Source organism: Glycine soja, chromosome 13 (assembly GCF_004193775.1).
Source record: "Glycine soja cultivar W05 chromosome 13, ASM419377v2, whole genome shotgun sequence".
In the NCBI taxonomy this organism is placed as follows: Eukaryota; Viridiplantae; Streptophyta; class Magnoliopsida; order Fabales; family Fabaceae; genus Glycine; species Glycine soja.
The window spans coordinates 10,726,272-10,798,360 of NC_041014.1; the positions used below are offsets into that span (position 1 = coordinate 10,726,272).

Consider the following 72,089-nt stretch of genomic DNA (forward strand, 5'->3'; position numbering starts at 1 on the left):
AGAAATTATCACTACCTTAAATCACAAAAACATTATTTCCCTCCTTGGATTCTGCTTTGAAGATGGCAATCTTCTTTTGGTCTATGATTTCTTATCAAGAGGAAGCCTTGAAGAGAATCTCCATGGTACACTACATTATTATATAACCTTTACCCATTAAGTGGCCTTGTTAACTTACTAATTTCTTCTTTTTATTTCATGACAAAATAGGTAATAAGAAAAATCCACTTGTGTTTGGTTGGACTGAGAGATACAAGGTGGCAATGGGTGTTGCTGAGGCTTTGGAGTATCTGCATAATAATGAAGGCCAATCTGTGATCCATCGCGATGTAAAATCATCAAATGTGTTGCTATCTGAGGATTTTGAACCCCAGGTAATTCATCTTTCAATTGGTTGAATTTCATATTTTGAATAATTTGTACATGTCAGGCTTAGGCCTCATGCTGTTTTGTTGAATTTTAATACAGCTCTCTGACTTTGGACTTGCTAAATGGGCATCAACCTCATCATCACATATAATTTGCACAGATGTTGCTGGAACCTTTGGGTTTGTACTTACAATTCTCACATAACTGATCATTCATACATGCAGCTGAGGAATTGCATTTTAAATAGTTCTAATTTCTAACACACTAATTTTTGCAGTTACATGGCTCCTGAATACTTCATGTATGGCAAAGTAAATGACAAGATTGATGTCTATGCATTTGGTGTAGTGCTTCTTGAGCTTCTTTCAGGGAGAAAGCCCATAAGTGGTGATTATCCCAAAGGTCAAGAGAGCCTTGTCATGTGGGTATGTCTATGCAATATTATAGTTTATCATCTACTCTGTTACTACTTATGTATTCACATGAATTGGGGGAAAAATAATGGATAAATAACTTTTGCAGGCAAGTCCAATTCTAAATAGTGGAAAGGTGTTACAAATGTTAGATCCAAGTTTGGGTGAGAACTATGATCATGAAGAGATGGAAAGGATGGTCTTGGCAGCTACACTTTGTATCAGACGTGCTCCAAGGGCTAGGCCTCTAATGAGCCTTGTAAGTTATCTAAAAATTATAATTGGAGTCCTCCCTATGCCGTAGAAATGACAAGAAAAAATGTTTTGTTACAATTGGGGAGCTTTTTCTTGTGGAAAAGGACTTAACCTTGACCGTATTTGGAAAAATCTGTTCATAAGAACTTCTAAGAATAAAACGAGAAGTTAAAATTGTGCTTCTCCCACAAACTAAAATCAGCATATGCATGCCAGATTTTGGAGAAGTTAAGCGCATAAATTGATTTTAGCTTATGAAAGAAGCTTAACTTATTTTATTTTCTTTTTTCTTTCTCTTATAAGTTTTTATGGAAAAGTTTATCCAAACAAGACACTTATCTATCTTTTGCTTATCCAATATCATGTGGCACTTCAGTTCAAATAACACAATCCTAGACTTCTTCGTATTTGAACATCACTTCATTTCATATTGTTAATGTTTTATTTTTTCTATTGGACTACAGATCTCTAAGCTCCTTGGAGGTGATCCTGATGTGATCAAGTGGGCAAGACTAGAAGCTAATGCTTTGGAAGCACCAGAAATGCTTGATGGTGAAGCTTGTCCACCTTCCAATTTGCAGTCACATCTCAACCTTGCATTGCTTGATGTGGAGGACGACTCGCTCTCCATGTGCAGCGTTGAGCAAAACGTCTCGTTGGAGGACTACTTGAGAGGCCGGTGGAGTCGCTCATCAAGCTTTGATTAAGCAAACTACTAGCAAATTGCTAGAAGAATAAGAAGGATTGTGTTTTTTGAAATCTAAATCCTTTTGTAGATAATTTTGCCGTGTTGCATGTGCTGTGAATGTTTTTATAGATGGGTTTAGGATGAGAGGTTGTTTGTGTGTGCCCTCCTCCTTCCCTTGATTGTCAAGGAAACTATGCCTTGTAATTTGTAAGGCTAGATATCCTTTGTCGTTTTACTTTAATTACTTGGTGCTAGTTTCAATCCTTAATCTCAATTTGATTGAGTGTAATATGTTCTGGTGCGAAGAATAAAAGATGAAAAAGTTGTATCTTAAAACTACATAATGAGTACTGTTCTCATGCATTTTAATCAAGTTAATGGCAATTTCTTCTCTGGTGTTTGGATTGTTTCCTTTCGCTGTGTTTCAACCCGGTTGTGTGTTTCCTAATACGTTTAGGATTATTTGGTTGTAATTGTGATCTATGAAGCATAGATGTTTGCTATCAACCATAGATTGCGTTTTTAAGGGGGGAAAATGTCAATTGTGTAGAAATATTATTAAATGATGTCGAATAATTCATGTAATTGATCTTACTTAATGAAATGAGATTGTTGTTTTCCTGTTGAAATATTCTTGAAATAATATAAGGTATACCTTTGGACTTAAATATAAGTAAAAATAAATTAATTCAACACCAATTAAGAAAATTAGTTCATATCATTTAACTTTTTTATGGTACATCATTTAATTTACTAATCTTAATTAAAAATAAAGTTATTTCTAACATATCTTTTATTATAACTTGAAATCATAAATAAACAAAAGTCATTAAAATAAAATTGTAGTTAAATAAAAGATGTTGTAAGAATGATCTTTAAATAAGGTGATGATATTAGTTAGATTTCCTTATAGAAGTATTAGCGGAATCTAGAGTTAGGTTTGTGTGTAAGCTCGTTTGCGAAGTTCACAAATCACAAAGCCCACCACCCACGAAACCCACCCCGCATTTTAAACAAGCTTTAGCAAGCCCACACCAATCTCACATAGTCCGTGGGTTTAGCGGGTCAACCCGCATTAGAGAAAAACAATTACAAATTAAAAAATAAAATTTTAAAATATAAAATTTGACCCATTTTAAAAACTATGAAATGTTTAATAAAAAATTTATTTGCCAAAATTAGTAACATAATTCGCATCTTAAATCACCTAAAAAGTATTTATTTACATTGTGTTTAGTTAATTTATGATTCTATATCAAATCAAAATATTTTATCATGATTCATCAACCATTTAACAATATATAAAAAACTTAAATTCTATATATTTTTTAATTTTATTTTTACTCAATTCATAATCTTATTTATTTGAATTTTATATTTTATATTAAATTATAAAAAGTCTATGGGACCCGCAAAACCCATGGGTAAAACCCGCTTAACTCATGAGTTAAATGAATTGGGCTAAAAAAAATCCACAATTTAAAAAGGCTCTAAAAAAGAGATCCGTGTACCGTGCAAGTTTTGCGGGTGGCTCATGGGCTCAAACCCATTTTGTCTTGCTCTAGTGGCACCCTCTATGCTACTCTCTTCCTAAGACTCTCTATAATTGGTGAAAATTTATTGAAAATCATCATTTTTGATAAGTTTTGCTTCTCATTTAATGAATCTTTCTCTTGGTCTATATTAAATGAGAAGCGAAATGTACTAAAATTGATGATTTCAATAAATTTTAACCAATCATAAAGAAAGTCTTTGAGGGAGAGTGTTAGAGAAAATGTCACTAACATCCCTCTTTGATTATATTTAAGTCCATCACAAGACTATTTTTTTTCTTATATTTTTTTATTCATAAGAAGCGAAGACTGTATTGAGAGTTTACAATAACTCATACATCATGTTCAACCAACTGAACTAAACTTTTCAATTTTTCTTCTTATATTTGAATAAAGTGAGAGAGTACTACCGTCATGATTTATGATGAATGCAAAGATTTACTTCTTAATTGGGTTGATCAATGCAAAGAGGACATTTGTTTCATACTCTCTTACTATTGAATCCAACACCTCTTATTATATTTCGGAAAGCCCATTATGAAATGTAATTTTCCATTTCAAAATGGATATTTATAAAAACAATGGGAGGTGCAAATACACATAAGGGTTGCAAGATTCAAATGCCTACAAAGTGTCACTTGGTTGATCTACTAGTTGCTAATGTTTGCATAGCTGCATTCATTTCCTAAACCACCCCAATGTTTCTTCTCCTCAATTTTGTTTTCCGTAGTGGGCTTAGTAGGCTATATCCATGGTTTTGAAATCCAGGCAGACTAGATCGCCCGATTTGATTGGGAAACAGTCACATGTCCAATCCAATGCTTCCTAAAAATTGGTGTGTCCTTAAACCATCTTAAAACCGTTGAACTGGTTGAAAACCAATAAAATCTGATGGGTTAATCGGTTTTACCAATTTCACTTAAAACTATTTTTTTTAACTTTCAGAAGACGTTGTTTTGGTTTTTTTTTTTAAAAAAGAAATATTATGAATTATGACACTTTTAAGTGAAGTTTACTTTTTTATTATTATTATTATTATCAATTTATGCATATTGTGTTATTTTTTGTTCAATATTACTAGGATATTATATTAAAACATTAAAAAAATATTTTATTAAAATCGATTTGACGATTAACCCTTTAACTAGTGTGTTCACCGGTTCAATGACCGGTCCAATTTTGAGAACATTAGCTATATCAAATAATGGATAGTTTACAAGAAATTACCTAATTCATCTCATTTTTTGATTGGTACATCCCTAAATTTTCTAATATCTCCTTCTTACCCTTCCTCTCCCAAGCAAACCTCCATGACCACCTCATCCCACCTCCACCTCAGCCAAACACTATTACCATAACCACCAAATGCCACCTCCATACCGCACAAAATCTACCATCGTGCTGCCACCCAACCATCCACCATCGCCACACTTATCATTGTGACACAAAAATCTCCACACCACATCACCCTCAAATGTATCATGGATGGAGTAATTTGTGATACATTTGTATGTATTATAAATTAGTAATCCATAATGCATGTGTATTTATTACATTTTTATAATAATAATAATAATAATAATAATAATAATTTATCTTCTATTTATTTATTTATAAGTATATAACTGCATGATACACCCCAACTTTCTTTCAAATATTCTGTAATTTAATTCTCTTAAAAATTTATTTAATTCTGAATTTTCTTAACCTTAATTATATAATAAAATATTATTCTCCTAAAATTAATTTATTTTTATTTTATACGTTCAATATAAATTAGTGGTCTATAAATTTAAAACTAAATCATTATTAGTACCATACATTTGGATTGTTGGAATAACACATTTGAACAAGACTACTCTACCTGTTGTGGGTAAAGCTTTCCCCTACCAAGTGCTCAATTTTTGCCAAACTCTTTCCTTAATATAGTTGAAAGTAGATTTCTTGTTTCTTTCAAACTCTGCAAGGATATTAGCTCGTCTCTTGATTCATATTTTTGCTGAAAAAATGCCATTGACTTTTGAAGATTTAAAATTTGTACGGAGGCTTGTTCGTAGCAATGTAGAATTTGTAGAATAAAGATGATTATTAACCATTAAAAGAACAGTTACAAAGGTTATAGAATATAGAAAGCCAACAAACCCTCCCTTAAACTGAAAGTTTGCAAACTATCAGTTTAATGAGATCCATTAAGCATGCAGAATCCAAGCAAATTTTAGAATAAAGAGAAGGTAGAAATATAAAGAGTAAATGATTTTATTCTGAATAATATGAGACCTTTTATAGGAAAAGATTACATAGTAATAATCAAATGATCATAAAAGAGAGAAATCCAACAAGTGTAACCTATATTCTAATAATAAAGATGATTATTAACCATTAAAAGAACGGTACAAAGGTTATAGAATATAGAAAGCCAACAAACCCTCCTTTAAACTGAAAGTTTGCAAACTATCAATTTAATGAGATTCATTAACCATGCAGACTCCAAGCAAATTCCTTAGCTTTTGAAATGCAGACAACTTCAATAGTTTGCTCATGATGTCAGCAATATGCTCTTCACTCTTGCACTAGATAAGATCAATAATTCCTTCTTTTGATGGGTCCCTTAAAAAAATGAAATCTCACATCTATGTGCTTGCTTCTTCCATGCATAATAGGATTCTTTGACAACTTTATGGTGGAACTATTATCACAATAGATGAGAGTTGGACCTTGTTGCTTAAAGTGAACTTCTTCAAAAATATTCCTTAGCCAAATTGCTTGGCAAGCACATGCTGAAGCTGCTACAAATTCTGCTTCTGTTGTGGATAAAGTGACAATGGGTTGCTTCCATGATGACCAAGAGATCGCTGCTGGCCCCATCATAAAAACATAGCCATAAGTACTTTTCTTGTCATCTTAATCTCTAGCATAATCACTATCAGTGAATCTCAATAGATTGAACTTTTCACCTCTCTTATAAAACAACTCAAATTCTCTTGTTCCTTGCAAGTAGAGAAGGATTCTTTTAGCAGTAAGTAAATGCATTTCTGTAGGATTCTCCATGTACCTGCTAATCAAACTTACAGAATACATTATATCAGGCCTAGTTGCAGTTAGATACATTAAGCTTCCCACAATCTGTTTATAAAGTGTACTGTTTATTTTCTTCCCTTCAGGATCTTTGTGCAACTTCAAACCACACTCAACTAGAGTGTTTACAGAATTGCAATCATGCATCTGGAATTTGTCCAAAATATCTCTCACGTTTTTCTTTTGAGAAAGAAAAATTCCAACATCTAATTGCACTATTTCTATACCCAGAAAGTAATGCAATCAATCATTTTGAACTCATTCATCATAGATTTCTTGAATTCATCAAACATGAGAGTACAATTTCCAGTAAATATAAGATCATCAACATATAAGCATACTATGATCATTTTTCCTTTTTCATCAGATTTAATAAACAATGAATGCTCATAGGAGCATTTTGTAAAACCAGCTTTTATGAAATAAGACTCAATGCGACTATACCAAGCTCGAGGGGCTTGTTTTAGTCCATAAATAGCCTTTTTTAATTTGTAAACTTTGTGCTCATTTCCAATTTTCACATAACCAGGGGGTTGATCAATAAATACCTGTTCCTCCAAATAACCATGTAAGAATGCTGACTTTACATATAGTTGAAATATAGGCCACGCATTTTGTGCTGCTAGTGCAACTACTAACCTGATTGTATCATGTCTTGCAACTGGTGAAAACACTTATGTGTAATCAACCCCATACTGTTGCTTGTAACCCTTGGCCACCAAGCATGCCTTATATTTATCCACTTCACCATTTTCTTTCAATTTTGTTTTGAAAACCCATTTCACTCCTATGGTATTATGTCCATTTGGAAGATCACTCAACTCCCAAGTATCATTTCTTTCAATGGAATCAATTTTATCATCCATCGTTTTTCTCCATTTTTCTTCTTTGACAACACTTTCAAAGGTTGTAGGGTCACAATATGAAAACAAAGCAAAACGAGTAATGGGATCTTCAATTCCTGTTACCTCATAATCAGACATCCATGCAGACCTTCTTCTTGCTCGTTGAGGTCTTTCATCTTCAACTGTGATTGTTGGAATTCGTTGTTCTTCTAGCTCCTTTGTCTGTAACTCTTCATCTTCATTATCTTCATCAAAGTTTGCAAGAATTTGCTTTGTTTCATCTATGTTATTTTCCCAAAATCTTTCTTCATCAAAAACAACATCACGACTAATAGTGATCTTTTTAGTGGTAGGATTATACAATTTATACACTTTTGACTGATCACTAACACCAAGAAAGATACATTTTTCACCTTTATCATCAAGCTTTGATCTTTTGTTATCTGGAATATGGGCATAAGCAATGCATCCAAATATCCTAAAGTGGTCCACTGTTGGTTTTCTTCCGCTCTATGCCTCCTCTGGTGTCATATTTTTCACAACAAATGTAGGACTTCTATTTAGAATGTGCACGCTCCAATTAACAGCTTCAGGCCAAAATTCTTTTGAAACACCACTCTTAGTCAAGAGGCACCGTACCATGTTGAGAATAGTTCTATTTTTCCTCTCCGAGACACCATTTTGTTGTGGTGTATATACTATTGTCAACTCCTTCTGGATTCCATGATTTACACAAAAAGTAGAAAATTCATCTGAGCAATACTCTCCATCACAGTCTGTTTGAAGAGACTCAATAGTCTTTTCGGATTCTGTTTCAACTCGAGCTTTGAAGCTTTTAAATGAAGAGAGAGCTTCAGATTTTTCCTGCAAAAAATAGACCCGAGTATTTCTAGAAAAATCATCTGTGAAAGTAATGAAGTATTTTTTACCTCCATTGGAAGAAGGATATATTGGACCACATATATATGAATGAATCAATTCCAAAACACATTTTTCTCTCCATGACTTTCCATTAGGGAACTGAGAACGATGTTGTTTGCTAACAACACATTCTTCACAAACTTGAGAAGGAGCAGTAATTTGTGGAAGACCTATCACCTTGTTTTTTTGTTCAAGGGTCTTCAATCCACTAAAACTCAAATGACCATAATGATAATGCCACAACCAAGTAGAAATAGTATCTTTGGCCATTAAAAAAGAATGAATGCTTTCAATTTTTAGTGGGAATAACCTGTTTGAATTCATTTTTATAACTGCAATGGCACCTCGAACAGGATAAAAAATTTCACAAGTACCTTTGCTAATAAAAATTTCATAACCTTTTTCTTGCAATTGACAAGCACTTAACAAGTTGCTTTTCAAGTCAGGGACATAGAGCATATTAGAAATTGTTTCTTCAAAACTATTTCTGGTTTATATTTTAATATCACCTTTTCCCATCACTTTTATAGTAGAACAATCACCAAAGCTAACAGTGGAATGAAAAACTTCATTTAAATATGAGAACAAGGACTTACTTCCACTCATGTGATTACTACAACCAATGTCTGCATACCAGATTTCTGCCTCGCTGTCTTTTGCATCTTCAACAACCATCAATAAGGTTTCCACTTCTTTCTCCTTGATAAAATTTGAACTTTCCCCTTTTTCTTTAAGATTAGGCAATCTAGTATAACAATTAGAGGCATAATGACCAAATTTATGACATCTATAACATTGTACCTTTGATTTATCATGATCTCTTCCTCTACCATTGCCTTGAAATTGATCATTATTGTCTTTAGAATTATTGCTGAAATCTCTATTTCCTCGATCTCCATGTCCTCTTCCTCTACCTCTACCTCTACCCCCTTCCTCTAGAGTTGTTGGAATGAGTATTGGTAAGCCTTCCATGCGTGCTCCTCCATTGTTGAACTTCTGTTCATCTTTTGTTCATGTACTAATAAAGAAATTTGAAGCTCATCAAGAGAAAGATCATCAATATCATTTGACTCTTCAATTAAGCATACAACATAATCAAATTTTGGTGTTAATGAGTGTAGAATTTTTTCAACAATGGTCGTGTTAGTCATTTTCTCACCATGAAATCGCATGTTGTTAGCAATACCCATGGTTCTTGGACAATAATCAGTTATTGACTCACCTTCTTTCATTTGAAGGACTTCAATGTCTCTTCTCAACACTTGAAGTTGAGCACGTTTCACTCGTGAGGAGCCTTAATATTTTTTCTTCATTGAATCCCAAATTTCCTTGGAAGTATCTTTGCAAAGAATAATTTCAAGGATAGAACGATCAATGGCTTGAAACAAATAATTTTTGGCTTTTAAGTCTTTCAATTTTATCACTTCATACTCTTTTTGTTGTGCATCTGTAAGAGTTACGTCATCACTTGGTGTTGCCATACCATCTGCAACAACCTATCAGAACTCCTTGGATCGCAAGAGATTCTCCATCAACATGCTCCAATAATCATAGTGACCATCAAAACATGGAATGATCGGTTGAACAAAATTTTCAGAAGACATTGATGGGACAATTATTTTCTTCTCTCTTTCTCTCCCATTTTTTCTCACACTTTTGTACTACTGTCTCTTTCACTCCCTTGGACTGTTGCCTTTCTCTTAACCTATCTTTGGATACCACTGTAGAATAAAGAGAAAGTAGAGATATAAAGAGTGGATGATTTTATTCTGAATAATATGAGGCCTTTTATAGGCAAACATTACATAGTAATATTTAAATGATCATAAAAAAGAGAAATCCAACAATTATAACCTATATTCTAATAATAAAGATGATTATTAACCATTAAAAAAAAACGGTTACAAAGGTTATAAAATATAGAAAGCCAACAAAATCTCCTTCATTTGGGAACATTCCAACAAAGAAGCAAGAAAGAATATAAAACAATCGTTAGTGAAAAGTAAATGTGAAATAATTGGGCACCACGACAAACCTTAATTTTGAGAAGGTCTCCTCTACCTTGAGCATTTTTAATTAAAGAGGACAAGTCTTATGCAAATAGGATAAAAATGAATGGAGATAGATGATCTCCTTGACGCAATCCTCTTACTCGGAATCATAGACCAATTTTCTCTTGATTCACCATAATTGAGTAATTAACCGTGATAACACTAATCATTACCAAATTAATCCATTTCTGACTATACAATTGATCTTCTTAATTAGAGTTATAAGTGACCCACATTATGTTGAGTTTTATTTATTTTTTAATCAATCTAATTAAATTTAATTGGATTGAATTTAATTGGATTTATTTCTTTTATTTTGTCAATCCAATTCAATTCAACTTTAATTGGACTTGGTTGGATTGGTTACCGGGCCATTAAAAAATTGTCATCACTTTAAGTCAATTAAAGAAATCTTTAAATTAAAAAATAATAAAGATATTTTTTATAAAACAGTAAGGATATTTTTAAAAATAAATATTCATAAAAAATTGTACTGTTCATATGATAAGCAAAAAAAAATCATAAATATATAGTCACATTAGTATTCGTAAAAAATATATTACCTTACAATAAGCAAAAAAAAAGATAAATTCTAAAATAATGTATTACTGATAAAAATGTATTACTTTGAAAATAAAATGTGTTTAGTTTAGAGTTTCTATATTAATAATTTAATTATATGTGAGTTGAATTAGATTGAGTTTTGATTAGATGTAAAACTTTAAATTTGTCACTCATTTTAATTTTAATTGAGTTTATTAAACTAAAATTAATTTCATCCAATGATTCAACCCAATCCAAAAAAATCTAATCAAATTGGAACTATGAATTGAATTTGATTTGCTTCATCTACTCTTAATCTTTTATTCTTATCGATCAATAAGTTATCTAAATTTAATCATAATACTATATTTTAAAACAAATTTAGATTTTTTTATTATAAACAAACAAAAAATTCAATTTATACATTTAAAGATATTTATCTATTTTAAAATTTTATATTTACCCTAATTCTACCAAAAAATATCACTTATCCTAAATAATATATAAATTAAAATACTAAAATTATCAGAAAATACTTCAAAGATTGAAAATAATATACAAGATTCAAGAATACCCTTTCCATTAGTATATAAAAAAAGAGAAAATAAATAAATAAAACCTACACAGGACCGACCTAGTTTGAGTTCAAAAGATTCAAAGGTGAACCGTGAACGAGGATCGTCATGGTCCTCATGGAGTGTTAACCCTCACAAGAAAGACAGCAGCAATACGCAATCCCACGCAAGCCCATCCAATTATTGTCCAATAAACAAACCTCATCAAATCCTGATAGATAGATAGATAGATAGGTTAAAGATTTCATCTTTCTTCTTCTTTTCCTTCAAACAATCAAATCCACCCACGGCACCCTCTCACATAAAAAAAAATCTCAGATTTCTTCATTCCTTCCATTCAATTCCAATCCAAAATGGATCAACACCACTTCCTCCACCACCACCACTATCACCACCCCCAAGAACACCGCAATCGATACACCTCCCTCACACCTCAATCCCACCTCCACAGTCACCACCACAATAATCTTCCTCCACCACCGCCAAATCCTTCTCCGCCTCTTTCCTACCACCGCACACCGCAACCCTACACCCCTCCTACACCCCAACCCCAACATCAACAACAACAATTCCCTTATACACCCCTCCCAGACCGCCCTCTCGAAGAAGAACCCCAACCTCAACGTCATATCCCATACGATCTTCTCCCTCGCCGCACCACCACCCTCCCCTGGAACCCTAACCCTAACCCTAACCCTAGAATTCCTGATGATTTCGACCGCGATTATCACCACAAACACCACCGCCCTCTCCCGCCGCCCCCGCTCCCGATCGAATCCCACCGCTACGACCCCGACCGGCACCACCACCCCGTGGATCCATATGAGCAGAACCCTAGGGAGCCCCTCGCGTGGGGCGGCGGTGGCTACCACGCGCCGGGCCAGGGCGATGTGGACCCCACGTCCTACGTCCGTGTGTACACCGTGGAGTCCGACGCCGACGTGGCGGGGAGAACAACCTCCAAGAGATGGGTAATGAGTGATAGGGATAGAGGAAGAGAGATGCACGAGTCTTCTTCTGGTTTAGTGAGTAGTAATGGTAACAGTGAGAAGTATTATCATGGTTCTGAGAATAATATGATGGGTAGGTATAGTAGAGGGAATAGTAGAGAGTGTGGTCATACTCACGAATTTGAACGCACTCCTCCGAAGAAACAGGTACAGAAGAAGAGTGCTCTTCTTAGGATTCAGACGGTTAAACCTAATAATAATCATAGGAACCGCGAGAATCGCGAGGTTGAGCAGTTGCGGTACCCGGGTTATGGTTCTGAGAATGGAAATGGTTTTTACAGGGGGAAGGAGCAGTATTTTGGTCATGGGGTGAAGGGGGAAGAGAGAGAGGAGAGCCCTGTTGAGATTGATATTTCTTTTGAGTCCAATTCGTTGGTTGCGAAGGCGAAGGCGGTTGTGGCGCCGCTGCCACCACCTTCGAGTTCAGTGTCGGTTCCTGATTTGAATGTGATGCCGGTTTCGGATTCGGATTTGGTTTACGGGGAGAGGAGTAAAAGGGTTTCAGGCTCTGAAGGAGATTATTCTGGTATGCAATTGCCGCAACCAGTTAGAATGTCTTCGGTTGTTGTGGATTTAAATAGGTCGCCTTGCAAAGGGAATGATAGCTCTGGTTCTAGGAAGGAGGTTATCAGGTCGAACAAGAAGAATGTTGATGATGGTTCTTCTCGGTCTCGCACCAGGGAGGCTGATGGTTCCCGTGGGAAAAAGGAGGTGCCTAATTTTGTTAAGGTTGGCAATGTTGTTTCTGGTAAATTGACCTCGAAGATTGTCAAGAAGAAGAAAATTGTTAAGAGAGTGGTGAAGAAAGGTACTGCAAGTTCCAAGTCATCTGCGTCAAATTCACTACCGGCTAAAACCCTTCCTGGAACTGTGAAAGCGGAGAGTGTTGCACGTATTTCATTGACTGCCTCTGGTCCTGAGAAAATTGAAGCTAATTTGGATGAGAAAAGCAACACTGTCATCCAAAGCAACACTGTTGATGAGGAGGCTAAGCCTGACTGTTTGCCCCCTTTACCAAAGGAAGGGAATGTATTGAAAGAAGATGCAGAGGTAGGCTTATTGCAGCTGAGTTTGGGGCCAGATTCCAGGTCACAAGAGTGTAAGAGTGACAAAGATTCTGGTATTGGGAAAGTATCCAGGTTTGAAAGAGATGGAAACATTTCAAATTCTCTATCTTGTGCTTCTATAAGTGAAGATAAAAAGAGTGATTCTGATTGTTTAGATGCAAATGATTCTGTCCATGACATTGGAAATACTATTTCTGTTCATGATAATGCAAATACATCTGATTGTTTAGATGCAAATAATTCTGTGCTAAATACTTACAAGGTTACTAAATCATTAAGTGGAAGTAATATTTCCGTAGTCACTAACATCGATTATGATAATAAGCAATTATGTCAGAATGAAGTGTCTCTATCACCTGGGAAATATTCAAATGTAGGATCCCCACAGAATAGGAATCTTGAAGATGTAGGGGATGAACTTTTGAAAAGCAGTGATACCTTTTCATGTTCAGGAAAAACTAGGATTCAGGATGGTCTAGATTGCCTACAACATGCCAGTGCACTGAAGCACAGTTCCGATAATGGATCATCTAATTTAGAAGATAGTACTTGTGTTGACTGTTCTGGAATTATGCATTGTGCTGGAAAGCAAGTGTCCCCTGGTGATGTCGTCATATCCCCTGAGAATTGGGACACAGAAAAAGCATTCCCAAATTCTAATATTTCTGCTGGATCTGGTGAAGGGGACACAAATAAGATAAAAAAAAGAAGAGCTAGAACACTCTTAAATTTTTTGAGTTCAGAGATGGAGTGCTTATCTTCAAACCATGTAAATCCAGACAGCCTTGCAAATAATGTGGATGGAGGCTCTAGTCTGTTGTTGAAAGATCCATCTCCTTCAGAAGTTTTAGAGCAACCTGTTCAAAGCTTAGATTTTAACTCACTATCCGGCGTGAATGGGGTTACTGCTTTACATGGAAAAGGGGGGGTTTTAGAGGCTCAGTTTTGTGTTGGACATATTGACAATGATGATGCAAATGAGGTTTCACCAGCTTCTAAAAGGAAAAAAGTCACAGCTAACCCAAATTTCACAAAATGTCAATCGGAATTGAGTGCTGTGATTGTGCCTTCCACCACATCTGAAGCTCCTATGAGTTTCAGTGATAACCAAGAACATCAGAAAGAAGTTGCTTTTGAAAGCATGGGTATGATTATTCTGTCTAGTGCTCAGTCAATGCCTTATTCAGAGGATATTACTAAAATGCCTGAGAATGTTTTGGCTGGGGGATCTTTTGAGTCTATTGATGCAAATAAGGAAACCATGAGTTCTGAGCATTTGGAATTGTGGCATTCGGATATAGTCTCTTTTTCACCATGTGAGGACTTGGCATTTCCAAATGTTCAGTTCTCATCATTGGAAGGTGAGTGCAAAGAAAACACTACTCCAATTGTGCCTACAAGTAATATTCAAACAGATATTTTGGCTGTGGGAAATATAGCTGGAGAAAAGACTGATTTACAGGCCGTTGAAGAAAATTACCAGTATAGAGAGCATGTACAAAGGTCACCAAGAGCTGATATGGAACCTAATGATCACAATATGAAGAATGATTTGCTTGCTCAGTGGAACCTTATGTCCTGTCCAGCCAGTGGTGATGAAGTCACTACAAATAATTCAAATGACGAAGTGATTGAGGATGCACCTGGATTATCAGATATGTTTTCTCAAGGGATGGTATCTGAAGTACCGGATAGAAGGGTTTTAGAATTTACAGCAATCAACGATGAAAATATTTTTGGAGTTCAAGAAAATCCAGATAACATATCTATGGTTGGACATGATTCCAACTTAAATACTTCATCAATACAGCAGACTAAAAAAAATATGAAGTCAGATCATGCAATTGAACATAGTAACCTGATCACAAAGAAGACAATGTCAGAACAATCCCAAGTTTCTTCCAAAGTTACAACTCAGGCTCTAAATTCATATTGTTTTGGGTTGAGTGGGACCAAAAATCAGTCAGGTAGTATCATTCCCAAAACTTTTCCAGGTCATTCTTTCACCTTTTCAAAGACATCTGCCTCCTCACCTCATGTATCAAAGCCTCGAACTTGGCATCGTACAGGTAATAATCCTCCGGCTTCTCTACCTAGAATCAAGCCTTCATTAGGAACAGTTCCTCCCAAAAAGCCAATTCTAGAAATGAAAGGGAACTTTCAAAATACCTCCTATGTTCGTAAAGGTAACAGTCTTGTAAGGAAACCTACTCCAGTTTCCACTCTACCTCATATCTCCTCTGTTAATCAGACATCTTTGGGCATAGATGAAATACCAAAAAGCATTAAATCTGGAGGGAGGGCTGATGTGACAGATAAACAAATGTACTTGAGAACAGGAGCAACAAATGCTCCACAGCAGAGAACACCTCCACTACCAATTGACACCAAATCAGAGGAAAATACATCTTCCTCATTGGTAGAACCTCCTTCTGGTGGTTGCTGTGAAAATGCATCAGACCTTAGGAAATTTATAGAAACTGATAATATTGCACCAAACTCTTCTGAAGATGCACTGAAGCATTATGAAACTTTAGAAAATCAACCTGGTCCATCTGATAATGGGGATAGCCAAGGTGAAGCAATCGATGGAAATGTTTTTCCTTTGAATACAAAGAGAATAGTATACATAAAGCCCAAAACAAATCAATTGGTTGCAACATCAAATTCTTGTGATGTTTCTGTCTCTACTGATGACAATCTCCAAACTGCCTTCTCTGATGGCTACTACAAGAGAAGAAAAAATCAATTGATTAGGACTACATTTGAAAGCCATATCAACCAGACAGTTGCAATGTCCAATAACACGGCATATTCTGGCGGACAAGGAACTAGCAATGCTCTTTGCAACAGGAGGTTTAGTAAGAGGCGGACACATAAGGGTATGCATGAATAACTTATTATGTTGCCTAATTTATCTGTCTTTCTTGGTTACCATTGCATATGAATCTAATGCTGAGTTTCATCAGGATTAGACAGAGTGTAGCTTAAAAAGGATGCACTGTTTTTCTATTTGAGGTTCAAGTAGATATATTCAGTTGAATTATTTGTTAAGAACTGCACTTCAAGTAGATATATTTTTTAAGGATGTGCTTGTTTAGAAATTGCACATTCTTTCAAATATAAGCTTTACAAATTTTTATTGAAGACTTTTGAGCCTAAGGCTTCATTTTCTGTTTCCTTTTTTTGTGAATTAATAGATCATGTCTGTTGTGAGCTGGTGGTGAAGTGATTTTACTAATGTTTCATATCATTCTCGACCATTGTGTTTAACTCACCATTAGCAGAGGAATCCAGAACCACCAGTGCTGTTCCAATTTATATGTTCTGTTTCACACAATTAGTGGTTTCATTTGCAGTTGGTAGGAGTTCATGCAAACGTTCAAGAGCCTCATTAGTGTGGACACTCTGTAGCAAAAATTCTTCTGAAAATGACAGGGACTCACAACATTATCAAAGGGCTTTACCTCAATTGTTTCCATGGAAAAGACCAACATTTGCTTCAAGCTTGAATAACAGTTCCTTATCTGCAATCAGGTACTTGAGTATGTTTACTTTTTTGCCTTGATTTGGTTGTGTGCCTCAACAGTATTCAATTGCAACAGCCATTTAATGTTTGTCTTTCAGCAAAAAATTGCTTCAGTTGAGAAAGAGGGATACAGTTTACACTAGGTCAATCCACGGGTTTTCACTTCAGAAATCCAGAGTTTTAGGTGTTGGCGGGTGTAGTTTAAAATGGTCCAAATCCATTGAGAAGAAGTCAAAGCTAGCTAATGAGGTTAGTTTAGAGTTTTATATTAGTGTGCTTTTCCATGAAGTTTACTTTTAATTTAGGCATAATTTATATTAAGTAATAAAATAGATCTTAACTATGATTCGTACAATTTCTCATGATCATTTTAGGAAGCCACACTTGCTGTTGCTGCAGTAGAGAGGAAGAGGAGAGAGCAGAAAAATGCAGTTTGCATCAGTTCTCAGTCAAAGAGTAGGAAGCATTCTTTTCACGAGTGTTCGTCGTATCATAATGCCGACAACTCTCTGTTTTTGTGCTATTTAATACTTATGCTTCATGTATTAATTGTCTTTGTCTGTTACTCTGACTTTGAAAGTAGCGGCTGATTGTGCAGGAGAGCGTATATTTCGCATTGGTTCAGTTCGCTACAGAATGGATCCTTCCAGGAGGACACTTCAGAGGATTTCAGGTGGTCAAATTTTTTATATAAACCGTTTTGCTTGGATTTTGCATTACCTTTCATTTTTTCTACATTTCTTAGCATATTAAAATTATTTAAATCTGATCTTGAACCAGTTAAGCTGTGTGAAGTTGTCACGGTTGAGACAGTTGAACTTCTCCATTTTTCTCTACATTAAAACCATTGTTTTAGTAGTGATGATTTGTTCCCAATTTAGGACCAAACACGGCATTCCCCCTCTTAATTTGTCCAGTTTGTGACAGTTAGGAAGTTGTAATGCTTTAAGAGTTTGGCTATTAATATATATAACAATAAGGTTTTGCCGCTTCCCCTTTCACTTGTTCAATGTAGGCCTAATGCATGTTAGAAATGCTAGTATTATACTTTTAGCATACTTGTTAACGTGATAAATCCAATTAAGTGAAAGGAGGATTTTATTATCTACATTAAACATATCTATATGATTTGGTCTTCATATGTGTAAGGTTGATCCTTAAAACTTGTTTTACTCATTCATTGTTGGTTCAGTTCTGAAAATATTGCACTGTTTACTTCTCAAAAGTTGAGTTTTTTAGGTGAGTATATGCTTCCACAGATTATGTAAAGGATGACCAAATATGATTTTTTTATTATAAATTATTTCTACGGATTATGATGGTCAAGATGCAGGAAGAAAAAGCAAATGTATCATTATTGGCCCCTTCACAATTCTTCCTTATGGATGATTTTGTGTGCAATGATCCACACTAGTTAGCCTGTTTTAATTGTGAAAAGGCTTGCCAGTAATCAATGAAGCTTGTTGTCTGTTTGGACAAGGATGGGGTGTGACATCAGACTGAAATCATTAAGCTCCTTTTGTGGCCATGCCGGGAATATATCAGAATTGTGTTCTTTTTGTCCTTTTTCTATAATATTGTTTGGAATATTTTGCTGTCTTTCTTCCTGCAAGTTAAAAAAGGTTCCATCACTATTTACCAAGTTTCTCTTTTGTAGATGATGAATCCCTGTCCTCTGCATCTACCTGTTCAGGTTTGGCTTCCAAAAGAGCTTACATTCCAAGGAGATTAGTGATTGGAAATGATGAGTATGTGCATCGTATCTTTCATAGCTTCTATGTGTATCAAATTTCATCATTGCTGATTGTCTTGTTTAATGGCCATTTAGATGTAACTCGGTGAATAAGTAGGAAAATTTTGTACAATATTAAGTCTTGCTATTTTATTTGAATGATTGCCCTCAACATTTGCAGATATGTCCAAATTGGCAATGGTAACCAGCTTATCAGAGACCCAAAGAGACGAACTCGAAAATTGGCAAATGAAAAAGTTAGATGGAGCCTGCACACTGCCAGACAGCGATTGGCGCGAAAGCAGAAGTATTGTCAGTTTTTTACTAGATTTGGGAAATGTAACAAGGATGGAGGGAAGTGTCCTTATATTCATGATCCCTCAAAAATCGCTGTCTGTACTAAGTTCCTGAATGGTTTATGTTCTACTCCCAACTGCAAATTGACACATAAGGTTTTTTATATATGGGGTCCTACAAATTGAATATGGTCTCCTGCATTTACTGATCTGTCTAAAGTCTGAGGTTAATTGATTTTTTTATGCAGGTTATTCCAGAGAGAATGCCAGATTGTTCTTATTTCTTGCAAGGTGCGTCTTATATAGACAGCAGTCTTTCATCAAGTGAATAATATGAAAATGTGATTCTAACATGTTTCATGGCAGGCTTATGCTCAAATAGAAATTGTCCATATAGACATGTCAATGTGAACCCCAAGGCATCTATTTGTGAAGGATTTCTCAAGGGGTATTGTGCTGATGGGAATGAGGTATTAACCAACCATGTTTAATTTACTATTGAGTGACTGGATAATTTGAATACTTGAACTTTTTACCGTTTTTCTTTTACCATAATTTAAGTAAATCAATTTATGTGCATATGAATGCTCATCACATTTTCATAATTCAAGAAAAGGGTGTACAATCGGGTGTTTCATCATACTTGTGGTGATTGATAATTCTGATGATGTTCTGTAATATTGATCAATCTTTTATTTGTCAAATTATAATCCCATGTCTGCTATTTCTACTAAAAGTTCCTTCCTCTTTGGAAAACATTTTGCTTTGTTTATAACTCCTCATCCACTTGCTTGCGCTGCCTGTTTCCTTGTGATCTAACCCTAAAAAAATACTAACGTACCCTAGTGCTCGGAGGCTCCTCGTTATGTGAAATTTAAAAGGGGAGGGTAATTGTATGCAGTCTTACCCTTGCATATGATGCAATTAGGCTGTTTTTCAGATCCCCATGACCAACCGGTCACCAAAGAACAACTTTACCGCTGTGCCAGGGCTCTCCCTCGCATTCTTCCTTGTGATCTAACCCTAATGCTTGCCAATTTATGTTCTTTCAGTGTCGGAAGAAGCACAGCTATGTCTGTCCTACTTTTGAAGCAACAGGAACCTGTACTCAAGGAACCGGATGCAAACTTCATCACCCCAAAAAACAAAGCAAGGGAAAGAAAAGGAAGAGAACTGCAGATCAGAACAACAGTAGAGGGCGTTATTTTGGTTTTATTCCTGCTGATGTTTCTAAATCTGGGATGATGGTGGCTCCAAAGCGACATAGACAGAATGGTGAACTTGAAGAGGAACTTTCTGACTACATCAGCCTTGATGTTGTGAATGAAGAAGTTGCAGATGTGGTCGATCAATCATTTGAGCCAGCAGCTTTCTGTGACAACGATTCCTTGGATTTACAGTTGGATGATTTTGATGGACTTATTAAACCAGTTCTTCTGTTGAAAACAAAGTTCACATTGCAATCACCTCAGTCTAGTAGCCTCCAAGCTTTTAGGCAAGTAGCGGAGACATAGGTCGTTTGTAAATGAGGTAATTTAGGTAGTGCAAAACCCTTCCCCCCGCCCCCCTCAATTCTTTTTTAGTCTCACTTATTTTGAATGTATAATGTAAACAGGTCATCCTCCCCCTCCCCTTCATTTTTTGTGGATTTACAATTGTACATTAACATCTGGAATAATAGATAAGAAATTTTTTTTTTTCTCTCACGAGCAGTAGTACTTTTTGTCTCTTGACATATTGGCATAGTTAGAGTTAACTCTGAGTGCCGTTTTACTTGACTTTTTATAATCGTCGAGGGAAGTGAAAGCTCTCCACTCTTTGGGTATGTTTGGATTTATGTGGAAGTGTTCAAATGTTTGTTAGTAAAATCAGTTTGGGGACATGTTTGAACCGGTCGGTTATTCCTCAAAAGTATGTTTTAGAGTAAAATTGTCTGAAAATTTACTTAAATCTACAACTCCAGCAAATTTTAATCCAACCATGTATGATTGTTCCATTAGCATTATCGTTGGTATGGACATTGAGTCCATGTAAATATAACTTTTACTTGGCCGTTGCTAGGTGCATCTGACATTATTGCTGGTGCATCCAACATTTTTTTAAAATTACAGAAATATCCCTTGGTTTATCTTCTTTAAAAAGTTTTGTGCACAGAGGTTGTCGTTGTGAATCATTTTTTTCACGCGTTTCAGTCTTCGGCGTGAGTTTTTGTTGTGATAGTTGAACTTCGGTGAAGGTGAAGGGGTCGATGTGCAATGTTGCGATGGTTGGTTCGACGTCGGCGGCAAACAAGATAAGCATTGTTGGAGGGTGTGTGGGAGGGGGTGGTTCGTGAATGGTATAGATCAAGTTGATCCGTAAGGAAGTTATGGATCAACTTGATCCGTATGTTGATATTATATTTATACGGATCAAGTTGATCCGTATAAATACAGATGATGTTGATCCGTATAAGCCTTACGAATCAACTTAATCCGCAAATCTTATACGGATCAACTTGATTCGTATAAGACTTGCAGATCAACTTGATCCGTAAACTTATATGGATTTTGAATTTGTAACATTTACTTAAGTTTAAATTTTATTTTAGTTATTACCTTAATTGTATTGTCATTTTAAATAATAATTTAATTGCTTATACATGTTGATTTAGGATTTTTGCATTTTACAAATCATGAGTTATTGTGATTGACACTAAAAGATTAGGTTTTATTATATGTATAGTGTGGTTACTAATCATGAGTTATTATGTAGTGTTTTGTATTATATGTATAGTGCAGTTAGGTGTTGTATGTCTGTGTTGAAATTTATGATTTATTGTTAAGATGTACGAAGATCAATGGATGTATGACACTATAATGTGAAGAAGTTGATATGGATGATCTAAATGAACAAGAATGTGGTGTGAATGAACCGCAAGTTGATTGTTCGGATGCATTCAATACTTCTCAGGTAATAATGTTCATTATTGTGAGTGATTTAATATAATGAATGTGTTGTAGAAAACTAAAATTGTCTGGATTGCATTGTAGGTGTTTGACAGCCGAGACGATGTTTGGCAGGGGGCTTGATCCGTTGCTCATGAAAATGAATTTATGGCGGTCATTATAAGGTCTGACACAAACACTGGTAGTAGAGGAAAGACTTCGTTTGTGTTAATTGGTTGTGAAAGGAGTGGCGAGTATAAGTGTAGGAAGAAAGAATTTGTTAGAAAAGAGACTGAGACTAGGAAATGTGGGTGTCCCTTCAAGCTTCGTGGCAAACCAGTGGTTGGAGGACAAGGTTGGATGGTGAAGTTGATGTGTGACATTCATAATCATGAATTGGCTAAGTCATTAGTTGGACATCCATGTGCTGGGCGATTGACTAAAGCTGAAAAGACACTTATTGCTGATATGACCAAGTCAATGGTGAAACCAAAAAACATCCTGTTAACTCTGAAGGAGCACAATGCCAATAGTTGTACAACCATTAAACAAATATACAATGCAAGAAGTGCGTACCGTTGTTCCATTAGAGGAAGTGATACTAAAATGCAACATCTAATGAAGTTTCTTGAACGAGATCAGTATATTCATTGGCATAGATTAAAAGATGAAGACGTGATTCGTGATATCTTTTGGTGTCACCCTGATGCAGTGAAGTTAGTCAATGCATGTAATTTGGTATTTTTGATAGACAGTACCTACAAAACAAATAGGTACAGACTCCCACTGCTTGATTTTGTTGGGGTGACGCCAACAAGGATGACATTCTTTGCTGGTTTTGCATATCTGGAGGGTGAACGTCTTAATAACGTGGTATGGGCTTTAGAACGATTCCGATTTATATTTTTAAGACGTGATGCCCTCCCTGGAGTTATTGTGACTGGCAGAGACCTAACATTGATGAATGCAGTTAAAACTGTATTTCCTGAGTGTACAAATTTGTTGTGCAGCTTTCACATAAACAAGAATGTCAAGGCCAAATGTAAATCATTAATTGGTCAAAAAAGTGCCTGGGAGTATGTCATGGATGCTTGGGGAAGTCTGGTTGATTTTCCTTCGGAGCAGCACTTTGATGAATGCCTGAAAATGTTTGAAATGGTTTGTTCACCTTGGCCAATGTTTATTGACTATGTGAACGAAACATGGATAATCCCACATAAGGAAAAATTTGTTGCTGCCTGGATGAATAAGGTGATGCACTTAGGAAACACAACAAAAAATAGGTATGAAAATGTTTAATTATTTCTATTAACGTTGATGAATTGATGAAATTTTATTGTTGTATATGTTTATTGTTATTTGTGTATTTGAAATGTAGGGTTGAATCTGCTCACTGGGCTTTAAAAAGAGTGTTACAGAATAGCCTTGGAGACTTATGCAGTGTCTGAGATACCATGAACAACATGATGATGCTGCAACACACTGAAATTAAAGCATCCTTTGAAACAAGTACACATGTCGTTGGACATGTGTTTAAAAAAACCTTATACAAGAGGTTTCTTGGAATGGTTTCAAGGTATGCTTTAAATCAGATTGTTGCTGAGTTTGAGCGTGTACATTATGCTGGCAACAATCCTTCGACTTGTGGTTGTGTCATGAGAACCACGCACGGTCTTCCTTGTGCATGTGAGCTATCTAAATATGTTATTGGTTGCATCCCACTAGATTCAATCCATATGTTCTGGAGGAGACTCAGTTTTTCAGACCAAGGGTTATCTGAGCCTGAAGTGAGCATCAAGGAAGAGATGGAAACCATATCCAAAAGATATGAAGAACTTGATGTTTGTGGTAAGTTTACTCTGAAGAGTAAACTTTGGGAAATTGCATACCCTAATCAAAATTTGATGTGTCCTCCTCCAGCAAAGGTTAACACAAAAGGTGCATCGAAGAAACCGATGAACAGAAACCCAAGGTCAACAAAGGGTGATCCATCTTACTGGGAGTATGTAAATGCTTTTCATTCTGTGCAAAATAACAATTCGTCAGTAAGGCGTAGTGCATCATTTTCTGAGCAGCCCAATCCAAGAAGGATCATGCCTATGTTGGATCAATTTCAGCCATTTATCCACGACTTCATTGACAACATTATTGATGTCAAAGCTGATAAAAACTGTGGATATTGGTCTGTTGGCGATTTATTAGGTATGAGTGAAGACTCTTGGTCGTTGGTCCATAACCATCTGCTTAAAGAACATGACAAATTTTCAGATGACTATATCAAGCTCTTTGGTGGCACGGACAGATTTGAGAAATTAAGGATGCCACTACTTGTTGATGGGTTAACCAAGGTATGTAATTTATGTTTTGATTTTTAAGACTTAACTTTAAAATTAACTTTGACGTCTATATTTGTTTCATTCAGGTGACTATGGATAAGTGGATGAATATAACCGACATGAGATATGTGATTACATCAAGGTATAATGTAATCCTTGTATCCTTGTCTCAACAACAAAGCATGACGTTATTTTCTCTTAGAAGTCAACCACCGGTAGATTCTTCAGTGCATCGCATAATTTGTATCGGTCACGTGTATGACAATCATTTTGTTCTGGTACATTCAAGATATAAAGTGTTTTTTTTATATTTATACAATTAGTTGGGACGATTGACTTTTTTTTTTTGCATGTACAACAGGTTTATTTAAAAGACCGTTGTCCTTTACCGCTTGTAGCATTGTTATGGTCTAGCAATTATCATCCTCAGGCGAAGTAGTAACCAACTCCATATATTAGTAGCATGCATCATTACAAAAGTTTCATGATGTTCAAAAGAGACTATATTGACATAAATGATGACTGAACATGTACCTTTTAACGACTGATCGTTATGAATTTGAATTTGACATTAGAGTTATCTATCTTTGTATATTTGTTGCATTAACAAAAAAATTATTACTTAATACTTGAGTTAAGAAAAAAAATTAATTGGTGCAACTAAAATAAAGTACGCATGTATGATAAATCATTGTCTGAGTTGACAATACATTGTGAAATGCATGCGTGTTAACATAAAGCATGACAAGATATTGTAAGACTTGACTACACATTCTGATCTGATGCAAGATAAAACATGTCACGTCATTGGTATAGTTGACAACACAAACAGAAACCATGTGCACACATATGTATTGATTTTAAAAAATTGAAGCAATGATGCTGAACTCATCTATATATATGACATAACCGAACTGTAAAAAATCACATGGTTTCTCCTAACCCAATTCTTAGAACAAAGTATGACATTCTTGGGAGAAACAAGCAGTCAAACAATTGTGAACTCGACATTAGGTTTTATATTTTCAAATGGATCCATTGTTCACAACGATAGTGGTGTTTATTTTCAAGCTTCCACTCCAGTACCCATTCGAGTACCTAACGCTTGTGATTTTCAAACGTTAAAAATCAGAATACACAATACCCTTCAGCTAACCAACAAACAATATTTGGATGAAATTTACTACTGGCAGCCATTCATTGATACAGTTAACCAGTTTCACTTTCAATGTATGCAACTGAATAATGATGATGATGTTAACACAATGTTAATGTGTAATCATCAATTTTTATGTGTTGGTCCGATTGAGTTATTATGCACCATTGGTAGAACACCAGATGGTATATTAAACTTACTTGAAACCACTATGACCCTACTCATGATGCCCTCCTATATTACAATGAGAGGTGGAACATGCCGCGCCAAAATGAGTTTGTTGGTTATTCGTTCACAGGAAAAAATCCCCAAAAGTTTGACATTCCTTCCAGATGTACCATGGATGAACTGAAGGATTTGATCAAGCAACTTGCGCCTCATGGGATTCCCCCTTATGGTATCCATGAAACACAAATGGTAAGGCGATTATTTTTTTGACAACCAAGCCACCATGAGTATTCTGATAAAATTATCAAATTCAAAATTATTGAATTGAAAACCAACGATGATGGGCTAAAGGTGTTACTGCAGTTTAACTACTGGAAAAAATTTGGGCCAATAGAAATTTTAGCTATTTTTAGTAAATATGTAATGGAAATGGAAGACGACGTGTCGTTGTCACAAAAATAGCATTATTTAATTGTAGTATTTCATGCAAATTTTATTTTTTTTCCACTATGTTGAAGTTAATGTAATGTTTGAATTCATGTCTATTACGGAATAAAACCGTATGATGATTATTTTATGTTCATGGTTTAGCTAAATCAAGAAATTGGTTAAATTAAAATGATAACAGTGGGACCAAACAATAAATTTGTTGGTAAATAAAAGTATACAAAGATAAAAAAACAAAGAGAGTACTGATTTTGTTTTTCTTTTTTAATTTTTATAGGAAATCATAAAATAATTAATAATTTAAAAGTCATTTAATTTTTTAATTATTTATTTGAAGTCATGAAATGTTATAGGACTTCAAAGTCATCTTAAATTTTTTATTTTAAAATTAATTTTTAACAACTTTAAATTAATTTTAATTTATTATTTTATTTAATATATTTATAAGATGCTATTTTTAGATATTTTTTAACTAGTTGTGATGGTGGTCCAAGGAAAATAAAATAGAAAACATTGAAAATATATAATTAAGAAAGTGAGAAGGTTGAGAGTCCTATTTTCCAAATTTTATATAATTTTTTTAAATAGAAAATTAAAAGTGCTAATCCATATTATATTATTTCAAATTTAATTACAAATATCATCATAAAATTTTGTAATTAATATTTTTAAATAGAAAATAATTTTTAAATGTGACATCCATATTATATTATTTCAAATTAGTTTTTAGTTGTTTGCTTCAATTTAGAATGACACTCATACTATTTTGATGAATTTCGAATGAATTTGGAATCAAGTAATTTAAAAATAACATTTAAACGTTAACACTAATATTATCAACCAAAATAACCTAAAATATACAAAATATTCAGTCAAAAACAAAAAATGTTTTCAAATACAAGAAAAGTATATACATCGTCCAAATATGATAATATCAAAAGTGTAAAGAAATTATGGATGATCTGTGCGCCGCCTATGTCGAGACCTCACATACACAATATGGTCTTCTGTGACACCCCTGACAATCCTGAGGCATTGTTCCATGACCTCATGTGTCTATGTGCCTGGCATGACTATCCTTAGGTTGAGATGACGCTCCAACCTTTCAGCGATCACATGATAAGCCTCCTGTTAAAAAGAAAACAAACAAATTACACAAATTAGTAATAACTTATGAAATAAATGACATTTGATACAACTAAGCAAATAGTAACACTTACCACTGCATGTATAGGCTCATCCACCTCAGAACGGGCATGTGTCGATGTTGCTACTGGCTCCAGGACCTGAGGGATATGTGGCTCCACAAATGAGGCATCATGCATCGCAGGTGGATCTCGCGGCGGATCTGATGGCTGTGCCGTGGTCTTGAATGGATGAGAAATGACGAAGAACCAGTTCATGTAGTCGGCCGCACACTGACCTGGCACAACACACATCTCACCTGCTGACGCAAAATGGTCTGAGTAGTGCATCCACCTGTCGTCTATTTCATCAAATGACTCCCATGAATCGATAGGTTGTGGAGGAATACTCTGGACGTATCCGAACTGGCACACGAACCTCTCTGGTCGGTGTCTAACAGCAATGGGCCCCCAGCGGAGCTGACCGGGAAAGCATGAAATCAAATGAAACTCCCAAACCAATCGATGCTCCCCATAAGGCATCCAGCATACATCAGGAATACTAAGTCAATCCAAACGCTGTCTGTAAGTCTCTATGGATATGGTCTTCACAGTCTTCTTCGTAGCAATCCACTGACATACACATGGTGACACCTCGTCGTAGTCTAGATCAGCGATGCACTGCGCAACTGACGGAAAGTGTTCATATTCAACACTACAAAGATTACATGAAAATCATACAAATTTAAAATGAACGTCTAAATTACCCTATTTGAAACATTGTTGTAATTAACTTATCAAAAACATATTAATTACCTGTAAGAGGGTGATGTAACCAACAAGTTGTCGACTGGTGCTGATACAAACATCATTCAAATGATCATACATATGCACCAAGGTAGCAGCTCCCCATGCATACCTCCCAGTCTGACTAAGGTCACGCAGAGCGTCTAAGAAGACAACATGAACATGAGTTGCACTCTTGTTAGCAAAAAGAGTGCAACCTAGAAGATGAAGAAGATAGGCATGAGCTGCAGATGTCCAATGTTCGACCTGACATCTGCGCTGATATATATCTCGTAGCCAAGATAGGCGTACGCATGGTCCATGACAATGTGTTGTCTTAGCCCTGGCTGCCTCTCTTGAGACCAGTAGTAAGTTAATCAACATCAACACCGCCTCGTCGACGTGAAGAGGCTGGAAGGTATAGAAGGCGCCAACAACGGGAATATGAAGAAGAGACGCCACGTCATCCATGGTGATGGTAACCTCCCCCACGGGAAGATGGAAACTACTAGTCTCCCTGTGCCATCTCTCCACAAACGAGGATATAAGTCCCCGATCGCCAGTGTCTACTGAACACGTGATCAAAGGACTTAGTCATGTGCCAGCAACTAGCCCCTCAATTGCAGAAACGGGCCTACCTAATTTCTGCACCTTCCTCCCATGGGATGACAATTTCAATTCAGGCCGTTCTTTAATTGAAGTATAAAGGAACATACAATTTATTAACATAATATTTTAAAGGAACACAAATTTCAATAATAGCACATACTTAACAAATAACTTAAATTGAAAATTATAAATACCTCTTCGGTCCATACGTTGGCTGCAACATGCTCAACATACTCGGTAAACACTGATGGGTCGCTCGGTCCACCTGGAAATCCCTCAGGCTCATCTACAGTAGCCTCTGCACCAGTGTCTGCACCAGGTGGATGTACGTCTACACCAACGTCTGCACTAGGTGGATGTATGTCTGCACCAGCATCTGCAGCTACTATAGGTTCATCGGCAGCTACCACAGGGTCATCCTCGACAACAGGGATGACTCCCTGTTGCCTGCCTGCCGATGCAGTAGGCCTTCGCCGCTAGGGAGCATCATCAAAATCATGACGATCCTCTCTCCTAGAGCTCTACCAATAACCCTACTTAAGGCACGACCTAAGCCTCTAGTCCTAACCATGATCTGCAAATGTCTACCACAAATTCCATCACTAAACCACACAAGTTTATTTGTGTTTAAGTGTGATTGGTTTAAGGGTGAAGAAGACACATATGAGCTTATTTGTGTTTACTTCAATAAATAATGTTACCCAAATGATCCTTTTGTGTTGGCTTCTCAAGTCCACCAATGTTTTTATGTTAAACATCCTTTTGAAGCAAATATACATTATGTTTTCAAGACAATTCCAAGAGATTTATTCAATATGGGTTGATGAATAAGAACAATCAATTAGTAGAGAAGTAAATGATTCTAACAATGATCATGAATTGAACTGGTCTCGGGAAGATATGCTTGTAACAATAACTTAGAAACTTAAAAACCACCTCAAGATTTTGAGAAAACTATTTCTGAACATGATACAAACTAATACAAGGAGCCTTCGGGCACTTAGGTATCTTAAAACTAATACAAACTATTAAAAGCGGTTCAGGTAGACTACAACTAATACAAACCAAACAAAATTCAAACCAATATGAACATGTTCATGTCCAAACAATGCAGATTTTCATTGAAGCCATAAATTTAAACATTTGGGAAGCAATAGAAATAGGACCATACATACCCACTGTAGTAGATGTAAGCACTAGCACCACAACACAAAAACCTAGAGATAAGTGGAATGAAGAAGATAGAAGGAGAATCCCGTATGATCTTAAAGCCAAAAACATTATTACTTCAGCCCTAGGAATAGATTAGTATTTGAGAGTGTCAAATTGCACAAATGCCAAGGAGATGTGGGATACTCTCCAACTTACACATGAATATGAATTGTTTAGGATGAACCCTAATGAAAATATTCATAGCATGCATAAAAGATTTACACATATAGTTAACCACCTTGCCTCTTTAGGAAAAATCTTTCCTAATGAAGATTTAATTAATAAAGTTTTAAGATGTTTGAGTAGGGAATGACAGCCCAAGGTAACTGCTATTTCTGAAAGTAAAGATCTTTCTTCTATCTCTCTTGCTACTTTATTTGGAAAATTGTAGGAACATGAGATGAAACTCCAACGTCTTAATCATAATGAAGAAACCGACAAAAAGAAAAGAAGTATAGCCCTTAAAGCCTCATCATCAATGCAAGAAGAAAATGAAGAAGAAGATTCAGATGATGAAAAAGACTTCTCATTCTTTGTAAAGAAGTTTCAGAAATTTATCAAGAAAAGAAGAATTGACAGGTGTCAAAACTTCAACAATGGAAGAAAATCACAAGAAGACTCTCAAGTTGTTAGATGTTGCAAATGCAACCAACTTGGTCACACCAAAGCTAATTGTCCTTCAAATGAAGAATGGCCTGAGAAAAGTGATAAGAAAAGGTATGATGAAAGAAGGACCAAGAAGGCCTACATTGCATGGGATGACAATGATTCATCCGACGGTTCAGAAAAGGAGATCAACCTTCTAACCAAGGATGATGAGAGTGATGAGAACATTTATCAAGAAGATTAAGCAAAAAGTATGACTTTCATCTTTGAAGATCTAGATACCTTTAATCATGAAAAAGGTAACATCAAAACTTTTCTCTTTTGAAAGTTTATTTTGGTTGAAATTTTCCTTTCAATTAATTTGATTATGATGACTAACAAATTTTTTATTTGTTTGTCTTGATTGATTGAAATTGTGAGTATGTGTTTATATGTTCTTGATTGAGTTAATTTTTCTTTCTCAAAGCATGAAGTCTCCTTTAGAATTTTAATAATATTTATTATCTTTACTCTTTAATACTTGAGTTGAGTTGATTATTGTGATAGAATTGAATATATATATATATATATATATATATATATATATATATATTTCCTTTAAATATTTATGCATGATTTTGAATATGATATGTGAATTACTTGATTAAGATTCATTCATAAAGTATTTTTTTTAATATATATTTTCCTTAAGAAAGTATTTTGACATTCATTCAAATCCCTTTTCCCTTGAAAGTCAGTCAGCCTTTATTTTTGGCTAAAATGCTTTCTGATAATCGATTACCATATTAGTGTAATCGATTATAGGCAGTTAAAGAAAGGTGTAATCGATTACCAAATTCTGTAATCGATTACAACGCGTCCCTGCCCTTATATATTCAAAATTCAAAATCAGAAATCTGCATCTTCTCTCTTTCTCGAAAACCCTCGTTCCTAATTCTCCCTTCTGCCATATCTCACTCATTTCTTGCCCAAATTACTCCCCACAAAGCCCAAACCTCATCTTTTTTCATTCTCTTTCATTTCAACCGATTGAAATTTCAAATAATCCCTTCATATGGCGGAACCATCAAAGAAGCGAAAGGGTTCTTTGAGTCGAAGTCAATGACATTCCGAGACTCAAGAAACTCAGATTCCTTCCTCCATTTCCTTTTTCTCATTGTTCTCATATGAAGAACAGCGGATACGGTACACAAATCTCTTCTCTTCTCGTTCCATTATTGATCCAAAATTCATTGATATGGATTTCTTTTCAAATGAGAGTTTTGAATGCTTTCAGGCATTTGAAAACTCCAATCTTATTCCTTTCATGTCTTTAAAATTACCTGTTTACTCTGATTTAGTTAAAGCCTTCTATTCAAACCTAGAAATCCAAGAAGAGACTTTAATTTCTGAAGTTTATGGGATTAAAATGGTCATTGACCAATCCCTATTCTATGATTTAACCCAATTATCCAGTGAAGGTGTACCATTTGAAGGTACACTGATTGATGATTGGAAATATGAATTCTCTGTGCATGATGCCCGCCGGTTGGTTTGCACCAACCAAGCAGATATGACCGGAAGGCTTCTTGCTGGTTCATTGGCTTTTGAGAGCCGCATCCTTCATTACCTCATTGTTCGTATCTTGCTTCCAAGATCTTCAAACCTTGCACAGGTTTCTAAAGAAGATCTTATTGTTATGTGGGCTTTTCATAAAGGCCTACAAATTGATTGGGCACACTTAGTTCAATATCGCATGCATAAGGCTTTGTGATTAAATGCTCCATTGCCATATCCACACCTAATCACCCTCTTCCTTCAACACTTCAACATCCTTCTTGATTCTGAACTTTATGTTCCAATCAAGAGATCATTTCTAATAGGCACTATTGTGATTGCATCCTTTGGTTATCAAAAAGAGCATGATGGCTCTTGGGTGAAAAAGGATGCTCGACCCGTTGATGAAGAATGAAATTTACATGGTGGAGAAGATTCCTCTCTTCTTCAAAAGATTTTGGATAGGTTCGATGGTCTTCAAACCTTTGTTGGTGAAAGGTTTGATACTTTGGAGTTACAAGTGGACATGCGATTCAATGAAATGGAGTCAAGAATTACCAAGGTCGAAGGAGATGTCTCTTACATCCATACAAGCTTTGATCTACCACCACCACCACCATCATCTTAGTTTACTATTTTGTTTAATATTATTAGTACTTTGATTTCTAGCCGTGTATTTGGCTATATTATTATGCCATTTTAACAACCTAGTATTTCTTTTATTTGCATAGTATGACTGAACAATTATGAATTATGTTATATGACTATGTGGTTTTTTATATATTTGATCTATTCATGTTTCTTGCTTCATGATTGGTTTAGATTTTTCAATGAATGTCTTGTGAATGATTAGTAATGTATGTATATTTTATATTTGTTACGCACTTTGGCTTTTTGTTTATGCCAAAGGGGGAGAGAAATAAGGATTAAATCAAGAACTCACATAAGTAATTAAATTAATTTCAAGTGAAGCATAAACTCAAAAACAAAGGGGGAGAATATGGAGAATTAAGTGAGAGATCGACTAGGAAAAAGTTTGTCTATGTGTTTCTTGATTTCAGGGTTGTCATCATCAAAAAGGGGGAGATTGTAGAAGCAAGCTTAATTTCTTCATGATGATGAATCAAGATTGATTCATGATGATGAATCAATATTGATTCAAGGTGTTTTGATGATAACAAAGATGATGACAAAAATCCCATGAGAATGATTTCAAGATTGAGTTAAGAACAATTCAAGAATCAAGAGAAAGATTCAAGAGAAGTTTCAAGTTTCAAGTTTTCAAGAATCAAGAATATTCAAGATCAAGATTCAAGACACAGGATTCAAGAATCAAGATAAGTACAATTTGTTTTTTCAAAACATTGAGTAGCACATGAAGTTTTTGCAAAAGCTTTTACCAAAGAGTTTTTACTTTCTGGTAATCGAGTACCAGTTTACTGTAATCGATTACCAGTGGCAAGTTTTGTTTTCAAAAAAAGCTTTCAACTGAATTTAATACGTTCCAAACAATTTCAAAATGGTGTAATCAATTACAATATATTGGTAATCGATTATCAGTGTGTTTGAACATTGAAATTCAAATTCAAATGTGAAGAGTCACATCCTTTCACAAAAATGCTTTGTGTAATCGATTACAATGATTTGGTAATCGATTACCAGTGATAATTTTTGAATAAAAATCAAAAGATTTAACTCTTCCAATGGTTTTCAAGTTTTTCTAAAGGTTATAACTCTTCTAATGGTTTTCTTGACCAGACATGAAGAGTCTATAAAAGCAAGACCTTAACTTGCATTTTACATACATTGAATACATTGATTTAAATCCTTTACAACCCTTGAGTCTCTTTGAACATGTTCTTGAATTCCTTCTTCTTCCATTGTCAAAAGCTTTCTAACGTTTTCTGGTTTTCTAAACCTTGAAAACAAAACTGTGTTATTCATCTTTTTCATTCCCTTCTCCCTTTGCCAAAAAGAATTCGCCAAGGACTAACCGCCTGAATTCTTTTTGTGTCTCTCTTCTCCCTTTTCCAAAAGAACAAAGGACTAACCGCATGAATTCTTTTGTGTTTCCCTTCTCCCTTGTCAAAGAATTCAAAACGATACAGTCTGAGAATTCTTTTGATTCTTCCCTTTCCCTAAAACAAAAGATTTCAAAGGACTAACCGCCTGAGAATTCTTTTGTTTCCCCATTCACAAAGTTTCAAAGGATTAACCGCTTGAGAACTTTGTCTTAACACATTGGAGGGTACATCCTTTGTGGTACAAGTAGAGGGTACATCTACTTGGGTTGTTGTGACTGAGAACAAGAGAGGGTACATCTCTTGTGGATCAATTTTAGTGGAGGGTACATCCACTAGGTTGTTCAAAGAGAACAAGGGAGGGTACATCCCTTGTGGATCTTTGCTTGCAAAGGAGTTTACAAGGTTGAAAAGAAATCTCAAGGACCGCAGGTTGCTTGGGGACTGGATGTAGGCACGGGTTGTTGCTGAACCAGTATAGAACTCTTGTGTTTGTCTTCTTCCCTACACTCTTTATTTTCTGCTGTGCACTTTAATTATTGCTTTTACTTTTGGTAACACTAAGAATGATTAGATTTTTAATTAGTAAAGGTTCATTAATAATTAATTCAACCCCTCATTCTTAATTATTCTGAGGCCACTTGATCCAACAAATAGAAAAACAAAAACTCTTTCAGTGGCTAAATCAGTAAGCAAATTTTTCATGCATTGATTAGTTGTTGTCAACTTTGGTCATGATTCCTATTGTCTAGCAATTAATACAATGCTATCTCTTTAGTTTTTTTCTTTGAATTTCATGCAGCAAGGAAATGATGATTTCATCTTTTTAAGAGGAATATGACACTAGGATAATGCTGAAGAAGGGAAAAGGATCCTATTTGGAAGATTTGTAATCCTATGGTTGATTCTTCTTCCAATTTCTCTTAACCTTGTGATGCATTAAGCCTAAGACAAAAGAGTTTCTCAATTTTCCATACCAATGGTTCTAGGTTGGGGGTCAGTGCAAAAGGTTTGCCAGGTTCTGAATTTGTTTGGAGCCCTACATCTCCTCTGGATTGCAGACTCTTCTCAAATCTTAGCAACCCGTTTAGTGCCAAGTCTTCTAGGCAATCATTTCAAACTGGGCATAAGAAGCAATTTGATGGAAATAAAGTAGGCCTTGGCATCATAAGTTCCCTTGCTAATGAAACCAAACTTAGCAATGACATCCTTGCTAAATTTAAGAGGAAAGGCATAATTTTTGGACCACAGGTGAAAACTAGCATCCTTAAATTCTCAAATAACAACCAGGAATGCCTAGCCTTCGGGCACTTGGGTATCTTAAAACTAATACAAACTATTAAAAGTGGTTCAAGTAAGCTACAACTAATACAAACTAAACAAATTTCAAACCAATATGAACATGTTCACGTTCAAACAGTACAAACCAAACCAAACAGTGCCAATAGTTAAATGTAGCACAATCAAATTTCAAACCAATATCAACATCAAAAAATTACGGCATAATATGAAACTTATTTCATTATTCATTCGAATTCTACTTTAGGCTAAAACCCTCAAAACTAACCCTAAACCCTAAAAAACTTCATATTTCATCAATTTAAACTTGTTTTTCACTTTTTAAAAATTAGATTAGGGTCATACGGATCAAGTTGATCCGTACGCTTGTTACGGATCAAGTTGATCCGTACGCTTGTTACGGATCAAGTTGATCCGTAAGCTTTATTCAGATCAAGTACGGATCAACTTGATCCATATTAACTTCAACCTATGCGGATCATCTACAACCTATGCGGATCATCTATCACTATTGTGGATCATCTACATTCTACCCTATCACTAATGCGGATCAGATCAATGCATACGCGGATCAAGTCATAGCCACACAACACCACCAACAATGGAAACACAAACAACAGGGAGAAAGTGGCTCACCTCGACAATGTCGCGAGCTGAAGAAGAAGAAGACGAACACACCATGGGACGCGTCGCAAGCACAACCAATGGAGATGAGGAACAACGGCGCACGGGCTCACCAAGGACGCAGCGACTGAAGAAGCTGAGGAAGAAGGGAGCTGCTGAAGATGAAGCGAAGAAGAAGCTGAAGAAGAAGGTGAGGCGTGAAAAAAAGGAGGTTGGGTGCACAAAAGGTTTTTAAAAAATGCCAAGGTTATTTTTTGTCTTTTCCATTAAAGTGTTGGGTGCACCAGCAATAATGTTGGGTGCACCTAGCATCAGTCCTTTTACTTATGTGTTTGATAAGGACTTTTAGAGTGTTGTTAGGTGCACCCAACATTTTTGCTGGTGCACCCAACAATTTTTTTAAATGGCAAAAATGCCCCTAGCTTCTTTCTTCATTATAAACGTTTTTTTTTTTCCCGGAAATGCACTGTACGCCATTTTTGTTGCCTGTGTTTCTCTCATTTTCTATTTTTCGTGCGGCATTGTCTCTGGTTCATGGGTTCGTTGTGAACGGTTAGGTGTGGTGAAGGTGAAGGTACCGGTGTTGAGCGTTGTGGTGGTCGTCAACGACATACAAGGTACGCAAAAAGTGGTGCCTCTGTTGGAGACGTACGGATCAGTTATGGATCAAGTTGATTCGTAAGTCACTTACGGATCAAGTTGATCTGCAAGAGTATTTTTTTTAATATTTTATGTTTTTCTAATTAAGTTTCCCTTTTTTTAAAAAAATTATTAATTTGTTTGTATGGTCATTTTTTATTTGAGTTGGTTAGATGGACGAAGATGAATGAATGTATGAAAGTATAATGTTTGAAGAAGCGGATATGGATTATCAAAATGAAGAAGCATGTGATGCGAATGAACCACATGTTGATTGTTTCGATGCGTTCAATACTTCTCAGGTTATAATGTTCATGTTTGTGAGATTTAATAAAATGAATACTGGTAGAAAACTTAAATTATGTGGATTGCTTTGTAGGTGTTTGACAGCCGAGAGGATGTTTTGTGGTGGGCTCGATTCGTTGCTCATGAAAACGGATTTGTAGTGGTGATTATAAGGTCGGACACAAACACAGGTAGTAGAGGAAGGACTTCGTTTGTGTTAATTGGTTGTGAAAGGAGTGGCGAGTATAGGTGTAGGAAAAAAGAATTTATCAAAAGAGACACTGGGACTAGGAAATGTGGGTGTCCCTTCAAGCTTCGTTGCAAGCCAGTGGTTGACGGAGAAGGCTGGATGATGAAGTTGATTTGTGGAGTGCATAAGCATGAATTAGCCAACTCATTAGTTGAACATCCATATGCGGGGCGATTGACTAAAGCTGAAAAAACACTTATTGCTAATATGACGAAGTCCATGGTGAAGCCAAGAAACATTCTGCTAACTCTGAAGGAACACAATGCCAATAGTTGTATGACCATTAAACAGATATACAATGCAAGAAGTGCATTCCGTTCTTCTATAAGAGGAAGCGATCTTGAAATGCAACATCTGATGAAGCTTCTTGAACATGATCAGTATATTCATTGGAACAAAATAAAGGATAAAAATGTGGTTCATGATATCTTTTGGTGTCACCCTGATGCAATGAAGTTAGTCAACGCATGTAATTTGGTGTTTTCGATAGACAACACTTACAAAACAAACTGGTACAGACTCCTACTACTCAATTTTGTTGGGGTGGCACCGAATGGGATGACATTCTCTGCCGGTTTTGCATGTGTGGAGTGTGAACGCGTTAATAATTTGGTATGGGCTTTACAACGCTTCCAAGGCCTTTTTTTAAAGCATGATGCCCTCCCTGGAGTTATTGTCACTGACAGAGACCAAGCATTGATGAATGCAATGAAGGCTGTATTCCCTGATTGTACAAATTTGTTATGTAGCTTTCACATAAACAATAATGTGAAGGCCAAATGTAAATCACTAATTGGGCAAAAAAAAATGCTTGGGATTATGTCATGGATTGCTAAGGATGTCTGACTAATTGTCCTTCAGAACAACAGTTTGATGAATGCCTGAAGAAGTTCGAAATGGCTTGCTCACCTTGGCCAATGTTTGTTGACTATGTCAAGGAAACATGGATAATACCACACAAGGAAAATTTTGTTTCCGCTTGGATAAATAAGGTGATGCACTTAGGAAACACAACAACAAACATGTATGACATTGTTCAACTATTTCTATTAATGTTGATGAATAGATGGAATTGTATTATTGTATATGTTTATTTTTATTTGTGTATTCGAAATGTAGGGTTGAATCTGCTCACTCGTCTTTAAAAAGATTGTTACAAAATAGCCTTGGAGACTTATGCAGTGTGTGGGATGCCATGAACAACATGATTACGTTGCAACACACGGAGATTAAAGCATCATTTGAAACAAGTACACATGTCATTGGACATGTCTTCAAAAAAACCTTATACAGGAGGCTTCTTGGAATGGTTTCCAGGTATACTTTAAATCAGAATTCTGCTAAAATAGAGCGTGTTGACTATGCTGGCAAGAATCCCTCAAGTTGTGGTTGTGTGGTGAGAACCATGCTTGGTCTTCCTTGTGCTTGTTAGATATCTAAATATGTTGGTGGTTGCATCCCACTGGATTCAATCCATATGTTTTGGAGGAGACTAAGTTTTTCAGACCAAGGGTTATGTGAGCCGAAGTGAGCATCAAGGTAGAAATAGAAACAATATCCAAAAGATTCGAAGAACTTGATGTTTGTGGCAAGTTTACTCTGAAGACTAAACTTTGGGAAATTGCATACCTTGATCAGAATTCGATGTGTCCTCCTCCAGCAAAGGTTAACACAAAGGGGGCACCGAAGAAACCTATGAGCAGGAACCCAAGGTCAACAAAGCGCGATCCATCTTACTAGGAGTATGTAGATGCCTTTGAATCTATGAAAAATAGCAATTCGCCGGTGAGGCGTACTTCATCATCCTCTGAGCAACCAAATCGAAGAACGATGATGCCCATGTTGGATCAGTTTCAGCCATTTATGTACGACTTTATTGATAAAATTGTTGATGTCAAAGCTGATGGTAACTGTGGATATCGGTCGATTGCCGGTTTATTAGGTATGGATGAAGACTCTTGGTCGGTGGTCTGCTACCATCTTCTTAAAGAACTTGGGAAATTCTCAAAAGACTATACCCGACTCTTTGTGGTGTCACGGAGAGATTTGAGGAATTAAGGATGTCACTACATGTTGATGGGTTAACCAAGGTATGTAAGTTATGTTTTTGCTTTTTAATACTTAACTTTACAATTAAGTTTGACGTGTATATTTGTTTCATTTAGGTAACTACGGATAAGTGGATGGATATAATAGAAATGGGACATGTCATTGCATCAAGATATAATGTAATCGTTGTATCCTTGTCTATGACATTCTTTCCTCTTAGAAGTCAACCGCTGACAAATTCTTCATTGCATCGTATAATTTGTATCGGTCATGTGTATGACATTCATTTTGTTGAGGTACATTGTAGATATGAAGTGTTTTTTTTATATTTATGCAATGAGTTTTGTAGGATTGAGTTAACACTTTTTTCGCATGTACAACATGTTTATTTAAAAGAACGTTGTCCTTTACCGCCTGTAGCATTGTTATGGTCTAGCAATTGTCATCCTCAGGCGAAGCCGTGACCAACTCCATATATTAGCAGAATACAGCATTACAAGAGCTTCGTGATGTTCAACAGAGACTATGTTGACATAAATGATGATTAAACATGTAATTTATAATGATTGATCGTTTTGAATTGGATTTTCACATTACATTTATGTGTCTTTGTATATTTGTTACATCCACAACAAAATATTACTTAATTCTAAAAAAGCATGTATGATATATCGTTGTCTGAGTTGAGAACACATTGTGAAAAAACATGTATGATAAATTGTTGTCTGCGTTAACATAAAGCGCATGACAGGACCTTGCACAACATGACTACACATGCAGATCTGATGCAAGATAAAGCGTGTCACGTCATTGGTGTAGTTGAAAACACATATCGAAAGCATGTGCACGTGTATTTTTAATTTTTTTAAAAATGCAGCACTGATATTAAAACTCATCTATATATATGACACTGCCTAACACTGTAAAACCACAAGTTTCAATCGTAACCCAACTCTTACAAAAAAACTATGGCATTCTTGGGAAAGACTAGCAATCAGACAGTTGTGAACTCCACATTAGGTTTTATTTTTCCAAATGGATCCATTGCTCACAACGACAATGGTGTTTGTTTTCAAGCCTCCACTCCAGTTCCCATTCGATTACCTAACGGTTGTGATTTTCAAGCGTTAAAAACTAGAATACACAATACCCTTAAGCTAACCGACAAGCAATTTTTGGATGAAATTTACTATCGGCAGCCTTTCACATATGCAGGTAATCAATTTCGGTTTCAATGTATGCAACTGAAAAATGATGCTGATGTTAACACAATGTTAATGTGTAATCATCAATTTTCGTTTGTTGATCCGATTGAGTTATTATGTACCATTACTAGAACACCAGATGATATTTTAAAGTTACTTCAAGCCACTATGACCCCTACTCATGATGCCCTGCTATATTACAATGGGAGGTGAAACATGTCACGCCAAAATGAGTTTGTTGGTTACTCGTTCACAGGAAAAAATCCCCAAAAGTTTGACATTCCTTCCAGATGTACCATGGATGAATTGAAGGATTTGATCAAGCAAGTTACACCTCATGGGATTCCCCCTTATGGTATTCACGAAACACAAACAGTAAGGCGATTATTTTTTTTGACAACCAAGCCACCATGAGTATTCAAAAAAAGTTATCAAATTTGAAATAATTGAACTCAAAACCAATGATGACGTGATGAAGGTGTTAATTGAGTCTAACTACTGGAAAAAGATTGGGCCAATAGAAATTTTAGCTATTTTCAGTAAACCTGTAATGGAAATGGAAGACGAGTTGTCCTTGTCGCAAAATTAGCATGAGTTAGTTGTAGTATTTGATGCAAATTTAATTTCGTTCGACTATGTTGAAGTTAATGTACTGTTTGAATTTATGTATCGCATAATAATAGCTACTAACTACTTATGTTGCTCCCAATGAGTTAAGATCTTAAATTATTACTAATTATGTTTGATTTCCTTAAGCAAAATCTTGGATCTAACTATTTTGAATGAAAAAATATGATTGAATGAAGAAATCCTACTTAAGATGATTAGTAAAGCTCTCTAGTAAATATTAATCTTTAATGAAAAAATTGACACAAATATTAATTAAGATGAAAAAAACTAATTATAAATATGAAAATTATTACTGCTAGTTGAGCTTAATTTTGACTGTTTCAATTGATGAGCCTATCATTAGTTTGATTTTTTATTAATTTATTTTTTTGAGCCCTTGGATTCATTTTATGATTCATGATTGGATCGATCATCTAGACGACATCAACTAGGTGCCTATAATTATACCTAGAATAGCGATAATTAAATTTTAAAACATATTTAAAAAAAAACCTTCCAAAAAATTATTTAATAGGCAATGAGTTGATCACAATCCTAATATCATCCATTAAGCTAGATTAGGCAATCCTAACATATACATCGAATAAACTACGACTGATCCGTGCGCTGCCTGCGTTCAGACCTAACATATACTAGCTGGTCTTGTGTGACACTCCTGGCAAACCTGAGGCATTCTTTGATCAGCTCATGTGTCGATGCGCCTGGCATGACCACCCCTAGGTTGAGATGGCTCTCCAACCTCTCCACAATCACATAGCAAGCTTCCTGTTCAATACAAAATAAACAAATTAGATAAATTATTATGAAAAAATTGACGTAAATGACGTAAATTATTAGTAACACTTACCACTACATGTCTCGGCTCGGCCACATTGGACCTTGCTGATGTCGATGGTGCTACTGGCTCCGTGACCGAACGGATATTTGTGTCTAGATCCTGAGGGGAAACTCTGGGCTGCGTAGCACAACCATCTGCCCGAGGATCTGATGGTTGGCCCAGTGTCATGAATGGATGCGAAATGCGGAAGAGTCAGTCCATGTAGTCGCTGGCACACTGCCCTGGCACAACGTAGATGTCACCTGCTACAGCTATATGGTCCGAATAGTGCATCCATTTGTCGTGTGTATCATCAAATGACACCTATGAATCGGCAGGAGGAGCAGGAATGGTCTGGGTGTATCCAAACTGCCGCATGACCCTCTCTGGTCGGTAATACACAGCAACGGGCCCCCAGCGCAGCAGACCGGAATAACATGAAATCATATGGAAGTCTCGGACTGGTCGATGCTCCCCATATGGGATCCAACAGGCATCCGGAATTCGGAGTCGGTCCAGGCGCTCCCTGTACGTCGGTGTACGTATGCTCTTCACGATCTTCTTTGTAGCAATCCACCTACAAGCACATGGCGAATCCTCATCGTAGTTCGAATCAGCAGTGGACTCCGTGACTAAGGGAAAGTGCTCGTATATCCAGCACTACAAAGGTAACATGAAAATCATAAAAATTAATAATGAAAGTCTAAAAAAATTTCAAGTTAAACATTTTTGAACCTCAACGAATCAAAAACATGTTTGTTACCTGCAACAGCGTGATGTAACCACCAAGCTGTCGGCTGGTGCTAATAGAAGCATCATTCAGGTGGTCGTACATATGCACCAGCGCAGTTACTCCCCAGGCGTACCTCCCAGTCTGACTGAGGTCACGAAAGGCCTCCAAAAGCACAACATGAATATGGGTTGCACTCTTGTTAGCAAAAAAAGTGCAACCCAGAAGATGAAAAAGAAACGCACAAGCTGCAGCTATCCAATGTCTTGCCTGACATCGTTGCTCATAGATATCACATACCCATTGCAGGCGTACGTACGGTCCACAACACTGCGTTGTCTCAGCCCTGGCAGCCTCTGCAGTGACCATCAATAACTCCACCAGCATCTATACAGCATCATCCACGTGCACAGGCTGAAAGGCATGCAAGTCGCCCACCACGGACAGATGCAGAAGAGACATGACGTCGTCCAGTGTGATCGTCACCTCTCCCACAGGGAGATGGAAACTACAAGTCTCCCGGTGCCACCGCTCAACAAACGATGACAAAAGTCCCCGATCGCCAGTGTCTATCAAACATGCAATCAAAGGACTTAGTTCTGTCCCAGCAACTAGCCCCTCAATGGCAAGGACAGGCCTGCCTAAACTATGCACCTTCCTTCCGTGAGAGAATAACTTCAACTCAGGACGCTCTTGAATTGAAGTATAAAGGAATACACAATTCGTTAACATCATCTTTTAAAGGAAAACAAATTTCAATGATAAAGTATAATTAACAACTAACTAAAATTCAATATTATAAATACATCTCCCGTCCATATGTTGCCTGCAACGTGATCCGCATACTCGGTCAGCACGGATGGGTCCCTCGGACCACCCGGAAATCCCTCAAGCTCATCCTCAGCAGCATGTGCGCCTGTGTCTGCAAGAGTGTCTGCTCCAGTGTCCTGTACATCACCTCCTGCCATCGGCTCATCCGCATATACGTCAGCCTCAACCGAAGCTCCGTCAGCCTTTGTCGCAAGGACCACTGGCTCATCGTCCACAACAGTGACAAGTACTCGTTGCCTGCGTGCGGATGCCGTAGGCCGTCGACGTTGCGGAGCATCATTGGAATCATCACGATCTCCTCTGCCCACACCTCTGCCAGTATCGTGACCTTAGGCACGACCTAATCCTCGGGTCCTAACCATGATCTGCAAATGTCTACCGCAAATTCCATCACTGATTTCGTTCACTCAAATTCCAAAGTTTTTATTAATGTGCATGTTTTGGTCTTTGTAACGACTATTTGTGCCTATAAGAAGTTACTTCCATGACAAAGTCTGCATATTGTTCCTTCTTTTTAGGACAAGTCTAATGTTTAGATTTAAAAGCTAACATATAATAGACAAAGAACACTCAACCTCAAACATTTTGGCGACGACCCTCTCCAGCACAAGAGACCAGAATAACATGATCTGACGTGGAAGTTCCGGACCTCCCGATGCTCCCCATAAGGGATCCAACAGACATCCGGAATCCAGAGTCGGTCCAGGCGCTCCCTGTACGCCGACGTGCGAATGCTCTTCACGGTCTTCTTCGTCGCAATCCACCTGCGCACTCGCAGGGAAGCCTCGTCGTAGTCCTGATCAGCGGTGGACTCCGCGACCGAGGGAAAGTGCTCATAAATCCAGCACTACAGATGTAACATTAAAATTATAAACATTAATAATGAAAGTGTAACAAAATTTAAAGTTGAACATTGTTGAGCCTGAATGAATGAAAAACATATTTGTTACCTACAGCAGTGTGATGTAACCGCCAAGTTGTCGACTGTGGCTCATAGATGCATCGTTCAACTGGTCGTACATATCAACCAAAGCAGCCACTCCCCAGGCATACCTCTCTGTCATACTGAGGTCATGAGGGGCCTCCAAGTAGACAACATGCACATTGATTGCACTCTTGTTGGCAAACAGAGTGCAACCCAGAAGATGGAGAAGATATGCGCATGCCGCAGTTGTCCAATGACCTGTTTGGCATCGACGCTCATATATATCACGTACCCATTGCAGGTGTACGTACGGTCCACGACACTGGGTTGTCTCAGCCCTGGCAGACTTTGTAGAGACCATCAATAAGTCGACCAGCATCTGAACCGCATCGTCCACGTGCAAGCACTGAAAGGCGTGTAAGTCTCCAATCACGGGCAGATGGAGAAGCGAGGAGACATCATCCAGCGTGATGGTGAGTTCTCCCACCAGGAGATGGAAACTAGACGTCTCCCGGTGCCACCGCTCCACAAACGCGGACAAAAGTCCTCGATTGCCAGTGTCTACCGAACACGTGATCAGAGGACTTAGTCCTGTACCAGCAATAAGTCCCTCAATGGTAGGGACAGGCCTGCCTAAACTGTGGACCTTCCTCCCATGAGAGGATAGCTTCAATTCAGGACGCTCCTGAATTGAAGTATAAAGGAACGCAAAATTTGTTAAAATCATCATTTAAAGGAAAACTAATTTCAATCATAAAGTAATTTACAAGTAACTAAAAATAAATATTATAAATACCTCTCCCCTCCATACGCTACAAGCAATGTGATCCGCATACAGGGTCAACACGGATGGGTCGCTCGAACCACCTGGAAATCCCTCATTCTCATCCTCAGCAGCCTCTGTGCCTGTGTCCGCAGGAATGTCATCTACAGTAGCTGGTGCCTCCATCGGGTCATCCTGAACATCTGGCGCAGGGATGACTGGCTCATCGACGTGATCCGCAGTCACAACGACTCGCTGCCTCCGTGCGGGTGCAATAGTCCGTCGACGTTGCGGAGCATCATCGGAATCATCACGATCTCCTCTGCCCACACCTCTGCCAGTGACCTAACCTAAGGCACGAACTAATCCTCTAGTCCTAACCATGATCTGCAAATGAGTACCGCAAAATCCATCACTCATTTCATTCTCTCAAATTTTATGCGTGAGTTTCACAAAGCCACCAAAGCCAGATGACAAATGAAAATGATTAAAATCATTGAAAGCATTGAAATCATTGACTAAATCAATAAGCACACACACTTGTGTGTTCGAAATCATTGAACGAAGATGGAATATCCAACTTCATCACCTATTACATGTGGTTGTCCAGTTTTCGAATGCAGAGTTCAATCACAATCCTCAGATGTGATTTGATAGTGAGGTTATAAGGGAATTATGTACATGCATCAATAAGTTGAAAGCATGGTTAAGTGAGTGATTAAAATCATTGAAAGCATGGTTAGGTCACTTTATGATTTTAGAAGCTTTCTCATATGTTGACTAAATCAATAAGCACACACACTTGTGTGTTCAAAATCATTGAACGAAGATGGAATATCCAACTTCATCACCTATTACATGTGGTTGTCCAGTTTTCGAATGCAGAGTTCAATCATAATCCTCAGATGCAATTTGATAGTGAGGTTATAAGGGAATTATGTACATGCATCAATAAGTTGAAAGCATGGTTAAGTGAGTGATTAAAATCATTGAAAGCATGGTTAGGTCACTTTAGGATTTTAGAAACTTTCTCATATGTTGACTAAATCAATAAGCACACATACTTGTGTGTTCGAAATCATTGAACGAAGATGGAATATCCAACTTCATCACCTATTACATGTGGTTGTCCAGTTTTCGAATGCTGAGTTCAATCACAATCCTCAGATGCAATTTGATAGTGAGGTTATAAGGGAATTATGTACATGCATCAATAAGTTGGTGGGATATCTAGGTGGAGCAGAAGATCATGTTGAAGTTGCACAATATTAAAATTGTGGACGATATGTTTGGGGGGAGTGATATTGCCATATTAATGAGGAAAACTGTTTCACCGAGTAACAAACAAAGCTTATACAACTTTTAAACTTTTTTTTTAAGTCACTTTCTTAAACAATGATTAATACATTTTCTTTGGCTTTGTAGCTCAATTCCCAATTCGCAAAAGCTAGCTATAAATATCTAAAGCTTTATTTGTAGTGCATTCAATTGTCAACGTAAATGAAGTGTCTATGAGGAAGTAATTTGCTTTTTTTAAAGTCAATAATCAATTCCAAATCTTTCTTATAATTATTTCTTAGTTATTTATCTCAATGAAAGATTATATTGAGAAAAGGAATAGGTTTGAGCATAAAAGATTGCATGACTTCGTAACCAACCCTTAAGCAAACCATAAGGATGAAGTTGATGCAATTAACCCTTAAGCTCTCTCTAGTTGTGATTTTTATCTTTGTAATAATGAGAGTAGTTTTAGTAGCAACATATGGTTTGGAATATTTGGATAATTTCTGACAAGCACTAGGTATCTTTTGGAATTTTTTAAATGAAGAAAATTGTCAACATCTCAATATAATCATAATTCATGCTAATCAATATATACTATTTCGATAATTCCCTGAAAGAGGATACATCTATATATAATCATAATTTATGCTAATCAATCTAATTCATCCCTGAAAGAGGATACAATTTGTAAAATGAAGCTGTGACTATTTACGGATCAGGTGATCCGTAAGCATTTTCCGGATCAACTTGATCCGGAAAATGCTTACAGATCACCTGATCCGTAAACTATGTCTGAGTTGTGTTATGGATCACCTGATCCATAAGCTCCTCCAAGCTTCCTTACTCCGACATCAATGGCGAAAAGGACAATGGTGCTTACCTCGACGGTCGACATTGACGATGTTGCCTTGACGATGGACGGTGGTTCGTGGTTCATGGCTCCTCTTCACGGCAACACGACTCCTCTTCACGGTGGTCTGTGGTTCGTGGTTGCTCGTGCTTCGTCGTTCGTGGCCGAGGAAGAAGAAGAAGAATCAAATGGAGAAGAAGAAGAAGGTAGCGCGAGGAAGAAGAAAAATGGCTTTGGGGAAGAATCAAAGGCTTTGAGAGAGAAGAAGAATCAAAAGCTGTACGAGGAAGAAGAAAAGAAACTGCAACGAAGAGGGGAGAGAGAGAGAGAGAGTCAAGCGTTTTTTAAAAAAAATAACCCAGGGACATAAAGGATTTTTCCTCTCAAGTGTTGGGTGCACCAACAAAAATGCTGGGTGCACCTAGCAGCACTCCTTACTCAAATGAAGAGACTTGAGTAAAAAGGCCTTTATTGTGCGGGAACGGGAAATTTAACCGTATAACTATTGTAACAAATTTGATAAAATAATTAATTCTAGAAGTTCATCTAAGTTGAGAGAATTTTATCGGACTTCAAAATTCAAATACAAGTACCTATTTATACACAAACGTCATCAAGAGATTATCTAGAATCCAATTAACAAATGATATTAAATATGCATTTATGCAACGTGTAGATTCTCAATGATATCAAGCATAATTCCAAAAAACTAGCTTACTAACAAGCATAATTTCAAGCATAACCCAACCTTTGTACTTTCAAGACCAATCAATTCTAAATTCTAATTCTAACTAAATCAGATTGACGACAATTAATGCATTCAAATTATGTATTATTTCAAGATCTTGAATTTTCTAACCGCAAATTTCTAGAATTCCTTAGTTTGAAGTGAAATTTAGTTCAAAAACCATTGCTTAGAGAGGCTTGAAAAAGTGAACTGCTGACAAAAGGAGAGAAGATAGAAGCTTGGGGAACAAGTTTCTAAAAATCTAATTCTGAATTCTAGTCCACACTTTTGTTCTACTTCCCTTCAATAATAAATGATAAGGATGGACAGTGGATCATGGATCTCATTTCCCGGAGAGAATCATTCCTTTTTCCTAAAAAAAATGGTACTCTTCCACATTATATCTATCATTTTCCTTTCCATTTTTTTTTTCATTTTCTCTCTATCTCAATTCCATCCACCCTATTACTCTTTTTCCTATTTCATTTTTACCCTTGCGGAGAAAAAGGACTTGGATTCCCTATGCAGTCAAACTTATAATCAGTGTGGTAATGGCATGGTGGGCTTGTCAAGGTTAACCAAGGTTTTGGACTGTTGACCTCGACTTACAAGAACCTAACTCTAATATATTACTTTTGGTATAAAAAATATCTAATATATCACTACTATAAGAGTAAGATTTCCAGTGGACAAGAAGTTGCTGATGAAACTCAGATTAAGTGCAATGAGTGGCCAAGCTATTAGTCTGAGTTTGTTCCCAGTATAATCCTTGATAATGGTTAATTTTTTAAATTAGAAGTGAAATAGAGAAAAACAAAATAAGAAGAAAAAATATAAAAAAGATAGAAGTAAAAGAAAAATAAATTTTGCTCGACAATTGTGTGCTACTTTTCCTCTTTTATAATTGCTAAAATGATGCAAAAGATTATCTTATCCCTAATTTAAACTTATCTCCTATGTGATAAACTTTAATATGACAGGATGTGTGAGAGGTGGATGAGGTTAACACTTTATTGTGTGACAGGATGTGTGAGAAACTTTAATATTGTTCAATTTTGGTGTGGTAGAAATAACATTATTGTGTGATCCAATTCTATATTTGACACGAACCATATAATGATTGGATAGGATATAAATTGTGCTCAAATGACCAAACTTTTGTTTCTTTAGAGTTACATATTTTTTTAAAAGAAAAGTATATTTTAATATAATCTTATAATTTTACAAATTATATAAATTATAAAAAAATCATAGTTTTATGTAAACTATAAAAAAAATTGTTTTTTCTTCATGTTTTTCCCCCTAAAGTTATTAAAAATGTATAATATTTTTACAATTATGGTTATTATCCAGAAAATTTTAAATTAATCTCTTAATTATTATTTAATTTTAAATATTTTGTTTAATAATATATTTTAAATTTATGTCAAAATTATATATCATGCCGAGTGCAGATTGTATATATTTATATTATATAAAAATGAATATATGTTACGACATGTATTGTATATAATTTAGATCCTATTCAATTATATTACTTAACACAGATCTCTCTCCGTAATAAGAAATGCAATGATCTTATATAATAGGATATGATTATTATTATGTAATGTTGCAACAACCAATTGATTACAATAAAATAGGATAGTTATCTAACAAATGTATTAAGGTAGTGATAAAATGAATAAAATATGTTTTTGTCCCTCGAAAAGTTTGAAATTTGTTCATACAAAATTTTTGGAATGTTTTTTTTCCTTATAAAATTAAAATGTGTTATTTTTTTTTTCTGAGAGCTAGTGTTGGACAAATTCGAACCTACGTGACATTTAAAAAAAATTAAATCATAAGCTAAAATATATTTTTTGTCCATATAAATATCAAAATATTCAAAATTTGTCTTTGTAAAATTTTGAGTCTTTTTTTCATCCTCAAAAAATTAAAATCTGTTACTTTTTGCCCCGAATGTAAGTTCAAGTATTCAAACTTACGTGTCACTTTTTTATTGGTTCCGTTGATGGTTATGAGAGTGGATATTTTTGGAGATTAAAAATCGTCACAAAATGCATAAAAAACCCACAAATTTGGGAATCCCTCTTCCTTAACCTCCTTTTTTCCTAACTTTCTGCATCTTCTCCGCACCCAAGCTAATCCAAGAGAAGTGAATTCAAAAGTTAGGTTGTTGAGTTTGTTGGCCGCGTTTCATTCCGATAGAACATTAGAAATGGTATTCATAATGTTAAGTTTGAGAGTGAAGGTGTTAGGTTTTCATAAGGAAGGGAAATTCAAAGAAGAAGAATAAGATGAGAGGGTCAATAAGGTGGTGTTGGTCATTTCAATTGAACAAAATATTTAAAAAAGAAAAAGAAAAAAAAATTATTTAAATTTGAAGAAGATGAAGAAAGTTAGGGAAAAAGGTTAGGAAAGAGAGATTTATAAATTTGTTGGGGGGGGGGGGGGGGGAGGTTGCATTTTTTGGTGATTTTTAATCTTAAAAATCACTCACTCTCATAGTCATCAATAAAACCAATGAAAGAGAGACACATAGGTTTAGGTTTGAATACCCGAACCTATGTCTGAACCAAAAAATAACAGATTTTAATTTTTCGAGACACAAAAACTCAAAATTTTGTAGGAACGATTCCGAACATTTCGATATTTATAAAAATGAAAAACATACTTTAGTCTATAATTTAATCTAAAAAAATATCACGTAAACTTAGATTCATCCAATTTTGACTCTAGGCAAAAAAAACAAAATCATTTTAAGCTTGCCAGGTTAAAAAACAAAAAATTTTGTACAGTTTTAAAACTTTTTGATATTTATAGAAACAAAAAATATATTTTAACCTTATAAAATATATGAACTAAATAGTATACAAAACTAGTTCAATAAAGTGATGATAATAATTGCAAAGTTGTTGATCAATACTACATGCTCTTATTTGAATAAATTTCTCGATAAAGGTGGTAAAATCAATTAATTTTTTTCACAAGTTACAACTTCTGAAAAAATTAAATATGAAAAATTACAAAAAAAAAATGCCAAGGTATATAAACCACCCTTATTTGAAATTTATTTGATTTGTTTTACTTTATTATTTTTTTCTCATAAGTTTGTTGAGAACTTTATCCAAACTAAACTTACTCCAATTTTAATGTAACAAGAGCCTTACATCTAATGTGACTTGTAATAAGGGTACTTAAGCATGAATCCTGACTGTAGGGAGTAAAATGCATCAAGAGCAAGAATTTTGCAAAATAAAGAGAGATAATGAAAGTGCACAGTTAAAATAGGAAAAAATATCTCTGGCCAAATACATTAGAGAAAGTGGCAAGCTACTGCACTGAGCCACTGACTAACTAATAACACTATAATAAACTAAAGATATTTAAGGGAAACCATTGCAAACTGGCTGAAATTTAATACCGTATAGAGTCATGAAATTTAACACTATAATAAGGGTACTTAAGCATGAATCCTCAACAACTACCTTAAGAAGCATATAATATTGTTTTTCTGCATATGCTAACCACCTAAGCCCCCTCAATTATCACCATATTCTAAATGGTGCAATAAAAAAGTGGACCAAAAGAGAACCACGGTATAACAGAAATGAAAGAACTCCTAATGAGAACCACAACTCTAGCAATCTTTCTTTCTCCAATTAGGTCAAAGTTCAAAGATAGATTTAAACTGTACATATGTAAACTTTGTTGACTGTGTTAGTTAAAATCTTGCTTCCAAATCTTAGAGATGGCAAGATTCCATCTTTACATTCTTCGTAAAATGTCCAGACAATGCTTGTCAAGCCAAGGCCGAAATATTCCTTCGTGGGTCACATTCTGCAAAATACATCAAAAAAGGGCATTAATATATCTACTATTATATGCAATTCAAAGTTAGCAGAAGATGTATACAAGAACTCACATTCTCACCAATGTTAGAACATGTAAATATGAAATTATGAAATGATAGACCAAATGAGCCAACAAATGTAATAAAAAAAATTGCACAAGTGTGTGAATGCAAAGTCACCAAATTCATAAGTACTATTAAATGAGCAATTTCCTACTTTACACGACCAGTAGATCTAGATCCAGTTGTCACATGCATTTGTTTTTATAATTTCAGAACTAAAGAAAATGTGGACGATAGAAACGATATTTGCCCCAAAACCAATGACAATGATCAACAAACAGATTAACATAATTACCAACACAACTCCGAGGGAACTTGAGGGTGAAAAGTGGGCTGGAGAAAAGAGTTATGTGCTCTAAAGTAAATTCTAGTTTTTCTTCCTTGTTTAAAACATACTGCATGTGGCCATATTACTCATATCAAGAACTTTCTTCGCACAGAAGATTAACAATTACAATCAGAAATGATTCTAAATTCCATACCATAAGAACCCATCACCCCTCCTAATAATCCACAAACAACTTAAAGTTAAGAAGGTTCATTTCATTCTCATCACAATTACTCAAGTTGAAAATAGCCTAACAGGAAATTATGTGAACAAGAATCTACTGACGTACTTGCAACCAGAAAACAAATCCACGCACGAGAAACAAAACCCTTTCCGGTTTTTTGAATTCAGCAATTGCTTTAGCTAGATCTGCATAATCATGAAACAAATATTTGACAGAGGATGGCATTAGATTGAGCGAAGAAAGTTATACAAGAACGACAACAGAAGCACCTGAAAGTCCAAAAAGAAGCAGAAGCAACCTAACAACTTGCACAAACCATAGGTTTTCATAAATTTAGACCGCAATGAAGCACCCATCAGAAAAATCTAACCAAATTATACTGATGATTAAAAAACAGTAATAATCCGTCACAAGGATCCCCTTGGGTTATAAAAGGCAGGTATCTTGGTCTACCTTCACTAGAGAGAATCAAAGGTTCCCCTACGTTATATAGAGATTACGTTAGTTCTTTGCTCTTGAGCAAATTACTAACATTATATTCATTTATGTGGCTCAACATTATTTCCGTTACATATGTTGTTTTGGAAGAGCTTATTTGAGGTTATAGAGATATCTTGTGACCTTTCTATAAGCTCATTTTAGCTTATGAATAAGTTCTCATTTGAAAAGAAATTATTGAATAAGTACTTATAGAACCTCCTATATTAGATTTTTGGTTTTACAGACACCCCTGTTTCTATTATAAGCAGATGCAAATAACCATATAAGTATGTTCAAAATACAAAAAATGGTGGTAGTTGTAGGTTTTCTGACAAATGAAATGAAAATATTAACTTGCCCTTATTCAAATAATCCAACCAAGAATTGGTCGGTCCATGCTTAGATTAAAGAAATGTTTTATACTGTAGGTGAGGAACAGATCAAAAGTGAAAACCATTGAATCTTAATTCTTGACAGCTTGGTTAGGATTAAACTTCACATTAACAATTTATGAATAAAAAAAGAACATTAAAAAAGTCAAACTAATTGAGAAAATAATGGACTTACCAGGGTACAAGTCGAGATATGATTTGTGGAAACCCCTTGTGGGATAAGACTTGACCACCCCATGACGTGTTTCTCTATGACGTTCCTTTTGCTTTTTCTGACGTACTTCACACAGAAGTCTATCATATTCTTCTTGGTCATATGGCCTTTGAAGATCATTCATAAGTCTTCTCCTAAACTGAGAATTATCGCAAGCAGATAATTGCCAGTTGCCTTTGGGGTTCTTTTCAGTCTCGAACCACTAAACACACAAAGGCATTACCAAGTTAAAAAATAATTGTTCACTTAATAATGTGCCAGTGTGTGTGAACCATATTCATATTATGAACAATACAGTCACATTGTGTGAAATTAAAGAAAGACACTTACAGATGAATCGAATGTTCTGGAAGAAACAAATGGAGTGTTTTCATGAATTTGATCAGGTTCTAGAAGAATAACATCTGGTTCAGAGGAATTACTGTCAGTGTCACCATCCACGTTGTCCGTCTTTGAGGTATTCCTCTCAGACATAAACTCCACCTCACCATCAACAATCAGAACAGAATTCAAATATTGTAAGTAATCTTCATCAACCTCACTCGGTGCATAATCAAGAACTTGTGAATTTTGCATAACACTTGATCGCTTTCCTATTAATTCACTAGGTATATAATCATCCCTACAAGAATTCAGGAATATCTGGTAATCTTCATCTGCAACAACTGACTCCATATTAGTCTGGCCATTGTTCTTGGGGACACCAGAAACATCTTCCCGTGGCATTTTCTTACTAAGTCCTTTTTTAGCCTCCAAATTCTTCTTAGCTTTCATTGAGCCACTTGTTTGTTTTCCTACTGAACCACTCCTTTTATTTCTTTCATTTTCAGTCTCACCCCTTTGTTTTGAACCCTTATCTAACTTGGGATTATTATTCAAGCTTTCTTCTTCCCTATAAAGATGATCATTATGGTCACTGTTGTGTCCAATGTTGATGTCATCATCAGAACCATCAACACCACCATCACAGACAACATCAATATGAGGATCATATGTTAGCAAAAAGAATTTGTAATCTTCATCCACTTCATCCTCTGACATATGTGACATATGACCCTCTTTTACTGTTAAACTTGCCACTTTTCCATGACTCTTCACAGTTCTTGTACCACTGTCACTGTGATTTTGCTTCAATCGTTTATTTGAACTTGAATGTTCAAATCTCTTCCATCGTCTTTCTAACCTATAATCCTCAGAATTAGGACCTTTCGGTTTCGGAATCTCTCTCACATCATCATAATCATCCAAGTCAATCGTGACCAAAGCAGGTCCCATTTTCCTTTAACAATAGCAGTGTCCTCCTTTGAAACAGGAATACTTACTCACTGTAAACAGAAAAAGGAAAAACAAAAGATTGATATCTTGAAGAAAAACATTGCAGTGAAAAATAATTATATGAAAAGTACATTGATTTTCTAATGGAGAACATGTTTTTTCAGTGCATTAATGAAAACAAAATTCAATCCAAAGTCCAAACGACAGATACATTACATCAATAGATAACAGTCCATTTGTTTGGTGCACATACAAATATATAATACACACTACAAGCAATGGAAGCTTAAAATTAAATGCATCAATAGGCATTAAAGCTGAGTTATATGCAACAGCAATTCGATCAACTGGCAAATTTTACTTTTTATTATTATTTTTTTGGAAAGGTTCAAGAGGATTTCTTAAATCAACAACCAGACTCAAATCAAATAGTTCTGCAAAGACATTCCAAGGCTTCACAACCAAACATTCAACAGTAACAATCATATTCATACCAATTCTGCTCATGTTATCTTCAAAATTAAGAACAAGATAATATTATAACAAGACGACACAATGTGATTTCATACATTGGGATTAATAGTATAACACTTCTGACGAGCAAGTCATGGCAAAACAAACGTGAAAATTGACAAAATAGCAACACCAACCAGCAATTGATGGCAAAATAAAAAATTTCCAAAGAACTAACTTGATATTCAATTATTCATTGAATTTTGAATACCCCACACAAGCTTAACCCCACCCCCATGGTATGACCCAGATCAGTAATATGTTTCATTTAGCAACACATTACTCAATTTCAATTGAAAGTTCAACATCAATCCTTAATAGCAAATCACAATCCAAGTAATTAGGCATAAGGGATTAATATGTTGAAGTTAAAATTAAATTATTCAGGTAGTATCCGAGTTTGATCCTTGCAAATTCTGAATTAATCAAAATTTCTTTCTCCTAATAAACCAGAATATTAAGTAAAAAAAAATAACAAACCACATTCTCAAGACCCATCATAATCAAACAAACGAACCACTTCCTCAAATAAACCCATTCCCTCATTTTATTTTTTTTTCTCTTCAAAATAACAGTTTGGTTCCTTTACCTATCTTTTCACCGATTATCACCCAATGCATGCACCCCTCCAATCTTTACACTCACGGTCTTTCCATGAAACCCTATATCCTACAAATATATAAAATTGATTAAAGCAAGAAAAATGGTTTTCCCTGGCGCAAACAAAAGTAAAAACAAAAACGAAAGGAAAAAAAGAACCTTAAACGGTGTGAAAAGCAATTTAGGTACCGTAACATCCAAGTTCAAGTTCCAAAACTGAACCAATAACTCTTTTTTATCTTTATTCGAGTGGGCAGTGACAGTGGTTCGTGATGTTACGTTCCGTATCCTTTCATATACCTAACCCACTGTCACATTAACACCACCCTCTAATTTTTTTATTATTTTTTCTTCAGATAAAAAAAAATCACCCTCTATTTTCTTTTTTCAATAAATATAAATACATTGCTTGTTATTATTCATAAGTTAAATTTTTGCCCTTTTCAAGAATGTATATTTCAATTATTATCGTTTTTTATCATTCACAAGTCAATAGTTAGAATCTAATAATTTTGATTTGATATAATATCATTGAGATAATGTATCTTATCATTACTCGTGACCAGTGAAATAAGATAATCTTAATTCTTACTATTTTTAAGGCGATTTTGATGGATGTTTTATAAATGATAAAAATATTTTTGTATCAAATATTTACCGTTGATTTAAAAATAAATACTCCTTTTATTTTCAAGTTTAGTGAAATTTATTTGTCTTTTCATATTCTTGAATCTTATTTGTATTTATTAAAATTATTTTATATTCTTCTTTTCCTTATTACGATTTAAAATTACTATTATATGCTCAGGTTTCCTGTAACAACAATTGAAAATGCAAAAGATAAGGTAGTAATTGGTTGGAGTGTTTTTCTGTTTTTATTTTCAAATAAGACAAAAAATGAGAGTGAAAATATAGATTTGTTTAAAACTTAGAAACATTTTTTAAAAATATTTTTAAAATAGGCAAAAAAAAATGAAAACATCAAATCAATATTTTTCTTTTTTAAATAAGTGAAGATTTGATAGTAATTTAGAGTACTTTCTTCTCGTAACCCACTAGGTCAATATTAATTGTGATGTAGGATTATCATTCATCTAATAAAATTTTGTATACAATAAAAATTAAACATGAGTTGAAAATTATTTTTAGAAATACACACTTAAATCAAAAGGTCAGTGTTTTTTTTTTTAATTTTGAAATAATTAAATATTCTTACCTGAACCTTAATCTTTTGGCTAATGTTAAGAAAGTACTCATTTTGTCTCCAATTATAAGATACATTCAATTAATTCACATTCATTAAAAATAGTTATTTTAATTAATCACATTAAATTTATTAATTATTTATACTATCATTTTAAAATAAATTTTTTCTATATTTTTATTCACTTAATTGTTTCCCATTAATGTTTAAAAAAAGAATAAATAAGTAAAGATTTTATAAAAAAAAATAATTAATACATTTAAAAATTAGAAAATAATTTTATAAAAAACAAAAAAAAAATCATCTTATAATCAGCAACAGTGACTATAATTAATAGTTTAAAATAAGTGCTCTTTACTTTATTAGTTGGGGCCACCGGAACTTCTTGGATCTGGATCCTGTCCATCGGGATACCTCTCCATCTTGATTTTTTTACTAAATGAGACCAATTTTTTTTTCGTTTTTTTCATGAGTCTTTTAAATTATTATCAAAACAGTCAAGTATTATGATTTCTGAATAAAAAGTCACACCATTTGTTACAGCTTACTTTTTTTTTAAATTAAAGTCATAAATTTTTTTACAAATTCAGTTTATTTTTTTTTATTTACGACTTCAAAGTTGTTTATGTTTATTTTCTTCTGACTTTACAATTTTGTTATTTTTTTTTGTGTAAAGTTTTTTGTTTTAGGTTTTTTATTTACTTGTATTTTCTTTTGTTTTGGTTTCAATTTTCCAAAAATTGTAAATAAATAAATTTTTAATTTTTCTTGTTATTAGTTTTATTTAATATCTTGTATATATTTTTTAATATTATTTTATTTAATATTTTTTATTTAAAATATTATATATATATATATAATATTATTTTATTTAATATATTTTGTATATTTAAATTTTACATAATTTTTTAATAATGTTATTGAATTTGATTTGTTTTGTAAATGAAATAAAAAACTAATATTATGTTATTTAATATTTTAATTGAATTATTAAATAAAACAATATTAAATGAACTATATACAATATTTTAAATAAAAAATATTAAAAAAAATATAGAGCATATTAAATAAAACTATTAAAAATATACATGATATTAAAAAAAATTGAAAATATTTATTTAATAAATAAATAAATAAATAAAATTATTTACAATTTAAAAAAAAATTGAAAGAAAAACAAAAAATACAAGTAAATAAAAAACCTAAAACAAAAAATTTTACACATGAAAAAAACAAAACATTACTACTTCAAAGTCGTAAGAAAAAATTGCGACTTCAAAATCATGAAATAAAATAAAAATATATAAACTTTTTAAAGTCGTAAATAAAAAAATTAATCTAAAGTGATAGAAAATTTACGACTTTGGTTGAAAGAAAAAATTAATAAATCATAATTGTGATTTCTTATTAAGAAGTGGTAACATCTATTAGACTTCTTTATAAGAAGTCTTAGCATCGTGACTTATTCTATTTTGTATAATAATTTAAAATCCACCCATAAGAAAAAAGCCAAAAAAATTGCCCCCATTTGCTTAGAAAACCCTCCATTTTCTCTCCAGCGGTACCGTGGTCCCTTAAATATAGCTAATGGCTAAGAAAAAATGTTTCTTTTTCTCAAACTCATATAAAAACATATTGTATGTTTTTTGTAATTTGTTCCTGACGCATGATATTACGTTCAACAAATCTTACTATAGTAAATTGGCCACTGATTTCAAAGGACCTAATAAAAAATAAAAATATTTAAATTATTAAATATAAAATATAAACAGTAAAAAATATAAAATGAACTTTTATAAAAAATATATTAAATATTAAAATTTTAAATATGCTTTAATTATTAAATAGATTTTTTATTATATATAATATTGAAAAATGAGTGGCAATAATAATTACTAAAGTATGTTCAACAATTTTTTATTGAAGTATATGTTTAATTTTAATAAAAACATCGATCAATTAAATAAAAATTAATAATAAAGAAAAATTTAATTAATACAATTAATTATTTTTCACTTTTTTCAATTTATCAAAATAATTTATTTTATTTCATAATTGCACACATTTAAACGAAATCAATTCAAATACTGAAATATTAAGCTTTATATTTGCAATTTCTTAATGATATTTAATTATTTTAAATCATTTTTATAACTCTGTTTGTCTAAATAATACTTTCAAATCTATTTTTTGTTTTTTTATTCTCTTCTTTATTTATTTTATTCATCTATTTTTTTTATACGGCTCTTTAACACTTTTTAAATGAAAAGGGAAACAATAGAGAAAAAATAACAAAATAACAAATAAAAATAGAGATAAAAAGTATTATTTATACCAATAAAATTATTGAAAAATGAAAAAATATCTTCTTTTATTTATATAAATCGAAAAAAGGTGAAAAGTAATTAATTGCATTGATTAAGTGTTTTCCTTAACTTATATAATTAATTACTATCTATTTATTCAAACTAAAAAATATACTATAGTAATTATTATTACTACTCATTTTTTTAATATTTTATATTAGGGAATGCTAATATCCATCATAATTAAGTGTTTTTATTTACTTATTTAATTAATTACTATCTATTCATTCAAACTAAAAAATATACTATAGTAATCATTATTACTATTTTGTAATATTTTATATATAAGGAATGCTAATATCCACCCTAATGGGCGTGTATTAGTATTTAATACACACAAATTAGACTAATAAAATTATGGAATATTTTACTTTTTAAAATTTAATTCAAAGATATTATCATACTTTATCATTTAACTTAAAAAATATATATAAGAGAGAATCATGGAAAAAGGATAGGAGAAGAAACAAAGATTCTATTTTCTTTTTTTAAATTAAATGATAAAATATAATTATATCCTTGAATTAAATTTTGGAAAATAAAATAACCAATAATTTTATAATCTAAATTTTTTTGGTAAATGCTAATGCATTACAACTGAGGTTGGTTAGAGGGAGGTTGGAGAGATATATTGATGGAGAGGATCCGGATCCGAATTTCTTTCGATCACAACGGAATATTTTTTTTTTATATATAGAAAGGGAATAATAGATTTGGATGTATCTATGAATATTTTATTATTCACTATTTTATGCAAAAGAAGGATATTTTGTTTTTTAGTAAAAGAGAGATTGTGAAAAACTGTTTTTGCTCGACAAGGATGCTCCTATGTATCTTTGAGTATAATTTATTACACAAGCAATAATCTCAACTTCAGCCAATATTTAATACCTACACAGGGAGTAGGGAACAGTTATTTATATGGAACAAAAATTTCCTTTGCAAATAAAAATACAATATACTATCTTCCTACGCACTATCATACTCTTCTCTTAATATAAGTATTTGGCAGAAACTTTGTTGCAGCTGCCAAAGTTGCAACCCCCTTTCTAACAGCAGCATCAAAGTTTGCTTTAATTTGGCTAGGTAATGGCTTCTGCCATCTTTCATTCCTCCTTGTAACACTTTGATTGTCTTCAACAGGCAGTAAGATGAGGCAATGTGCCTGCTGCATAATCTGCTCAACTATCATTTTCTTTTGCTTGAACACCATATGGTTCCTAAATTCCAGAAAGACCAAGCAAGAACAAAAATCCATTCTAAAGCTCCCTCATCGACTGTATCTAGACATAATTTAATCAGATCAGCAATAGTTATGCCATCATTAACATCTAATCTTACATTGATTGTGATGCAAACCATAGTCTGCGAACCTCATCACACATCAGAAGAGTATGTGTTGTAGTCTCAGTTTGCAGTCCACACCAAGGGCACATTCTCTTACATTATTATATTTATCCCTTAGCACATTCTTGCTATGAACAGCAAGATAGCAAGGTAGAAGCTAAAAACTTGCCATATGTTCCAAAGTATAGATCCTTTTTTTTTTCTTTTTTTTTTGCACAGCAAAAATCAGATATTATTATATATAACTCAGTACTAGGTGTACTGGAAATAGGATACAAATATACAAGGCAAGTTGCCTAACCCAACATAAAGATAGACACAAAAGCAAAAACAACAGAGACATAACCCCCCTAAGACAGCTGCTCCTTCAAGTTAGAAGACCACTGGTTGAAATGATGCATATCAAAGTGTAGATCCTTGTTTCCTGCAACTTGGCCAATTCTTGCTTGCCATCTACCCTGTTGGTGATGCCTGAAGGACAATCTGTTATTTATTTTTTATCTCTTGATGAAGATGATGCTCATGGAAAAATTCATAGGACCTTGCAAAATACATAATATAAATGAATATATAAAGAACTGATAGAGTCCAAGAGAATGAAGGATATCCACATCAGCAATTGATTCACTCAACACAGAATGGAGTCAGACCTTTTCTGGTTTATACTAGGAGGAAGGGTAGAAAGGTCTTTGGTGGCTAAGGTTGTTAGCAAGGGGCGACGTGTCATAGAAAGAGAGCAATCCAGCGCATTTGTTTCGAAGATATAAGGAGGGGAGAGAGACTGATATGGGTACGGGGAGATTTTGGCTGTTAGCTAAGATTGGATAGAAGGTTGTATCAACCTTCTAGAAGGGCTAGGCCTGTGTCAAATCTGAGGAATATATTTCCTTATCTGTAACCTTCAACCATTATCAAATAATAAAGCTCTCTTTATACTCACAATCTACTATTTCTATTATAATCACTGTTATATTGAATTGCTGTATTTCTGGTACGCATCAAATTGGTCCGACCTGCCGGATATACATCGTCGGAGAAACCAGTGAATGCCGGCTAGGAAAATCACGATAGCAGCATTTACAAGAATGGAAGCACGTGTGAACGCGTTGGAAGGTGAGATCTCGGTGGTGCGATCTTCCTTGGTGAGTTTCCAGGAAGAAGTAAAGGAGAATCACGCGAATCTGATCGCGATGTTGGAGAAACATTTCGGAAAATCGCTGGATGATGAAGGGACTGGAAGTGCGGTAAGCAAGAACAAGGAGACACCAGAAAAGAAGACGGAAACTCCAAAAGGGTCACACGCTGATAAGATGAATGAATTTCATCAATCGGCGAAGAAGGTGGAGTTACCTTCGTTTGAAGGAGAAGACCCCGCCGGCTGGATTTCGCGAGCTGAAGTTTACTTCCGAGTACAGAACACCACGCCAGAAGTGAAGGTGAGCTTGGCCCAACTTTGTATGGACGGACCCACCATACATTTCTTCAACTCCCTCATCGGAGAAGATGAAGATCTGACTTGGGAATCGTTGAAAATAGCGTTACTCGAGAGATACGGTGGTCATGGCGACGGAGACGTGTACGAACAGCTCACAGAGTTGAAACAGGAGGGATCGGTAGAGGACTATATCACAGAATTTGAGTATTTAATCGCTCAGATTCCGCGATTACCAGAGAAGCAATTCCAGGGTTACTTCCTCCATGGTTTGCAATCGGAGATTAGGGGAAGGGTTCGCACTTTGGCAACAATGGGAGAAATGAGTAGAACGAAGCTGTTACAAGTGACTCGGGCAGTAGAGAAAGAGGTCAAGGGTGGAAATGGATCTGGATTTGGGCGTGGGCCTAAAAATGGGCCTTATCGGTCCAATTCTCATGGTGGAAACAAAGGAGTATCAGACTGGGTGATGGTGAAAAATAAGGAAGGGGGTGTAAGTAGCAGTATGAGAAGTGGGCTAAGAGGTGACAAACAGGCCCAAGGAGATAATAGACATATTGGGCCTCGTGATAGGGGATTCACACATCTCTCTTACAATGAGCTGATGGAGAGGAAGAGAAAAGGCTTGTGTTTCAAATGTAAGAAGCCTTTTAATCCAGGCCACCAATGTTCCGAAAAACATCTTAGGGTGTTAATAGTGGATGATGAATGTGAAGAGGATGGAGAGGCTAAGGTCTTGGCTGTTGAAGTAGAAGGAGGGGAGGAAGATGAGCAAGGAGAGATGAGTATGTTGGATTTACATCACATAGCTCATGAGAACCATCAAACCATGAAGTTTCAAGGGATAATTAAGGGTGTAGAAGTTCTCATTTTAGTGGACAGTGGGGCTTCCCATAATTTCATTTCACAAAAGCTAGTTCACCACATGGATTGGCCAATTGAACAGACCCAACAAATGAAAGTCAAGTTAGGGAATGGGGTTCAAATAGAAGCACAGGGGAGGTGTAAGGAGCTAGAGATGTATATTGGCAGTCACAAATTAAGGCCAAATCTTCAACTGTTTGAATTAGGAGGAATTGATGTGGTGTTAGGCATGGAATGGTTGAAAACTTTGGGAGATACCATTATTAATTGGAAACAACATACACTGAGTTTTTGGGAAGAAGGAAGATGGGTTACTCTTGGCAATAAGGAGGGGTGCAAAAATCCCATGATAGCATTACAAAGTATTGTGGGTAAGCCCAGGCCCAAGAAAGAAGGGGAGGTGTGGAGAATTGAGGGGGTCGAGCCTAAGGTGGTTTGTGAATCCATTAGGACTGAAAGCCCACACCGGGTGTTGGAGGTGGTGTTGGGCGAGTATGCCAATGTTTTCCAAACAACTTGTGAATCTGTGTTGTCAGAAAACCAACACCGGGAGTTGGAGGAGGTGTTAGGTGAGTATGCACACGTTTTCCAAACGCCTTCGAGCCTACCCCCAAGAAGGAAGAAAGAGCACGCCATCAATCTCATAGATGGACATGGAGCAGTGAATGTTCGTCCGTATCGTTATCCTCATCACCACAAAAATGAGATTGAGCGACAAGTCCAGGAGATGCTTGCTGCCGGTATCATTCGCCACAGCACAAGTTCATTTTCTAGCCCCGTGATCCTGGTGAAGAAAAAAGACAACACATGGAGGATGTGTATTGATTACAGAGCACTCAATAAGGTAACAATTCCCGATAAATTTCCTATCCTTGTTATTGAGGAATTGTTAGATGAGTTGCATGGAGCCAAATTCTTTACGAAGCTAGATCTCAAATCAGGCTATCACCAAGTGAGAGTGAAGGATTCTGACATTGAGAAAACAGCGTTTAGAACTCATGAAGGTCACTATGAGTTTCTTGTCATGCCCTTTGGGCTTACAAATGCCCCTTCAACTTTTCAAAACCTTATGAATGATGTGTTCAGGCCCCTGCTCAGAAAAAGTGTGTTAGTGTTTTTTGATGACATCCTCATATACAGTCAAGATTGGGACTCTCATTTGAGACACGTACGGGAAGTGTTGGGTTTATTGTCTACTCATAGTTTGGTAGTAAACAAGAAAAAATGTAGTTTTGCTCAGCAAACAGTGGAGTATTTAGGTCATGTAATCTCAGAAAATGGGGTTGCTGTGGATCCTAGCAAGGTTATTAGTGTACTTCAATGGCCTCAACCAAGGAATGTCAAAGAAGGGGTTAGAGGATTTTTGGGTCTCACGGGGTACTATCGAAAGTTTATCAAAGACTATGGTAAGGTTGCTAAACCTTTGACAGAATTAACTAAGAAGGATGGTTTCAAATGGGATGAGAAGACACAGGCAGCTTTTGATACACTAAAACAGAAGCTCACAACTGCACCAGTTCTGGCTCTTCCAGATTTTTCTACAAATTTTGTTATTGAATGTGATGCTTCAGGTACAGGTCTGGGAGCTATATTGATGCAACAGAAAAGACCAGTGGCTTACTTCAGCAAAGCTCTAGGAGTTAGAAACCTGGCCAAGTCAGCATACGAGAAGGAACTAATGGCTGTAGTATTGGCAATTCAGCATTGGAGACCGTATCTCCTAGGAAGGAAGTTTGTAGTGTCCACTGATCAGAGGAGTTTAAAACAGCTGATGCAACAGAAAATAATGACTGCTGAGCAACAAAATTGGGCTGCTAAACTAATGGGGTACGATTTTGACATTGTGTATAAGCAGGGCAAGCTCAACAAGGGGGCTGATGCACTTTCCAGAGTGTATGAAGACAGTGAATTGAGCGCCATGAGCTCCATAGCAACCTGGATACAAGGAGAACAGATCAAGGCAGAGGTGCAGAGAGATGGTAAATTACAGAAAATCATTGCTGAAATCCAATTAGATCCTCTATCATGGCCAGGATATAGTTACAGACAAGGCACACTTCTTTATGAAGGCAGACTAGTGATTTCCAACAAATCACTTCTTATTCCTACTCTTTTACAAGAATTTCATTCTACGCCACAGGGAGGACATTCGGGTTTTTACAAGACATATAGAAGAATGGCTGCCAATCTATATTGGATAGGAATGAAGGGCATGATTCAGGAATTTGTTTTACAATGTGACACTTGTCAGAGGCAAAAATATATGGCATCTTCTCCAGGGGGTTTGCTCCATCCACTCCCTATACCTGAGCAAATATGGGAAGATATTTCACTAGATTTCATTACAGGCTTACCCAAGTCAAAACAGTTTGAAGCAATATTGGTGGTAGTAGACAGACTGTCTAAGTATGCACATTTTATTCCCTTAAAACATCCCTATACAGCCAGGAGTATAGCAGAAATTTTTTGTAAAGAAATTGTTAGATTACATGGCATTCCACTTTCAATTGTGAGTGATAGGGACCCCATCTTTGTGAGTAACTTCTGGAGGGAAATGTTCAAGTTACAGGGAACAAAGCTGAAGATGAGCACATCATACCATCCGGAAACGGATGGCCAAACAGAAGTAGTGAATAGATGTTTGGAAACATATCTGAGGTGCTTTATTTCTGATCAGCCAAGGACCTGGGTAACATGGATACATTGGGCTGAATATTGGTATAATACCACTTACCATTCATCGACAGACAAGACACCATTTGAGGTTGTATATGGAAGGCCACCACCACTATTGACAAGCTGGACACAGGGAGAGACTCGGGTAGCAAGTGTTCAGAAGGATCTGATGGACAGAGATGAGGCTTTGAGACAGTTAAAAACTCAATTGCTGAAGGCACAAGAGAGAATGAAGAGCCAGGCAGACAAGAAGAGAGTTGATAGAAGTTTTATGTGTGGAGAATGGGTATTTGTTAAGCTAAGAGCTCACAGGCAGCAGTCTGTAGTTACCAGAATCAATGCCAAACTAGCTGCCAAGTACTATGGGCCTTATCCAATAGTTGAGAGGGTTGGGGGAGTAGCCTACAAACTAAAATTACCTGAAGGGTCCAGAGTGCACCCTGTATTCCATGTCTCCCTATTGAAGAAGGCTGTGGGTAATTATCAAGAGGATAAGGAACTTCCCGATTTGTTAGAAGACCCAGTTGAAGCATGTGAACCTGAGGCTGTACTTGCTAGCAGGAAAATTAAGCAGCAGGGTGAAGAAGTGAGACAATTTTTGATCCATTGGAAGGGTAAAACTATGGAAGAAGCTACTTGGGAGGAAGAATTAATGATGAGAAGTCAATTCCCAAATTTTGACCTTGAGGACAAGGTCAATTCTGAAGAAGGAAGTATTGATAGAGTCCAAGAGAATGAAGGATATCCACATCAGCAATTGATTCACTCAACACAGAATGGAGTCAGACCTTTTCTGGTTTATACTAGGAGGAAGGGTAGAAAGGTCTTTGGTGGCTAAGGTTGTTAGCAAGGGGCGACGTGTCATAGAAAGAGAGCAATCCAGCGCATTTGTTTCGAAGATATAAGGAGGGGAGAGAGACTGATATGGGTACGGGGAGATTTTGGCTGTTAGCTAAGATTGGATAGAAGGTTGTATCAACCTTCTAGAAGGGCTAGGCCTGTGTCAGATCTGAGGAATATATTTCCTTATCTGTAACCTTCAACCATTATCAAATAATAAAGCTCTCTTTATACTCACAATCTACTATTTCTATTATAATCACTGTTATATTGAATTGCTGTATTTCTGGTACGCATCAAGAACTATCATAAATTAAATCTTCACATAATCATAGCTGGAACTATAAATTAAACTAACATATCATACTAACATCTTTAGTGAAATATGAATTATCTAGTGTCCAACCCATGTGATGCACGGACATTATGTAATTTGTGTGTCATCTCAAATATAGACGTCTTTTCTGACTACCTGGTTCCCAACCCTTGTTTTCTTTAATTTAATAAATATTTTCATTTGGATTTGGGTTGTCTACAAAAGTACAAATCCCACCAAATACGAAAACCGTGAGATAACTACTCCAAGAATGGTCTCACGGTTCCTATTCTACAAAGAGACTTGCAATTGTCTTCTACAGTGGATGATTACCAATTTACCACATTTACCTTAATAAAAGCACAGGAGAAACTCCATTTAGTACTGTTAAAGAAGCATGTAATTTAAAATAAATTTTACTGTGGTGTCTTCACCATTCTACCTTATAAATTGAACTTTCTAATTGGTTCGAAATTCGAATAATTAAATAATAGTGATCGCTCCTAACCTCGGATAACTGATGTTCCCAATTTAAAAATGCCTCAGACTGACCAAAAACATGCAGAGTGGAGAGACGTAGTAACTGTTCACTAACCATGTCATAAGTAGGAACAGAAGGGGCTGATAGAATCTGGTTACCCACCGAATCAAGGTCATGTGGGAGGCCAGCAAGAGCTAGAACCATGAAGTACTGGTTACATTGCAGGTAAAAGGTCTCTGCATCAGAAGTGAAAGGCCTCAAATTGTTATAATCAGCAAGCAAATGATCGAGCTTACCAAGATAGGTCTGCATATCCATATTATAAAGTTTGGTGGACAACATAGTGGTTATCACCCTGTAGAGACAATGAACATCGTTGGAGTAGACTTTCTTGGCTTTGCTCCAAAACTAATAACACGTGTAAAATGACTGGTATGAAGGTTGAAGATTGGGAGCAATAGAGAACCAAAGGACACTGCACAAAGAGGTGTCGATTTGTCACCAACTGGGTCAATCTTTCTCAGGAATGTCCGTAGCCTTAGTGGTCAAGTGGTCGCACGTCCTTAACCGCAAAACCAAAGCTGGACAGTGGCTGCCCAAGTAGTATAATTGGCAGATCCGATTAATTTCTCACAAGGAATAAGTGGGGCACAAGGAATAAGTGGAGCATTGGTAAACATCGTGGCTGGGACACTGTTTGAAGTACCCGAAGCAATGTTGTTAATGGCAGATGGCGGTTCATGGCGGAAAGTCAAAAATCCGCCATAAAAATATGGCGGATGGCGTAGCGGAAAATGACGGATGTCATGGCGGACAGAAAAAAGGGGTGTCAAACAGCAAAAATAGCATGTTAAGGAAAAAAAAATGGGACTGTTAAAAGTAAAAAGGGGTGTCAAATAGAAAAAGGAAAAAAAACTGCAGACAGAAAAAAGGGGTGTCAAACAGCAAAAATAAAATTAAAAAACCCTACTCTTCTTCGCGACAAAGCTTCGTCTTCTTCGCGAAAACTTCTCAAACCTGCAGGCCGCCGTTCGTGACAGGTGCGTTGCTGCCGGAGCTCGTCGCCGCCGTTCGTGCCGGTGCGTCGCTGCCGGAGCTCGTCACAGCTGCGTGCGCATGTGGACTGCAGGTGTCGCAGCTGCATGCGCGTGCGGACTGCGGGTGTCACGGCTGTGGCTGGGTGCGGCGGGGTGCGGGAGGGACGCGGCTGGGTTCAGGGGAGGCTCGCGGTTGGGTTCTCTCTTAGATGGTAGGCTGTTGTGAATCACAGAGCTGCGTGGGAGGGTCTTTTAGTTGAATGAATAACCGGGTAGAGTTGGGTCGGGTCAGCCCAACTCCTACCGCGGACAAAAAGCAAAAAAAAAACCGCCATTTCCGCCACCCCACCATAACCGCCACGACCGCCATGGCACCGCCATCCCAAACCCGCCACGCCACCGCTATTCGGTGGCGTTTTTTCGAAAATCCACCACAAAAATCCGCCATGGCCGCCATTTAACAACACTGACCCGAAGAGGCCATTAAAATAAAATAAAATCAAAATAGCCAAACAGGAGACTCGTGTGGGTTGCTGGAGATGCAGGAGTCCAGGGGTGGTCTCGCCGGTGAGTGGGTGTTGTCAGAGATGTGTCATGCGCCAAAAAGGAGGATGCACGTGAACTTCACACACCGGAGAAGAAGCGCGTGGGAGCACTTGCGGTGGCGGATGGCAGCATGCCGTTGGAGGTTTTGGTCGCCAGGAAAGGGCGACGGTGGTTGGAGGTCCCTACAAGATAATTAAGGAAATAGAGGAAACAGAAATCCCTACAAATATACCTAATTTCCCTATTTACATTCAATCATATCACAATCATATCAAATCATATATTACAGAGGCTAATGGCAGCAAATGATCCATAAAATCGACCAGTACTTGGAATCAAGGTTTATTGGATTGTACCATAATTCTGACACCAGAGTAATTGAAATGGTAATGGAGGAGGAAAATCATGCAGTTAAAAAGTACACAAAGAGTTTGTGAATTGCAAGCTTACAAAATTGATTGTTATACAGTGTAGTACACTCGAAATCCTGAAAGATAGATTAACGATTCTAACATAAACTACCCCTAAAGTTTGCTAAAGTAGGAGGAATCACCACATTTTTGTTTCCTGGAAATGCATTTCATGATATATCTGCCAAAGACTTAAAGCTATAGTGTTCATGCATAGATAACTCACTCAGACAGGACCTTTCAGTTATGTTGGATATACTCCTTCATCAGTCCATACATGAGGTTCCCATAATTGACCTGGCAGATAAAAAAAAATGATTGAGGTTAAAAATGAGAGAAACCATTACTTGGAATAGTTCAAATCATATCCTTCCAGTCTGTGCAATAGAGAACAAAAGGCAATAACTAAATTTCAGCCATAACACACGAATTTGCCAACCTAATTTTGTTTTGTAAAAAAATCATGAAAATAAACTTCATTAGTCTATCTACAGATTCCGTAAAATGTTGCAACCCTGATTTGTGGTGTCATATATACATCCAGGCTATCACCATGCAATGTAAGAAATAATATATAATATATTTAACTAATTCATTTGCTATTATGCCACCATCCTACTATACATATTTGGAGTGTTCCCTGCTGTTCGCAATATCCCATAGAAGTATATATAAAACAAACAAAAAGAGGAGACCCGTGATGCAGAGAAGAAAGCATATACACCCAGACCTCTCAAACTTCAAAACCAATCACTGCACAACAAAGTATTTATAATCAAATACAGAGAATTGATGTGGAACATATTTTTTATATATGTTGTGGCATATTGTGACAACAAAAACAATTAAGTTAAGAAAGACGCACAACATCTCTGCATCTAGAACTTTAGGGTTTAGGAGAAAAAATAATGAAGTGTAAAATTAAAAAAAGTAAAACCCAAAAACTCAAAATAAAAACTTAAAATTAAATCGGGAATGGAGCAGAACATTGATGGAGGAAAAGGGTTACCTTTAGTATTTTTTTTCTACTCCAATCCACCGTCCATCCTTCCTAATCACTATCAAATATTGATGGGGAAAAAGGGTTACACTTAGTCAGAACCACAAATTTTGGTAAAATAAAATTTCACATGACAGATTGATCATGGATGGAGTAAGGAGGAAGAGAAAAAACATGAGTTTGGCATCTACTTGATACTGTCAACCACATAAAGCTTGATGCCGTCGGCAGCAGCAGCAAGTCTGCAACAGAGAGCTTGATACTGTCAACCACAGATTAGAGAGAGAACAGGCCGGAGTGAATGGAGTCATGGCAGAGCAGCTATGCATAGTGGAGGCTTTAGGTTGGCAGTGAGAAAAGAAAGGGGGAACGAAGCTGTGCCTCGATCGTGAAGGGAGAAGGAGAAAGATGGAAAAAAGGTGGAAACAGAGAGAGTAGGGTTTCAGGTAGAGGAATCTAAAAAAAAGTGAAAAATAGAATGTTAACACGTGGCTAATAACTTGCTGACACCTAGCCAAGGAAGACTTACTTTTTATAAATAGTTAATAGATAATCAGATAGCAATTGATAGAAAACATATATTATACATATCTATGCTAACATGCCCATTTATATGGACAATCATAGCTATTTGTCACATTGAGATGATAATCCTTTATATCTGATACTTGAGCTTACATTTTAACCCGAAATGTCATATACATAAAGTAATGATGATGAGGGACGCAGGTGATGAAGGCATCGTGTCTTACAGTCTGACCTAAATCAGGAGTAAAATGGTAGTCAAAAAGATCTTTCTCGATTCAAATTCATGTATAAAGATCAAAATAGAAAATGAACTGGAGACAATAGTAAAAAGCAATCTACTAAACTTGCATGCTAAAAAATATTGTAAAATGAAGACAGCTTGTTGAAGAACTAAAAAGTCTAAACTACAAGCCATTTAAAAGTCTAAAGTCTAAACTACATGCATTCTTCAAAAATGACAAACAAAGATGCTTGAGCCAGTTAAACTATGAAGCAGTTCAATTAGACATGTCAGTTTTTTCCTTATTTTCAAACATTAAACTTATACCCAAAATCCCAAATAGCATCGAAGGTACAAAATTTTTAAGAAACCAAACCAGAGACATAAATAGAACAAAAAAAGACTATCATGCTTATATTTTAAGTAAAGAAAAAAATTGGATTTTCATCAGCGTCCATAGGTACTATTTTATACTTTTCAGTTTTCATCTCATTAATGCCTCTTCATATACTTTTGATTTCATGCCCTTGGCATCTATGATATTTTTTTCCGATCTACAATTTACTTTGCTAGCTTATTCCCTTTCTTCTTTTTCAACCAGCAAAAAAAATCAAAATAATTCTAAATTTACGAATAAGTTTAAAACAGTAAGAGAAGATGTCAGACTATGGATCAAAATGAATATATTTTTAGACTGAGAACAATATCCAAATTCCAAAATCCCTCTGATACAGTCTCTGATCTTATTCACAAGACATTATAACTTTCAAGTGCAGACTCGTGAAAAAAATTCTCCTTCAAATCCTACCATAAAAGAGTAGCGGCACACCAGAAAATGTAAGGTATCAAAACAGAAATTTTTACATCAAGGTTAAACCATCAAAGGAGAACAATCACCTCTCACCTCATGATCATGGAACATCAAATCTGCCTACTTTGACCTGTCCATAACATTATTAAAGGACCATTTTGAATTTAACGAATGGTGGGAACTGATTTTTGATCTTTTTCATATCATCAGAATCTGCAGAAACCTGTCACAAGTTATTCCACCCAAACAGTCCTTATAGAAAATGATAAATATCAAAGCCATTTTAAATTTTAAAATTGACAACAAAACAGAGAAAATCAAAGAAACATCTAGCAAGAATACCTATAT

General features: G+C 35.6%; 5 protein-coding genes and 1 pseudogene across 26 annotated transcripts in view; 2 read left to right on the forward strand and 4 right to left on the reverse strand.

Annotated features, from left to right (window-relative positions):
• LOC114382255 (probable receptor-like serine/threonine-protein kinase At5g57670) overlaps window positions 1–2,118 on the forward strand; it is a 4,510-nt gene extending 2,392 nt beyond the window's left edge. The window contains exons 5-10 of the mRNA XM_028341539.1: window positions 1–125; window positions 211–374; window positions 469–548; window positions 647–794; window positions 892–1,041; window positions 1,502–2,118. The exon at window positions 1–125 is cut by the window's left edge and continues 124 nt beyond it. Coding sequence (XP_028197340.1) covers window positions 1–125; window positions 211–374; window positions 469–548; window positions 647–794; window positions 892–1,041; window positions 1,502–1,744 — 910 coding nt within the window. The 3' untranslated portion in view covers window positions 1,745–2,118. The remainder of the gene's footprint in view (window positions 126–210; window positions 375–468; window positions 549–646; window positions 795–891; window positions 1,042–1,501) is intronic.
• A 9,256-nt stretch (window positions 2,119–11,374) lies between these two features.
• Window positions 11,375–20,628, forward strand: LOC114381108. The gene is made up of 10 exons (XM_028340290.1): window positions 11,375–16,247; window positions 16,725–16,902; window positions 16,993–17,143; window positions 17,269–17,350; window positions 17,493–17,567; window positions 18,552–18,642; window positions 18,808–19,078; window positions 19,171–19,213; window positions 19,289–19,392; window positions 19,975–20,628. Exons 1-10 carry the CDS (start codon window positions 11,642–11,644, stop codon window positions 20,434–20,436), a joined length of 6,063 nt encoding a protein of 2,020 aa, XP_028196091.1. The 5' UTR covers window positions 11,375–11,641; the 3' UTR covers window positions 20,437–20,628.
• Window positions 20,629–41,419: 20,791 nt separating this feature from the next.
• LOC114382367 lies at window positions 41,420–43,571 on the reverse strand (annotated as a pseudogene).
• Window positions 43,572–43,747: 176 nt separating this feature from the next.
• On the reverse strand, window positions 43,748–47,118 carry LOC114381574 (protein MAIN-LIKE 1-like). Its single transcript, XM_028340842.1, has 4 exons — window positions 47,062–47,118; window positions 44,931–45,242; window positions 44,238–44,819; window positions 43,748–44,056 (listed from the first exon to the last, which is right to left on the reverse strand). Exons 1-4 carry the CDS (start codon window positions 47,116–47,118, stop codon window positions 43,748–43,750), a joined length of 1,260 nt encoding a protein of 419 aa, XP_028196643.1.
• A 3,903-nt stretch (window positions 47,119–51,021) lies between these two features.
• Window positions 51,022–55,734, reverse strand: LOC114382069. Its single transcript, XM_028341300.1, has 5 exons — window positions 55,653–55,734; window positions 53,606–54,600; window positions 53,237–53,477; window positions 52,295–52,374; window positions 51,022–51,601 (listed from the first exon to the last, which is right to left on the reverse strand). Exons 2-5 carry the CDS (start codon window positions 54,548–54,550, stop codon window positions 51,530–51,532), a joined length of 1,338 nt encoding a protein of 445 aa, XP_028197101.1. The 5' UTR covers window positions 54,551–54,600; window positions 55,653–55,734; the 3' UTR covers window positions 51,022–51,529.
• Window positions 55,735–60,342: 4,608 nt separating this feature from the next.
• The window catches only part of LOC114380868 (pentatricopeptide repeat-containing protein At1g22960, mitochondrial-like), a 15,202-nt gene continuing 3,455 nt past the window's right edge, over window positions 60,343–72,089 (reverse strand). For 3 of the 22 annotated variants that reach the window (XM_028339977.1, XM_028339976.1, XM_028339958.1), the window contains exons 3-8: window positions 72,084–72,089; window positions 71,835–71,954; window positions 70,861–70,937; window positions 70,192–70,638; window positions 67,304–69,479; window positions 60,343–61,121 (exon numbers count right to left, since the gene is read on the reverse strand). The exon at window positions 72,084–72,089 is cut by the window's right edge. The gene's annotated coding sequence lies outside the window, so the exon portion shown is untranslated. Of the gene's footprint in view, window positions 61,122–67,303; window positions 69,480–70,191; window positions 70,639–70,860; window positions 70,943–71,827; window positions 71,965–72,083 lie in introns of all 22 variants that reach the window. The other 19 variants (XM_028339965.1, XM_028339964.1, XM_028339962.1 and 16 more) reach the window with 19 other exon arrangements.

Excerpts from the sequence above, each read along its gene's own strand:
- LOC114381108 (XM_028340290.1), top strand. The coding sequence starts at position 11,642 with ATGGATCAACACCACTTCCTCCACCACCACCACTATCACCACCCCCAA. Across the intron at positions 16,248-16,724 it reads TAAGAGGCGGACACATAAGG|TTGGTAGGAGTTCATGCAAA; the intron begins GTATGCATGAAT and ends TTTCATTTGCAG. Across the intron at positions 17,351-17,492 it reads CATCAGTTCTCAGTCAAAGA|GAGAGCGTATATTTCGCATT; the intron begins GTAGGAAGCATT and ends CTGATTGTGCAG.
- LOC114381574 (XM_028340842.1), bottom strand. The coding sequence starts at position 47,118 with ATGAACCACGAACCACCGTCCATCGTCAAGGCAACATCGTCAATGTCG. Across the intron at positions 45,243-47,061 it reads CGTCAATGTCGACCGTCGAG|GTCACTGGCAGAGGTGTGGG; the intron begins GTAAGCACCATT and ends GCCTTAGGTTAG. Across the intron at positions 44,820-44,930 it reads GTAGCGTATGGAGGGGAGAG|GAGCGTCCTGAATTGAAGCT; the intron begins GTATTTATAATA and ends ACTTCAATTCAG.
- LOC114382069 (XM_028341300.1), bottom strand. The coding sequence starts at position 54,550 with ATGGGACCTGCTTTGGTCACGATTGACTTGGATGATTATGATGATGTG. Across the intron at positions 53,478-53,605 it reads CCAGAACATTCGATTCATCT|TGGTTCGAGACTGAAAAGAA; the intron begins GTAAGTGTCTTT and ends TTGTGTGTTTAG. Across the intron at positions 51,602-52,294 it reads GATTTGTTTTCTGGTTGCAA|AATGTGACCCACGAAGGAAT; the intron begins GTACGTCAGTAG and ends TGTATTTTGCAG.